A 72,089-nucleotide genomic window follows, 5' to 3' on the forward strand; every position below is an offset into this window, starting at 1 on the left:
AATTAAAAAAAATTCTACGCATCACCAAGATCAATCTATGGCGAGACTAGCAACGAGAGAGAGGGGAGTGCATCTTCATACCCTTGAAGATCGCGATGCGGAAGCGTTACAAGAACGCGGATGAAGGAGTCGTACTCGCAGCGATTCAGGTCGCGGTTGATTCCGATCTAAGCGCCGAACAACGGCGCCTCCGCGTTCAACACACGTACAGCCCGGGGACGTCTCTTCCTTCTTGATCCAGCAAGGGGAGAGGAGAAGTTGAGGGAGAGCTCCGGCAGCACGACGGCGTGGTGGTGGAGCTTGCAGTTCTCCGGCAGGGCTTCGCCAAGCACTACTACGGAGGAGGAGGTGTTGGGGAGGGAGAGGGATGCGCCAGCGGAATGGCTGCAGCTCCCATGCGCCTCCTCGCTATATATAGGGGTGGAGGGGGCTGGTTTCTTTCCCTCCAAGTCCATTGGGGCATTGGCAAAGGTGGAGGAAAGAAATCCCATCATTTCCCTTCCCCACCGATTGTTATCCCCCCTTTTTAGGCATCTTGATCTTATCCTTCGGGATATGATCTTATTCCTTCTAAGGGGGGATCTTGGTGCGCCTTGACCAGGGGTGTGGGGCCTTGACCCCACTACCCACGTTCATGTGGGTCCCCCCATGCAGGTGGGCCCCACTCCGGAACCTTCTAGAACCTTCCCGGTACAATACCGAAAAATCCCAAACATTTTCCGGTGGCCAAAATAGGACTTCCCATATATAAATCTTTACCTCCGGACCATTCAGGAACTCCTTGTGACGTCTGGGATCTCATCCGGGACTCCGAACAATATTCGGTAACTGCACACTAATTCCCATAACAACTCTAGCGTCACCGAACCTTAAGTGTGTAGACCCTACGGGTTCGGGAATCATGCAGACATGACCGAGACAGCTCTCTGGCCAATAACCAACAGCGGGATCTGGATACCCATGTTGGCTCCCACATGTTCCACGATGATCTCATCGGATGAACCACGATGTCGGGGATTCAATCAATCCTGTATACAATTCCCTTTGTCAATCGGTACGTTACTTGCCCGAGATTCGATCGTCGGTATCCCAATACCTCGTTCAATCTTGTTACCGGCAAGTCACTTTACTCATTTTTTTAATGCATGATCCCGCAACTAACTACTTGGTCACATTGAGTTTATTATGATGATGCATTACCGAGTGGGCCCAGAGATACCTCCCCGTCATACGGAGTGACAAATCCTAGTCTCGATTCGTGCCAACCCAACGGACACTTTCAGAGATACCTGTAGTGTACCTTTATAGCCACCCAGTTACGTTGTGACGTTTGGCACACCCAAAGCATTCCTACGGTATCGGGGAGTTGCACAATCTCATGGTCTAAGGAAATGATACTTGACATTAGAAAAGCTTTAGCATACAAACTACACGATCTTGTGCTATGCTCAGGATTGGGTCTTATCCATCACATCATTCTCCTAATGATGTGATCCCGTTATCAACGACATCCAATGTCCATGGTCAAGAAACCGTAACCATCTATTGATCAACGAGCTAGTCAACTAGAGGCTCACTAGGGACATGTTGTGGTCTATGTATTCACACATGTATTACGATTTCCGGATAACACAATTATAGCATGAACAATAGACAATTATCATGAACAAGGAAATACAATAATAACCATTTTATTATTGCCTCTAGGGCATATTTCCAACAGGAAGCAAGGAGCTTTGACATACAAGGGAGGCCCCAGGTGGTCTCTGCTAATGATCGCTATACCTGTTTTACATACCCGCACGTGGCTCGCTCTTGGTCATGGCATGTTAAATAGCCCTACTCACTTATTGCATTACTTGCACAAGTACGCCTCGACCTATTAATCAAATCACAAGGGAAATTAATTGGCAGTGTCAGCTTATTACCTTTTTTTCCTTGCCTTTGTATTTATTACTCACCGCACTCGTACACCCTGGTACGTATTACTTCGCCAGGGGCTTCATGACGCCCCGCAATACGGCAAGAAAGTCCGAACATTTTTATAGTACGGTTCGGCACCCCGAACTTATAGCATTATATGCATCGGCTCCGAATCATGTCTTTGGTCAATAGTTGGGTTGCCCGGCTCCTATGCTTACTACCTTACGTTCCGCTATATCGGCTAGGGTAGTAAAGGGAGAACTACCGCGATTATGCCCCGGTTCTTCCGGACGAGCACCTCAGTAGAGAAAGCCAAAAACTGACTGTCATGATGCGGCGAGAGCTGGTCAGCTGTTCAAGAGGTTTCAAATCCTTAGAGATTTTTTCTGCTTTATGCGAGGAATCGGTTTCTATCCGATCAGGCGTGTATAGCGCCCCTGGTTCGGCCTTCCGAATACCAGGGGCTTCACCAAAATTCACATTGTCAAACTTCTATGGCTAAGTGAGGGCAATAAAAGCCGTATAGTCTGATTGCCTTGTTCGTTGCGCTAAACACCTCCTTTAAGGACCAGAAGGTGGAGTAAAGAGTGTTTAGATTTATCCCGAACACCCCCGTAGTATCTATGTGGGGGCAGAAGCCGACGACTGGTTAACTCTCAGACTTCATAAACGGCCGCACAGGAGGTAAAATTTTAAGAGTCACAAGCATTATATTACATAACGACCTTGTTTCATATTACAGGACAGGATAACATGCATGTTTTCATGGGAATATAACATCCTTCGTACATTGCTCCGCCACAAGGCGGGATCCCTCCAGGACACTATCAAAATATAGCTCGGGTCGACGGTGCTCCATGCCCTCAGGCGGTCCCTTGGTCATCAGCTTCTTGGCATCCATCTTCGCCCAGTGCATCTTGACGCGGGCAAAGGCCATCCGTGCACCTTCAATGCAGACCGACCGCTTCACGACTTCAACCCGTGGGCAGGCACTCACAAGCCGCTTCACAAGTCCGAAGTAGCTACTGGGCATAGGCTTGGCAGGCCATAGCCAGACTATTAGGTCCTTCATGGCTAGCTCGGCCGCCTTGTGCAGCTCGACCAGCTGTTTCAGCTGGCTGAAGGGCACCGGATGTTCTGGTCCGAGGTATTGAGACCAGAACAGCTTCTCCGTAGAACTCCCTTCTTCGGCTCGATAGAACTCGGCAGCATCCGATACGCTGCATGGAAAATCCGTAAACGCCCCTGGAGAGCTCCAAATTCGGGTAAGTAAAAGGAGCGTTTCCTTCACAGACTTGCTTTGCATAATGAAAGCCTTACCCGCCGCGATCTTCTTGGCCTCCTGGATTTCCTGGAGGGCGCTCTGGGCTTCGGCTCGGGCATCTCGTGCGCTCTGAAGGGCCTTCGCAAGTTCGGACCCTTGCGTCTTAGAATCACGCTCCAAGGACTCATACTTCTTAATGGCGTCCCGGAGCTCTTGCTGTACCTCGCTGACCCGGGCCTCGTGCTTCTCGCGCGCGGCGCGTTCCTTGGCCGCTTTGTCCTCGGCCTCGGCTAACGCCTTCTTGAGGGCTGCCACCTCGGTCGTGGCCCCTAATAAAGTTCATCACACTTTGGTCAGCACGAACCATTCATCCTTTCTAAAAATACACGCAGGTTACTGCATACCTTGGCTATTCTCCAGCTGCTTCTTCACGAGGCCGAGCTCTTCCTCGGCCCGCTCCAGGTTCTGCTTCAGTTCGGAGACCTCCGCAGTATGAGCGGGAGCAGCCAGCAGCGACGCCTACTTATTCACATAGACATCTTATGTTAGGCTCCTGCGACAATTATTTTGATCCTCCGTTCGGCTTTTTCTTTCCGAACACCGAACAGAGCATCAGGGGCTACTATCTACACTGTAGTATTCTTCCTACAATTACATTACTTGCCTCAAAGCCTGTTAGAAGGCTAGCGCAGGCGTCAGTCCACTTTTGGCGAACTGAACCTTCTCGATAACTGTACCCATAAGGGTACGGTGTTCATCCACAATGGAAGCGCCTCCAGCGCTTCCAGCAGATTATCCGGTGCCTCTGATTGGACAGAGGTCGCTGGCGGAACAGGCACACCTCCTCCTTTCGAGGAAGGCCGCAAGCCTGACTCCGGAGCCGTGTGGGTCCCCGGAATGGTATCCGGCTGGGGGCCGAATTGGACTTGTCCCCCATCACCAGTCCCCATGGGGCCTTTTTCCCCCATGTGTCCGGTCACCGAGGAGTTATCTTTTGGCACCAGCTCGACAGCCTCCGGAGCCTCTCCCTGACCTGGGAAGGTCCTTTGGGACACCACCTCTTCATTACCCTTGGCCAGGGGAGAGTGAGTGGGCGGCGGTGACACGCTGGCCATCTCCTTTGAATCTAGCGAACCTCTAGTTGAGGATCGCGGGGAGCTGTCACGGGCCGGACTGCAATGGCATAATTTAAACATATTAATATTACAAAACGGAAAGACCAGACGTTGAGACGTGCATAGGGTTTTTGGTACTTACGATACGGCCCGAGGCTTGGTTCAGGGGGGTCGCTCCGGACTGCTGTTGACATCCCATGCGGAGTTACCCGTGAGGGAGCCCTTCCCCCTCTTGGGCGCCTTCGCCTCCAGATTTGTGGAGGCCGCCCTTTTCTTCCTTCCCCCCTCAGGGGGGAGTCGCTTGCTTCCTCCTCCTCGTCGTCGTCTTCGGTGGCCGAAGAGTGAGTCTCGTCTTCGGACGTCACGTCCGAGGTACCTTTTCGGCGAGGGCCACTCCTGGCCCCCTTGGCCGTTTTCTTGGCCTTCTTCTCCGGCATCTCATAGGGAGCCGGAAACAACATCTTCGTCAGAAGTGGGAATTCTTTGTCTTCGGGCAGCGGAGCCGGACAGTTAATCCGTCCTGCTACCTCGATCCAGGCCTGACGAAATTGATGGGAAGGCTTAGACTCCTTCCTCAAAATATGCCAGTAAAGGGTATACCTTGAAAACATGGAAGAACTTACCGAATTCGCCTGGCGCTTTAAGCTAAGCCCGCGATCCTCGGTCGTGGGCGGTGGTGTCTCGCCGGCCTTGAAGAGCACTTTCCAGATGTCTTCGCGCGTTGTGCCGAAGAGCTCTAGTAGCATCTGGTGCTTGGCCGGGTCTAACTCCCACAAATAGCAAGTCCGGCGTTGGCATGGAAGGATCCAGCGAACGAGCATAACCTGGATCACGTTAACAAGCTTGATTTTCTTGGTTATCATGTTCTGGATGCACGTCTGGAGCCCAGTCAGCTCGTTCAAGGAACCCCAGGTTAGGCCCCTCTCTTGCCAGGAGGTGAGCCGCATCGGAACTCCGGATCGGAATTCGGGGGCCGCCGCCCAGTTGGTGTCGCGCGGCTCGGTGATGTAGAACCACCCCGACTGCCACCCCTTCACCGTCTCCGCAAAGGTGCCTCGGGCCAGGTGACATTGGGCATCTTGCCCACCATGGCGCCTCTGCACTCTGCTTGTTGGCCGCTCACCACCTTCGGCTTCACATTGAAGGTCTTTAGCCATAGGCCGAAGTGAGGTGGGATGCGGAGAAAGGCCTCGCAAACGACAATAAATGCCGAGATGTTGAGGATAAAGTTGGGGGCTAGATCATGGAAGTCTAGCCCGTAGTAAAACATCAGTCCGCGGACGAACGGGTGGAAAGGGAATCCCAGCCCGCGGACGAAATGTGTGAGAAACACAACCCTCTCATTGGGCTCTGGGGTAGGGACGTTCTGTCCCTTGGCCGGGAGTCGGTGAACGATCTCCTTGGCCAGGTATCCGGCCTCCCGGAGCTCCTTGATGTCCTTCTTCTTAACGGAGGAGGCCATCCACTTGCCTCCAGCTCCGGATCGGGACATGATTGGAGTGCTTTCTCGGACGGGGGAAGCTAGAACTTGGGCGCTGGAGCTCAAGGATGGAAGGGTAGAGAAAGAAAGAGGGCGTGGGTGAAGAAAGGGAACCCTTATCCCCTTATAAAGGCCATAAATATCAAGCGCCTCCCCACTCGCCTTAAACTCGCCTATTCCCAAGGGCCGTGTAAACGACACGGTTGGGTTACCCACGCCCGTATGGATGAGAATCCCGCAATAAAGGGACACGATCTCTGCTTTGACAAGACGTGCCAATGGCAACCGCGTCTCAAAACGTGGAGAGATAGACGAAAAACGGTTCAAAATTATGACCGGGAAGACGTGATGTCATGTTGCAAAAACTTGTCAGCGGATTGGACTCGTGGAGTATTATATTCTCTCTCTGCGGTTGTGTGTGGTGTGTGTTACAGGTCCGGATACAATCGTTACATCTGGAGACTATTTTAGAGTTCGGAAAGGGGAACCCGCCTTGCAATACCAAAGACAAATCTGCGCGCCGGACTCCTCGTCATTGAAGCCAGGTTCAGGGGCTACTGAGGGAGTCCTAGACTAAGGGGTCCTCGGGCGTCTGGCCTGTTAACCATGGGCCGGAGTACTGATGGGCTGTGAAGATACGAAGACCGAAGACTGCACCCTTGTCCAGATAGGACTCTCCTTGGCATGGAAGGCAAGCTTGGCAACCGATTATGAAGATTCCTCCCTCTGTAACCGACCTCGTGTAACCCTAGATCTCTCCGGTGTCTATATAAACCGAAGAGCTTAGTCCGGATAGAGATAGACTCATTACCATAGTCATACAGGCTAGACTTCTAGGGTTTAGCCATTACGATCTCGTGGTAGATCAACTCTTGTAATACTCATATTCATCAAGATCAATCAAGCAGGAAGTAGGGTATTACCTCCATAGAGAGGGCCTGAACCTGGGTAAACATCGTGTCCCCTGTCTCCTGTTACCATCGACCTTAGACGCACAGTTTGGGACCCCCTACCCGAGATCTGCCGGTTTTGACACTGACAGTTGGCCAAACCAAATCGATAGTTCGAAGAGACTTGCAAAGATATCAAATCATGCATAAAAGAATTCAGAGGAGATTCAAATAATATTCATAGATAAGCTGATCATAAATCCACAATTCATCGGATCTCGACAAACACACCGCAAAAGAGTATTACATCAAATAGATCTCCAAGAACATTGAGGAGAACATGGTATTGAGAATCAAAGAGAGAGAAGAAGCCATCTAGCTACTAGCTATGGACCCGTAGGTCTGTGGTAAAGTACTCACGCTTCATCGGAGAGGCAATGGTGTTGATGTAGAAGTCCTCCGTGATCGAATCCCCCTCTGGCAGGACACCAAAAAAGCCCCCTAGATGGGATCTCACAGGTACAAAAGGTTGCGGCAGTGGAAAAGTGGTTTCGTGGCTCCCCTGGAAGTTTTTGGGATATTTAAGAATATATAGGAGGAAGAAATAGGTCGGTGGAGTCATGAGGGCCCCACAAAGGTGGGGGCGTGCCCTACCCCCTGGGTGCGCCCTCCGACCTTGTGGCCACCTCGTGGCTTCCCTGACGTGCACTCCGAGCCCTCTGGATGTCTTCTGGTCCAAGACAAATTATCGTGAAAGTTTCATTCCGTTTGGACTCCGTTTGGTATTCCTTTTCTAAGAAACTCTAAAAGAAGGAAAAAACAGGAACTGACACTGGGCTTTAGGTTAATAGGTTAGTCCCAAAAATCATATAAAATAGCATATTAATGCATATAAAACATCCAAAACAGATAATATAATAGCGTGTAACAATCAAAAATTATAGATACGCTGGAGATGTATCAAGCATCCCCAAGCTTAATTCCTGCTCGTCCTCGAGTAGGTAAATGATAAAAATAGAATTATTGATGTGGAATGCTACCTAACATACTTATCAATGTAATTCTCCTTATTGTGGCATGAATGTTCAGATCCGTATGATCCAAAACAAAAGTTTAATATTGACATAAAAACAATAATACTTCAGGCATACTAACAAAATAGTTATGTCTTCTCAAAATAACATGGCCAAAGAAAGCTTATCCCTACAAAATCATATAGTCTGGCTATACTCCATCTTCATCACACAAAATATTCAAATCTTGCACAACCCCAATGACAAGCCAAGCAATAGTTTCATACTTTTGATGTTCTCAAACTTTTTCAACTTTCATGCAATACATGAGCGTGAGCCATGGACATAGCACTATAGGTGGAATAGAAGGTGGTTGTGGAGAAGACAAAAAGAAGGAGATAGTATCACATCAACTAGGCGTATCAACGGGATATGGAGATGCCCAGTAATAGATATCAATGTGAGTGAGTAGGGATTGCCATGCAACGGATGCACTAGAGCTATAAGTTTATGAAAGCTAAAATGGAAAACTAAGTGGGTGTGCATCCAACTTGCTTGCTCATGAAGACCTAGGGCATTTTGAGGAAGCCCGTTGTTGGAATATACAAGCCAAATTCTATAATGAAAAATACCCACTAGTATATGAAAGTGACAATATAAGAGGCTCTCTATCATGAAGATCATGGTGCTACTTTGAAGCACAAGTGTGGCAAAAGGATAGTAACATTGTCCCTTCTCTCTTTTTCTCTCATTTTTTGGGCCTACTTTTTTTATTTGGCCTTTTCTCTCTCTTTTTTTTTATTTGCTCACATGGGACAATGCTCTAATAATGAAGATCATCACACTTTTATTTACTTACAACTAAATAATTACAACTTGATACTAGAACAAAATATGACTCTATGTGTATGCCTCCGGCGGTGTACCGGGATGTGCGATGAATCAAGAGTGACCTATATAAAAATGATGAACGGTGGCTTTGCCACAAATACGATGTCAACTACATGATCATGCAAAGCAATATGACAATGATGATGTGTGTCATAAAAAAGGAACGGTGGAAAGTTGCATGGCAATATATCTCGGAATGGCTATGGAAATGCCATAATAGGTAGGTATGGTGGCTGTTTTGAGGAAGGTATAAGGTGGGTGTATGATACTGGCGAAAGTTGCGCGGTACAAGAGATGCTAGCAATGGTGGAAAAAGGTGAGAGTGTGTATAATCCATGGACTCAACATTAGTCATAAAGAACTCACATACTTATTGCAAAAAAAATATTAGTCATCGAAACAAACTACTACGCGCATGGTCCTAGGGGGATAGATTGGTAGGAAATGACCATCGCTCGTCCCCGACCGCCACTCATATGGAAGACAATCAAAAAACATCTCATGCTCCAACTTCGTACATAACGGTGCACCATACGTGCATGCTACGGGACTCAAAAACTTTAACACAAGTATTTCTCAAATTCACAACTACTTACTAGCATGACTCTAATATCACCATCTTCATATCACAAAACAATCATAAGAAATTAAACTTCTCATAGTATTCAATGCACTTTATATGAAAGTTTTTATTATATCCCTCTTCGATACCCATCATATTAGGACTAATTTTATAACCAAAGAAAATTACCATCATGTTTCTAAAGAATCTCAAAATAATATAAGTGAAGTACGAGAGTTCATCAATTTCTATAAAATAAAACCACCGCCGTGCTCTAAAAGATATAAGTGAAGCACTAGAGCAAATTTGCCTAGCTCAAAAGATATAAGTGAAGCACATAGAGTATTCTAATAAATCATGATTCATGCGTGTCTCTCTCAAAAGGTGTGTACAACAAGGATGATTGTGGCAAACTAAAAATCAAAGACTCAAATCATACAAGACGCTCCAAGCAAAACACATATCATGTGGTGAATAAAAATATAGCCTCAAGTAAAGTTACCGATAGACGAAGACGAAAGAGGGGATGCCTTCCGGGGTATCCCCAAGCTTAGGTTCTTGATATCCTTGAATATTATCTTGGCGTGCCTTGGGCATCCCCAAGCTTAGGCTCTTGCCACTCCTTATTCCATAGTCCATCAAATCCTTACCCAAAACTTGAAAACTTCACAACACAAAACTCAACAGAAAATCTCATAAGCTCTGTTAGTATAAAAAAATAAATCACCACATTTGATACTGTTTTTAACTCATTCTCTATTTATATTGGTGTAATATCTACTTTATTCCAACTTTTCCATGGTTCATACCCCCCGATACTAGCCATAGATGCATCAAAATAAGCAAACAACACGCGAAAAACAGAATCTGTCAAAAACAGAATAGTCTGTAGCAATCTGAATAGTTCGCATACTTCTGTAACTCCAAAAATCCTGAAAAATTAGGTCGACCTAAGAAATTTGTATATCAATCTACTGTAAAAAATTCAGAATTTTTCGACGCTCCTGTGATCTTTAAGAATTCTAGGACTGAGCGCATAAGTTTCTGTTTTTTCAGCAAGATCAAATCAACTATTACCGTAAGCTATCCCAAAGGTCTTACTTGGCACAAACACTAATTAAAACATAAAACCACATCTAACCAGAGACTAGATGAAATATTTATTGCAAAACAGAACCTAAAAAGCAAAAACAAAAATAAAGTTGGGTTGCCTCCCAACAAGCGCTATTGTTTAACGCCCTTAGCTAGGCATAGAAACACGAATAGATCTAAGTGCTATCATCTTTAGCTTTTATCTTTTTAATGAAATTATGCTCAAATCTGGGAGGCTCCTTGCGTTTCCCTTCATATTCAGAAATTTTTAGATCTCGAGCATCCAACCGCTTATTGCAAAGAGTGATCAACATATTCATGCGGTGAAGGTTTCCGCTAACATTTTTGAGAGGTTCAAGAGACTTTTGCAAAATTTTCGTTACTTCGCATAATTTCTCAAAAACTTGAGTCCCTTCTTGAGTATGTTGTAGTCCTTTTTGTGGGGGTAGTATTCCTACTATCCCTCTATAATCTCATACGCAATGCTAGATCAATTTCAATAAAATTCCCTTTTGTAGCGAAATCCAAGAGTTGCCTATGGGACAAGTTTAGCCCAACATAAAAATTATGAAGTCAAATCTTGAAATCTCCTTCTATAGTGCAATTATGATAGGACTCTATCATCCTATACCAAGCATCTTTTAAATTTTCTCCTTGTCTTTGTTTGAAGTGAAGAACTTCAAAGTCAGGAGACAAAGGACGAGAAAAAGGACTAGCCATAGGAGCTAAACGGGCATTTGAACACACGAGCACACAAGAAGCAAGCAGAGAAGACGAACGAAAGAGGGGCGAAGAAAAGGCAAATCTTTTTGAAAATCGTTTTAGAAGTAGGGGAGAGGAAATTGAGAGGTGAATGGCGAATAATGTAATGCGAGGGATGAGAGTATATGATGGCTACTTGGTATGTCTCGGCTTGGCGTAGATCTCCCCGGCAACGGCGCCAGAAATTCTTCTTGCTACCTCTTGAGCTTGTGTTGGTTTTTCCCTTAAAGAGGAAAGTGTGATGCAGCAAAATAGAGTAAGTATTTCCCTCAGCTTTTGAGAACCAAGGTATCAATCCAGTAGGAGACAACGTGCAAGCCACCGAATACCTGCACAAAAAAACACCCACTTGCACCCAACGCGATAAAGGGGTTGTCAATCCCTTCACGGTTATTTGCAAAATGAGATCTGATATAGATGGATAAACGGTAAAGTAATATTTTTCATATTTTTTGGTTTATGGAACGGAAAGTAAAAGATTGCAAAGAAGGTAAATAGGAAACTAAACTTGTAGATCGGAAACTTATATGATGGAAAATAGACCCGGGGGCCATAGGTTTAACTAGAGGCTTCTTATTACGGTGGGTGAACAAATTACTGCCGAGCAATTGATAGAAAGCGCAAAGTTATGACGATATCTAAGGCAATGATCATGAATATAGGCATCACGTCCGTGTCAAGTAGACCGAAACGATTCCGCATCTACTACTATTACTCCACACATCGACCGCTATCCAGCATGCATCTAGTGTTTTAAGTTCATAAAGAACGGAGTAACGCCTTAAGCAAGATGACATGATGTAGAGGAATTAACTCAAGCATTATGATGAAAACCCCATCTTTTTATCCTCGATGGCAACAATACAATACGTGTCGGTTCCCCTTTTGTCACTAGGATCGAGCACCGCAAGATTGAACCCAAAGCTAAGCACTTCTCCCATTGCAAGAAAAACCAATCTAGTTGGCCAAACCAAATCGATAGTTCGAAGAGACTTGCAAAGATATCAAATCATGCATAAAAGAATTCGGAGGAGATTCAAATAATATTCATAGATAAGCTGATCATAAATCCACAATTCATCGGATCTCGGCAATCACACTGCAAAAGAGTATTACATCGAATAGATCTCCAAGAACACCGAGGAGAACATGGTATTGAGAATCAAAGAGAGAGAAGAAGCCATCTAGCTACTAGCTATGGACCCGTAGGTCTGTGGTAAACTACTCGCGCTTCATCGAAGAGGCAATGGTGTTGATGTAGAAGCCCTCTGTGATCGAATCACCCTCCGGCAGGACGCCGGAAAAGGCCCCTAGATGGGATCTCACGGGTACAGAAGGTTGCAGCAGTGGAAAAGTGGTTTCGTGGCTCCCCCGAAAGTTTTTGGGATATTTGAGAATATATAGGCGGAAGAAATAGGTCGGTGGAGTCACGAGGGGCCCACAAGGGTGGGGGGCGTGCCCTACCCCCCTGGGCACGCCCTCCGACCTTGTGGCCACCTCATGGCTTCCCTGACGTGCACTCTGAGCCCTGTGGATGTCTTCTAGTACAAGAAAAATCATCGCGAAAGTTTCATTCTGTTTGGACTCCGTTTGGTATTCCTTTTCTGCGAAACTCTAAAACAAGGAAAAAAAACAGGAGCTGGCATTGGGCTCTAGGTTAATAGGTTAGTCCCAAAAATCATATAAAATAGCATATTAATGCATATAAAACATCCAAAACAGATAATATAATAGCATGGAACAACCAAAAATTGTAGATACGTTGGAGACGTATCAGGCTTCACCTAAGCACCGCAAAACTATGACCGGGGGTGTAAACTATGGAGGGGCGCCGCACATGGCTAACGATTGTTGTTGTGTGTTCTAGGCGCCCCTCCCCACGTATATAAAGTTGGAGGGGGAGGGGAACAACTAGGGTGCACCCCAAGTAGGAGGAACCCTACTTGGGGTCCTCCCCCAATTCGGCCTCCCCCCGTTCCTTATTTCCGGAGGGGGAAAAAGGGAAGAGGAAGGAGAGAAGGAAAGGGGGGGGGGCGAACCCCCTCTGTCCCTTCTCCAATTCTGCCTCCTTCGTTGGGGGGGCACCCCTTGTGGGCTGGTGTGCTCCCCTCCTATGGCCCGTATGGCCCATATCTTTCCCCCGGGGGTTCCGGTAACCCTCCGGTACTCCGATAAATACCCGATATGTTTCGGCACACTTCCGGTGTCCGAATACTATCATCCTACATATCAATCTTTACCTCTCGACCATTTCAAGACTCCTCGTCATGTCTGTGATCTCAGTCGGACTCCGAAGAACATTCGGTCACCAAATCACATAACTCATATAAGACTAAATCGTCATCAAACGTTAAGCGTGCGGACCCTACGGGTTCGAGAACTATGTAGACATGACCAAGACACTTCCCCGGTCAATAACCAATAGCGGAACCTGGATGTTCATATTGGTCCTACATATTCTACAAAGATCTTTATCGGTCGAACCGTTATGACAACATACGTTATTCCCTTTGTCATCGGTATGTTACTTGCCCGAGATTCGATCGTTGGTATCCACATACCTAGTTCAATCTCATTACCGGCAAGTCTCTTTAATCGTTCCGTAATACATCATCCTACAAATAACTCATTAGTCACTTTGCTTGCAAGGCTTCTTATGATGTGCATTACTGAGAGGGCCCACAGATACCTCTCCGATACTCGGAGTGACAAATCCTAATCTCGATCTATGCCAACCCAACAAACACCTTCGGAGATACCTGTAGAGCATCTTTACAATCACTTAGTTACGTTGTGATGTTTGATAGCACATAAGGTATTCCTCCGGTATCCGAGAGTTGCATAATCTCATAGTCGAAGGAATATGTATTTGACATGAAGAAAGCAATAGCAATAAAACTGAACGATCAATATGCTAAGCTAACAGATGGGTCATGTCCATCACATCATTCTCCTAATGATGTGATTCCATTCATCAAATGACAACACATGTCTATGGTTAGGAAACTTAACCATCTTTGTAGAAGCACTAGCACCCAAGTCACACAAAGCAAAACACTCATAATTTTTAATCTTGACTTTGATAGTAGGTTCCCATTCATCATGCAATTTTTTAGGAATTGAAACTTCTAGTTCCAACTTTTCTTCAAAAGCTTTCATCATAGCGTCAACAATATGTTTAGTAAAAGCTTTATTTTGTTCATAAGCATGGGGTGAATTTATCATGGATTGCAACAAAGAAATACAAGCAATCAAAGATCAACTATCATATTTAAAGTCTTTGTAATCCAAAAGAGTGGGCACATCACTACGTAAAGTCTTGACCTCTTCAAACCCACTTTTATCAATTTTCTCAACAAGATTTTCACCCTCCGAATTATCGGGACACCTTCTAACTAAAGTTGACTCTTCTCCAGTCACTTTTTCATCAATCTTAACTTTACTAAACAAGGAATCAATAGAAGAAACACCAATCATTTTAAGATCTTCATCACTTTTGCGAAAGTAATCACTAGAAAACGCTTTTTCTAAAAATTCTCTTTTAGCTCTAAGCATAGCGGTTCTTTTCTTACTTTCATACATAGAAACATAAAGAGCTTTAATTGATTCATCAACCTTAGGCACAAAAATTTTCATCTTGAGATTTTCCACATCATGAGAAATTCTATCAACACTTCTAGACAAATCATCAGTCTTATTCAACTTTTCTTCTATGGTAGTGTTGAAAACTTTTTGCATGTTGATAAGTTATTTAATATTATTCTCAAGATCATAGGTATTCCTATTATTATTATTATTATTATTATTATTATTATTATTATTATAAGATTGATTTCCATAGAAATTCCCATAATTATTAGAGGAATTACTAGGAAAAGGCCTAGGATTAAAATTACCTCTATAAGCATTGTTGTTGAAATTATTTCGAGAGATAAAATTCACATCTACGGCATCACTATTTTGCTCAATCAAAGTAGACAAAGGCATATCATTGAAATTAATAGGAGCACTTTTACTAGCAACCAATTTCATAAGAGCACCAACTTTTTCACTCAAAGAAGAAATTTCTTCAACCGAATTAATTTTTTTACTAGTAGGAGCTCTTTCGGTATGCCATTGCGAATAATTTGCCATAATATTATCAAGAAATTTGGTGGCTTCACCCAAAGTAATTTCCATAAAAGTACCACCCGCGGTGGATTCTAAAAGATTACTAGAAACAAAATTCAACCCCGCATAAATTTTTTGTATTATCATCCAAAGATTTAACCCATGAGTTGGGCAATTCCTTAGCATCATTTTCATCCTTTCCCAAGATTGTGCAACATGCTCATGTTCAAGTTTGCGGGAGGAAATACTTAGTGATAAAAGCATCTTTGCACTTATTCCAAGAATCGATACTATTGCAAGGCAAAGAAGAGATCCAAATTTGGCGGGATTGAAATTCATGATCTGGGTTCTAAGGGAAATAATTTTGCAGGAGGAAATACTTAGTGATAAAAGCATCTTTGCACTTATTCCAAGAATCGATACTATTGCGAGGCAAAGAAGAGATCCAAATTTTTTTGGAATCACGCAAAGAAAACGGAAATAATTTCATCTTCACAACATCATCGTTGACATCTTTTTTATTTTGCATATCGCATAATTCCATGAAGGTATTAAGATGGGACGCGGCATCCTCATTAGGAGTACCGGAAAATTGATCTTTCATAACAAGATTCAGCAAAGCAATATTAATATCACAAGACTCTGCATTAGTGGCGAGAGGAGCAACCGGAGTGCCAATAAAATCATTGTTGTTGGTATTTGAGAAATCACATAACTTGGTGTTCTCTTGAGTCATGATGACTACGCAACAAGATTGCACTCAAAAACAAATCCGGCAATAAAACGGCGAACGAAAAACAGGGGCGAATAAAACGGAATTTTTTTTGTGGAGTGGGGGAGAGGATAACGAGAGGCAAATGGAAAATAATGTAAATTGCGAGGAGATGAGATTTGGGATTAGGAACCTGGTATATGTTGAAGATCTTCCCCGGCAAACGTGCCATAAATTCCTTTTGATGCGGCTTGAAGCTACGTCTGTATTTCCCCAAAGAGGAAGTGATGATGCAACACAGTAGCGGTAGGTATTTCCCTCAGTTATGAGACCAAGGTTATCGAACCAGTAGGAGAACCAAGCAACACAACGTAAACAACACCTGCACACAAATAACAACCACTCGCAGCCCGATGTGTTAAAGGGGTTGTCAATCCCTTTCGAGTAACGGTGCCACAAATTGGCACGTGGATGGGAGAAAGTTGTAATAGATTGATAGAACGAACACCAAATAAAATAAATAATACAAAAATGCAGCGAGGTATTTTTGTATTTTTGGTTTAATAGATCTGAAAATAAAATAAAGGAAAATAGATCACTGATGTCGCTTGAAGCTACATCGGTATTTCCCCAAAGAGGAAGGGATGATGCAACACAGCGGCGGTAGATATTTCCCTCAGATATGAAACCAAGGTTATCGAACCAGTAGGAGAACCAAGCAACACAACGTAAACAGCCCCTGCACACAAATAACAACACCTCGCAACCCGACGTGTTAAAGGGGTTGTCAATCCCTTTCGGGGTACGGCGCCAGAAATGATGCGTGGACGGGATAAAATTGTAATAGATTGAATAAATAGATCGCAAATAAAATAAAGTGCAGCAAAGTATTTTTGTATTTTTGGTTTAATAGATCTGAAAATAAATGCAAGAGAAAAGTAGATCGCAAAGGCAAATATATGAGAACAAACACCCGGGGGCCGTAGGTTTCACTAGTGGCTTCTCTCGAGAAAAATAGCAAACGGTGGGTGAACAAATTACTATTGGGCAATTGACAGAACTTCGAATAATCATGACGCTATCCAGGCAATGATCATTATATAGGCATCACGTCCAAGATTAGTAGACCGACTCCTGCCTGGATCTACTACTATTACTCCACACACCGACCGCTATCCAGCATGCATCTAGTGTATTTAGTTCATGGAAAAACGGAGTAATGAAATAAGAACGATGACATGATGTAGACAAGATCTATCTATGTAGAGATAGACCCCATCGTTTTATCCTTAGTAGCAACGATACATACGTGTCGTTTCCCCTTCTGTCACTGGGATCAAGCACCGTAAGCTCGAACCCACTACAAAGCACCTCTTCCCATTGCAAGATAAATGGATCAAGTTGGCCAAACAAAACCCAAATATCAGAGAATAAATAGGAGGCTATAAGCAATCATGCATATAAGAGATCAAAGAAACTCAAATAACTTTCATGGATATAAAAAGATAGATCTGATCATAAACTCAAAGGTCATCGATCGCAACAAACACACCGCAAAAGAGTTACAACATATGGATCTCCAAGAGACCATTGTATTGAGAATTCAGCGAGAGAGAGGAAGCCATCTAGCTACTAACTACGGACCCGAAGGTCTACAAAGAACTACTCACGCATCATCGAAGAGGCACCAATGGAAGTGGTGAACCCCATCCGAGATGGTGTCTAGATTGGATCTGGTGGTTCTGGACTCTGCGGCGGCTGGATGAATATTTCGTCGACTCCCCTAGGGTTTATGGAATATGGGGGTATTTATAGAGCAAAGAGGTGGTCCGGGGGGCACCCGAGGTGGGTACAACCCACCAGGGCGCGCCTGGGCCTCCTTGGTTATGGAAAGATTAGATGCTATTGAAAAGAACATGCTTACTGAAGAGCATATTGAAAATTTGGATAAAAAGATGCACAATCTTGCCGCTAAAATTGGGTCAAAGACGGGAGAAGTTTTTAAGTTGTTAAAAGAAAAGGGAACCGTAATGCACGAAAGAATTGAAGGAAGTCTGCCTCGGATTGATAAACTGGAAGAAATCTTTACTAATTTGAGCACGGCTTTTGCTGCCGCTAAGACTATTGAAAAAATTCCCGTAAAAATTGGTAAGACCCAAGTTACCAAGAATAAGGATGCAACTTCTAGTAATAATAATGGAGATCTTAAGATGATTAGCATTCACTCGGATTTTGTTGAAGTTATTGGGGATTCCTTCGGAAAAATGAATTATTTAAAGTTGTCCCTAGAAGTATTATTATTGAAAATCTTTATGCTAAATCTATGAAGGATCCTAAGTGTTTGATTGAGGAGTTGGACAAAGGTGACAAAACTTAGATCCTTGCTTTATGCCTAGCTAAAGGCGTAAAACTATAGCGCTTGTTGGGAGGCAACCCAATGAATAAAATTTATTTTTGCTTTTTGCTTTCTGTTCTTGAGTGTTTTCACAATTATGCTACAGTTATGATTGTGTTTTTTGTGCTTTAATTAGTGTTTGTGCCAAGTAAAGCCTTTAGGATCTTCTTGGGTGATAGTTGTTTGATCTTGCTGAAAACAGAAACTTTTGCGCCCACAAAAAATTCTTATTTTTAACCAGAGCGTGATAAAATACTAATTTTTCTGCAGTAGATTATATACATATTACCCAGGTCGTCCTAATTTTTCAGAATTTTTAGAGTTCCAGAAGTATTCGAACAAATCATATTGCTACAGACTGTTCTGTTTTGACAGATGCTGTTTTCTTTGCGTTGTGTGCTTATTTTGATGGCTCTATGGTTTTCTTTGATGAGTTTTTGCCATAGAAAGTTGGAATATAGTAGATATAATGCAAAAATAAAATATGAATTGGTTTGATACAGTACTTATAATAGTGATTTAGATTTCATACACTAACGGATCTCACGAAGGTTTTGTTGAGTTTTTTGTGATTGAAGTTTTCAACTTTTAGGTTATGTTATGATGGATGAAGGAATAAGGAGTAAGAAGAGCCTAAGCTTGGGGATGCCCCGACATCCCAAGCTATTATCCAAAAATGAGCAAACAACTAAGCTTGGGGATGCCCCCGAGTGGCATCCCCTCTTTCTTCTACCGACCATCGGTATTATACTCGAAGCTATATTTTTATTCGTCACATAATATGTGTTTTTGCTTGGAGTGTCTTGTATGATATGAGTCTTTGCTTGTTTTATTTTGTGTTTTAAGTCTTGATTCCTTGCTGGACACACCTATTTGAGAGAGCCAAAATTATGTCATGACTTGTTAGAATTGCTCTCTATGCTTCACTTAAATCTTTTATGAGCTATGGACTTGCTCTAGTGCTTCACTTATATCTTTTTTAGGACGGTGTGCTTTAGTATTTTTGAAGAAATGCTCTCTTGCTTCACTTAGATTTATTTGAGATTTATTTGAAAGCAACATATGAAAATTAGTTCCAAAGTGATAGATATCCAAGAAGGATATAGTAAAAACTTTCATGAAGATCATTGGACAAAATAATCTTGATTCTTAGTAATAGTTTTGAGATATGAAGATGTGATACGTGAGTTATGTTGATGAGTAATTATGCTTTAGTAAGAATAATTGTGTTAAGGTTTGTGATTCCCTATGCAAGCGCAAAAGTCAATAATTATGCAATGAAATTATATCCTACTTGTGGTGCATTATTTGGTGTTAATTATGCTTAATGCTCACTTGTGAGATTATTCATTTCTTGGTTGGTCGCTTCTCAATCTTTTGCTAGCCTTCATTTTTCACTAAGTATGATCTCTACTTGTGCATCCAAAAACCTTTAAACCAGTTTTGCCACATGAGTCCACTATATCTACCTATATGCGGTATTCTTTTGCTGTTCTAAGCAAATTTGTATGTGCCATCTCTAATTTTCAAAATAAACTTATCTTTTGTGTGTTCGTTCCGCTCGCAGAGCGGTGAGGGGTGGCTAATATTTTCCATGCTAGATGTGTTATTCTCATGATGAGTGTTTATTCACTTGTCATTGCACGAGAGTAAAGCAAAGGTATTAGGGATGTCCAGTCTCGAAATGAAAAATGAATTTACTTTATGTTGTCAAATAATAAATTCCTTGGAAAGTGTTGGTATGGAGGGCAACCGTGGATATGGCTAACCATGGAAAGTGAAAGTATGGTTGAAAAAGGAATAAACTTTATTTTCTGTTTGGGAACCGCCTATGATATATCTAGCATGGAAAGTGTTGGGAACTCTAAGTCGTTTTCGTTGGTGGGAAGGATACACCTCCCAAAATGTTTTTATCTCTAAATTTTTCGCTTTGAGCTCTGGCACCTCTACAAATCCCTACTTCCCTCTGCGAAGGGCCTTTCTTTTACTTATGCAATTTTTATTTTTGAATTTGAGTCTCCATCTTCTCTTATAAAATCACCACCTAGGAGGCAATATGATCATACTTGAGTATTGGGTGTAGTTAATATGCAAGTGTGTTTCATGAATGGATCAATGGTTGAGCATGATGGGCTAGGGATAACTTATTTTAGCGTTGATATTTTGAAAGACATTGTTGCTTGTTGATATGCTTGAGTATTTAAATTATGATGTCAAAACTAGACTATTGCTTTGAATCACATAAAAGTCCAAATGTCCATGCTATAAAGAAAAGATTATGATATGACATGATAGGCAGCATTCCACATCAAAAATTCTGTTTTTATCACTTACCTACTCGAGTACGAGTAGGAGTTAAGCTTGGGGATGCTGATACGTCTCTAATGTATCTATAATTTTTGATTGTTCCATGTTGTTATATTATCAATCTTGGATGTTTTATAATCATTTTATAGTCATTTTATATCATTTTTTGGTACTAACCTATTGACATAGTGCCAAAGTGCCAGTTGTTGTTTTCTGCATGTTTTTTACATCCCAGGAAATCAATACCAAACAGAGTCCAAATGCAACAAAACTTCACGGAGAATATTTTTGGACTAGAAGACACCTAATGGGCCCTGGCTGCACCTGGGGGTTGCTCCGAGGAGAGCACAACCCTTCACGGCGCGCCAGGAGGCCCAGGCGCGCCCTGGTGGGTTGTGCCCACCTCGGGTGCCCCCCAGACCGCCTCTTTGCTCTATAAATACCCCAATATTCCCAAAACCCTAGGAGAGTCGAAAAAATACTGATCCAGCCGCCGCAGAGTCCAGTACCACCAGATCCAATCTAGACACCATCTCAGATGGGGTTCACCACCTCCATTGGTGCCTCTCCGATGATGCGTGAGTAGTTCTTTCTAGACTTTCGGGTCTGTAGTTAGTAGCTGGATGGCTTCCTCTCTCTCACTGAATTCTCAATACAATGGTATCTTGGAGATCCATATGATGTAACTCTTTTTGTGCTGTGTTTGTTGGGATTTGATGAACTTTGAGTTTATGATCAGTTATATATTTTTATATCCATGAAAGTATTTGAGTTTCTTTGATCTCTTTTATGCATGATCTCTTATAGCCTCATATTTCTTCTTCAATATTTGGGTTTTGTTTGGCCAACTTGATCTATTTCTCTTGCAATGGGGAGAGGTGCTTTGTAGTGGGTTCGATCTTACGGTGCTTGATCCCAGTGACAGAAGGGGAAATGACACGTATGTATCATTGCTACTAAGGATAAAATGATGGGGTCTATCTCTACATAGATAGATCTTGTCTACATCATGTCATCCTTCTTATTGTATTACTCCATTTCTCCATGAACTTAATACACTAGATGCATGCTGGATAGCGGTCGATGTGTGGAGTAATAGTAGTAGATGCAGGCAGGAGTCGGTCTACTAATCTTGGACGTGATGCCTATATAATGATCATTGCCTAGATATCGTCATGATTATTTGAAGTTCTATCAATTTCCCAACAGTAATTTCTTCACCCACCATTTGCTATTTTTCTCGAGAGAAGCCACTAGTGAAACCTACGGCCCCCGGGTCTCTTTCTCATATATTTGCCTTTGCGATCTACTTTTGCTTTGCATTTATTTTCAGATCTATTAAACCAAAAATACAAAAATACTTTGATGTACTTTATTTTATTTGCGATCTATCTATTGAATCGATTACAACTTTCTCCCGTCCACGCTCCAATTTCTGGCGCCGTTACCTGACAGGGATTGACAACCCCTTTAACACGTCGGGTTGCGAGTGGTTGTTATTTGTGTGCAGGGGTTGTTTATGTTGTGTTGCTTGGTTCTCCTACTGGTTCGATAACCTTGTTTTCATCACTAAGGGAAATACCTACCGTCGCTATGCTGCATCATCCCTTCCTCTTTGGGGAAATACTGACGTAGTCCTAGCCGACTTTAGCAACCTTCTGTACCCATGAGATCCCATCTAGGGACCTTTTCCTGCACGTTGCCGGAGGGGATTCGATCACAGAGGGCTTCTACATCAACTCTATTGCCCTTCCGATAAAGCGTGATTAGTTTACCACAAACCTCGGGTCCATAGCTAGTAGCTAGATGGCTTCTTCTCTCTCTTTGATTCTCAATACCATGTTCTCCTCGATGTTCTTGGAGATCTATTCGATGTAATACTTTTTTGCGGTGTGTTTGCCGCGATCCGATGAATTGTGGATTTATGATCAACTTATCTATGAATATTATTTGAATCTTCTCTAAAATGCATGATTTGATATCTTTGTAATTCTCTTCGAACTATCGGTTTGGTTTGGACAACTAGATTTGTTTTTCTTGCAATGGGAGAAGTGCTTAGCTTTGGGTTCAATCTTGCGGTGTCCTTTCCCAGTGACAGCAGGGGCAGCAAGGCACATATTGTATTGTTGCCATCGAGGACAAAAAGATGGGGTTTTCATCACATTGCTTCAGTTAATACCTCTACATCATGTCATCTTACTAATGCATTAATCTGTTCTTTATGAATTTAATACTCTAGATGCATGCTGGATAGCGGTCGATGTGTGGAGTAATAGCAGTAGATGCAGAATCATTTCGGTCTACTTGACACGGACGTGATGCCTATATTCATGATCATTGCCTTAGATATCGTCATAAGTTTGTGCTTTTCTATCAGCAGTAATTTGTTCACCCACCGTAATATTTTCTATCTTGAGAGAAGCCTCTAGTGAAACCTATGGCCCCGGGTCTATTTTCCGTCATATAAGTTTTCGATCTACTATTTTTGCAATCTTTTGCTTTCCAATCTATAAACCAAAAATACCAAAAATATTTACTTTACTGTTTGTTTACTTTCATCTATCTCTACCAGATCTCACTTTTGCAAGTAACCGTGAAGGGATTGACAACCCCTTTATCGCGTTGGGTGCAAGTTGTTTGATTGTTTGTGTGCAGGTATTCGGTGACTTGTGCGTTGCCTCCTACTGGGATTGATACCTTGGTTCTCAAACTGAGGGAAATAGTTATCTCTACTTTGCTGCATCACCCATTCCTCTTCAAGGGAAAAACCAACGCAAGCTCAAGAAGTAGCAGGGAGAATTTCTGGCGCCGTTGCTGAGGAGATCTACGCCAAGTCAAGACATACCAAGTTGACACTCTGCATGCATGTGGATCATGTTGAGGATATTTTATGTGATAGTTATATTGTTGAATTTTATTATGATCCTACATGTAATTATTATGAGAGAGGGGAATATGGTTGTAGTAATTTTCATGTTACTAAACTACCTCTCGTTATTGTGAGATTCCTATTGCTTCTTTCTTCTTTGCATATGCTAGTTTTTGCTTGCCTTGATAATTTATTTGCCTATAAGATGCCTATGCATAGGAAGTACGTTAGACTTATATGTGTTTTTCACATGCTATATGATGCTCTCTTTGTGCTTCAATCCTTGTCTTTCATGTGAGCATCATCGAAATTATCAATGCCTAGCTAAAAGGCTTTAAAGAAAAGCGCTTGTTGGGAGACAACCCAATGTTTTTATTTCCTGTTTTTGAATAAATATTTCATCTAGCCTCTGGTTAGATGTGATTTTGTGTTTTAATTAGTGTTTGTGCCAAGTAATACCTTTGCGATAGCTTACGGTGATAGTTGATTTGATCTTGCTGAAAAAAAGAAATTTTTGCGCCCGGTCGCAGAATTTTTACAAATCACATAAGCGCGATAAAATTCTGATTTTTCACACAAGATTGACATAAAAATTGCCTATATTTTCCTAATTTTTAAGAATTTTTGGAGTTACAGAAGTATTCTAGAAATACAGATTGCTATAGACTGTTCTATTTTTAACAGATTCTATTTTCTATGTGTTGTTTGCTTATTTTGATGATTCTATGGGTAGTATCGGGGGGTATGAACCATGGATAAGTTGGAATACAATATATATTACACCAATATAAAAAAGAATGAGTTCACAACAGTACCAAAAGTGGTGATTTATTTTCTTATACTAACGGAGCTTATGAGATTTTCTGTTGAGTTTTGTGTTGTAAAGTTCCAAGTTTTGGGTAAGGATTTGATGGACTATGGAATAAGGAGTGGCAAGAGCCTAAGCTTGGGGATGCCCAAGGCACCCCAAGGTAATATTCAAGGACAACCAAGAGCCTAAGCTTGGGGATGCACCGGAAGGCATCCCCTCTTTTGTCTTCGTCTATCGGTAACTTTACTTGAGGCTATATTTTTATTCACCACATGATATGTGTTTTGCTTGGAGCGTCTTGTATGATTTGAGTCTTCGCTTTTTAGTTTGCCACAATCATCCTTGCTGTACACACATTTTGAGAGAGACACACATGAATCATGATTTATTAGAATACTCTATGTGCTTCACTTATATCCTTTGAGCTAGGCAATTTTGCTCTAGTGCTTCACTTATACCTTTTTAGAGCACGGCGGTGGTTTTATTTTATAGAAATTGATAAAATCTCATGCTTCACTTATATTATTTTGAGAGTCTTTAAACAACATGGTAATTTGCTTTGGTTATAAAATTAGTCCTAATATGATAGGCACCCAAGAGGGATATAATAAAAACTTTCATATAAAGTGCATTGAATACTATGAGAAGTTTGATTCCTTATAATTGTTTTGAGATATGAAGATGGTGATATTAGAGTCATGCTAGTGAGTAATTGTGAATTTGATAAATACTTGTGTTAAAGTTTGTGATTCCCATAGAATGCACGTATGGTGAACTGTTTTGTGATGAAGTCGGAGCATGCTTTATTTATTGATTGTCTTCCTTATGAGTGCCGGTCGGGGACGAGCGATGGTCTTTTCCTACCAATCTACCCCCCTAGGAGCATGCGCGTAGTACTTTGTTTCGATGACTAACAGATTTTTGCAATAAGTATGTGAGTTCTTTATGACTAATGTTGAGTCCATGGATTGTACGCACTCTCACCCTTCCACCATTGCTAGCCTCTCTTGTGCCGCACGACTTTCACTGGTACCATAAACCCACCATATATCTTCCTCAAAACAGCCACCATACCTACGTATTATGGAATTTCCATAGCCATTATGAGATATATTTCCATGCAACTTTCCACCGTTCTGTTTATTATGACAAGCTTCATCATTGTCATATTGATTTGCATGATCATGTAGTTGACATCGTATTTGTGGCAAAGCCACCATTCATAATTCTCTCATACATGTCACTCTTGATTCATTGCACATCCCGGTACACCGCCGGAGTCGTTCATATAGGGTAATATTTTGTTCTAAGTATTGAGTTGTAATTCTTGAGTTGTAAGTAAATAAAAATGTGATGATCTTCATTATTAGAGCATTGTCCCATGTGAGGAAAGGATGATGGAGACTATGATTCCCCCACAAGTTGGGATGAGACTCCAGATGAAAAAAAAGAGGCAAAAAAATGAGAGAAGGCCCAAATAAAAATAATGAGAGAAAAGAGAGAAGGGGCAATGTTACTATCCTTTTACCACACTTGTGCTTCAAAGTAGCACCAGGATCTTCATGATAGAGAGTCTCCTATATTGTCACTTTCATATACTAGTGGGAATTTTTCATTATGGAACTTGGCTTGTATATTCCAATGATGGGCTTCCTCAAATTGCCCAAGGTCTTCGTCAGCAAGCGAGTTGGAGGCACACCCACTTAGTTTTCGGTTGAGCTTTCATAATCTTATAGCTCTAGTGCATCCGTTTCATGGCAATCCCTACTCACTCACATTGACATCTATTAATGGGCATCTCCATAGCCCGTTGATACGCCTAGTTGATGTGAGACTATCTCCCTCTTTTTGTTTTCTCCACAACCACCTTCTATTCCACCTATAGTGCTATGTCCATGGCTCACGCTCATGTATTGCGTGAAAGTTGAAAAAGTTTGAGAACGTCAAAAGTATGAAACAATTGCTTGGCTTGTCATCGGGGCTGTGCGTGATTTGAATATTTTGTGTGATGAAGATGGAGCTTAGCCAGACTATATGATTTTGCAGGGATAAGCTTTCTTTGGCCATGTTATTTTTAGAAGACATAATTTATTTATTAGTATGCTTGAAGTATTATTGTTTTATGTCAATATTAAACTTTTGTCTTGAATCTTACGGATATGGGCATTCATGCCACAATAAAGAAATTACATGGATAAATATGTTAGGTAGCATTCCACATCAAAAATTATGTTTTTATCATTTACCTACTCGAGGACGAGCAGGAATTAAGCTTGGGGATGCTTGATACGTCTCCAACGCATCTATAATTTTTTATTGTTCCACGCTATTGTATATCTGTTTTAGATGTTTTATATGCTATTTTACATAATTTTTGGGACTAACCTATTAACCTAAAGCCCAGTACCAGTTCCTTATTTTTCCTTGTTTTTGAGTTTCGCAGAAAAGGAATACCAAACGGAGTCCAAACGGAACAAAACCTTCGCGATGATTTTTCTTGGACGAGAAGACAACCAGGAGACTTGGAGATGAAGTCGGAGGAGCCACGAGGCGGCCACAAGGATGGAGGGCGCTCCTAGGGGCGTAGGGCGCATCCCCACCCTTGTGGGCCCCTCGTGCACCTCCTGACCTAATTCTTTCGCCTATATATGCCCATATATCCCCAAACCACCAGAGGCATCTATGAAAACACTTTTCCACCGCCGCAACCTTCTGTACCCATGAGATACCATCTAGGGACCTTTTCCGGCACCCTACCGGAGGGGGATTCGATCACGGAGGGCTTCTACATCAACTCTATTGCCCTTCGTTGAAGCGTGAGTAGTTTACCATAGACTTACGGGTCCATAGCTAGTAGCTAGATGGCTTATTCTCTCTCTTTGATTCTCAATACCATGTTCTCCTCGATGTTCTTGGAGATTTATTCGATGTAATACTTTTTTGCGGTGTGTTTGCCGAGATCCGATGAATTGTGGATTTATGATCAACTTATCTATGAATAATATTTGACTCTTCTCTGAATTCTTTTATGCATGATTTTATATATTTGTAATTCTCTTCGAACAATCGGTTTGATTTGGCCAACTAGATTCGTTTTTCTTGCAATGGGAGAAGTGCTTAGCTTTGGGTTCAATCATGCGGCACCGGTATGCGTCGGTGCTATACAGACGGTTTTTAACCCCTTTCTGCGACGGCACTTGGAACCGTCGCCAAGTGAGTGTGGGCGATAAGGGGGGTCCTTCCCACACGACCCAGAAATCGTCGGGGATAGGCCCTCCTGGGACATAGGCTGGGGCCATGTGCGATCGGGCAAGGCATCGAAACCCAATCATTTCCGTTCGTATGTACATCCCACACGGTGAATCCCAGAAAAACATTTCCGTTTGTATGTATATCACACACAGTCAATCCAAGAAATACGTTTTCGTTCTTATGTACATCCCACACAGTCAATCCAGGGAAAACGTTTCTGTTCGTATGTATATCACACGCAGTCAATCCAAGGAATACATTTCCGTTCTTATGTACATCCCACACAGTCAATCCAGGGAAAACTTTTCCGTTCGTATGTACATCCCACATAGTTTTGTGTCTAGGCTCGTGTGTGAAAGGTGTAACTATCACACACGCTCTTCCTTGGTTAACTATTTGCTTTTATCAACTACATCACACACGATTTGATCAAGAAAACTGTGTGGCATTGGGCTATCCATCACAAGCGCTTTTACTACTAGAACCCTTTGCAAAGTTCCATGAAACATTTAGCAGGTTTATTAGTTTAAAATTAATAATTCCAATATTACGCAAATTCACATTTCATATCGAACAGCTGTTTGCAATTTCATATCAGGCACATAAATATATTATAACATCACAGTACGATAGCTAGATGAAAACAACACAATACAACATATATATAGTTCAACTTCATAAGGACAATATATTCATTTCCCTAATCAAGATCATCCAGGCTCGTCTTATCCACCTCTGCTTTCAGTTCAATAAGAACCTGTTTTGCACTGGCCAACTAGGAAAGTGCCTCCTCCTTCGCCAACACCATCTTAGCAAAGTCTGATTTAAAAAATCTGAGCTCATTCTCCACCTTCCTCTTTTTATCCCGCATCTTCAAATATTCTTCAGCGTTGACAACACTTTCTCTATTCTCTTCCTCATACATGCTCTAGAGCTTCGCTAGGCACATCTTCAAAGACTGTGGCCACTCTTGATCAACCCACTCCAAGTAAGAACACTTCCGTTCATCCTATAATATTTAAAACTAGATCAGTAACAATTGTAGGGTAAATGGGTTTATAGAAACATAGAAAATCACCAATGCTTATTTTGAAAAACTGAAGAAACATGTTAATTATGACATATCTTCTCAAAAAGATCAATGTGTAAATGAATTAATTGCTACTAAGACAACAACCAAATTCTGGAACATCAGAAGCTATAATTAACTACAACAACGCTACAAGTTCTTACTCATGTACAATAAATAACAAATTGAACATTTTATGAGGAAGGTAAATATAACTGCAACAGCATAGCGACAGTGTTTGGATGACAACAAATTGATACTAACAGGTGTGTACATGCACAAATTTAGTAACATAGAACTAATAGCACTAAGGCCATCCACTATGTATGCCAAAACTGGTGTAAAGACAAATGTTGCTACATCTCGCACCGGTGCCCTGCACTGGCGAGCCGATGCAGCGGAAAAAAATCAGGGACCCGGACTCCGGAGCACCTAGTTGCTCCGATGCCCAGTTCCTTCGTGCCATAAAGATCTAGTATTTTACTGCTTAGCTGCTCGGATGTGTGGACCAAAGCTGGCTGCACAAACTCCTGAAGCAGTGCCAAATAATTTTCTAATGGCATCGCTGATGAGATGACAACAATTTTAGATTACAAACTATGACACTGTCTTAGGATGTGTTTGGTTGAAGGTGTGGTAGGAAGGGGTTGGGACCGTGACAGTGTCTGAATCACATCTAAGAAATGATTTGTAACAACGAAAGAGGGTCTAACCTTCTCTGCACATGCCAGAAACTTCCTCCCACTGTCCACAGATTCAAATGCAACTAGCTTCACGCATGGAGATTGAAGGTGACAACGAGCAGATAGATCTTCAGCCACCCCTCTCAATTCGTTGCCACTGATGGTCCTAGGGAGCTACAAGAGGAAGAAATGACTCAAATCGACCGCTGGGTAAAAATCCTTCATTCCAAGTTATAGACCAAGAGAGAGAAGAGAGGCATACCCGGGTGGTGAAGGAGTTGTCGCCGGAGGAGGAACCGCTGGAGAGGTCTTTGAAGAAGACCATGGCGACCCCGGTGGTAGGATGCAAGACGGCGAGAGCAAGGAAGCGGCTATAGCTTAGGAAGGAAGGAAGGAAGGAAGGAGGAAACAGGGAAAATGTGACTTGTGGTCGGGGAGAAAAGGGGGTGGGGAAGGGGGTAGATATTTTGGCGGTGGGCCAAAATTTGGGAAATGTGGAGGGAAACTTTGCGCGCGGTGCCGCTGGACCATTCACTTTGAACGATTGTGTGCATCGCAAATGATTCTTCTGCTTTATGCGCATGGGATGAGTTTGATAATTCAAATTTTGGTGGAAATTTCCCCGGGTACGCATTGCATAATTTAACATTGCTTGCTAATTTGGGCACACAAAAGAGCGTACAGCAGACATACCACACTTACTGAATCAAGCAATTTTAGTAATTAAACAGAGCTAGTTGACCAAAACATTGCTCTAACAAAAGACCAGCATTAAAAACAAAGCCTAAGTACGCATAATTTTAAAAAATATGTCGTCGCGCCGGCCTATGCATCGCCGGTGTGAGATGAGACTTCGATGACTTGTCCTAGCGACATGCCACCGTTGGTGGACTCCGCGTCCCCCCTGCTGAAGTCGACCGCGTCCTCGTCCTCGTCCTCGATGCCGCCCTCAAGGTTGTAGTACTCATAGTAGTGGTTGCGCTAGAGCTCGCGTTGGTACTCCACCGCTGATTCCTTGACGGACGGACTCTTCTCTACCTCGACCTCGGCCATGCGCAACTCCTCCTCCCGGCGCTCCTCGATCTTCGCCGCCTCCTGCATCTCCAGCTCCCACTCGGCGACCTCATGAGGAAGCAGGTGCTCCATGGCCACCGCCGCCTTTTCGGACGTGGGTTGCATGCTGGAGTCCGAGGTGGCCTGGAATATCTTGGTGTGTGCATCCTTGATCTTGGAGTGGATGGCCTCGACCCGGGCCAGGGCGACATCGGCGGCACTGACGGCAGCTCGAGCGCTCTCGGCATTTGCAGCCGCCATTGCAGCAACAGCTGCAGCCGTCTCGGCTGCTGCAGCTGCCCTGTCGGCTGCCGCAGACGCCCTCTCGGCGGAAGCGGCCGCGCTCAATGCGGATGCGGCGGCACTCTCGGCGTAGGCAGCCGCGCTCTCGGCGCAGGCGGCGGCGCTCCGGGGGGACGCGGCCATCATACGGGCCTTCACGAAGCGTTTCCATGGCGTCATCTTTGCAAGAAGGGGGTGCGGGAATGGGGACCGGGATTCATGGATTCGGGGGTTGCCGGCACTAGAGCAGACGAGCTGGCGAAGCTTAAGGAGGGAGACTTAAATAGACCCAAATATTTTCATCGCAAACGATTCCTAGAAAACAACGATGTGTGATGTTGTAGATATTTTTTATTAGCTGTGAAAGACGAATTTGGAGTAAAGTGGCAACGGATGGTGTTTTAAATGTACGGGAAATTTTGTAGTACTAATACAACTGTCATGTCAAATTTTGGAAAATTTCAGGGGTCATTTGACCTTTTAAGACATTTAAGTGAATTCGTAGCCATTTAATGACCGTAATTGAAATTAGAACTACATGTACATGCAACAGCAAACCATAACGGTTTGAAAAGTCATATTTTGTGTACTTGTGTGCGATTTAATTCCATGTGCAGTAAATTGGAAGGAATTTTCAAACATATTGGTCTAACGGCTATGACACAATTAAGCATGGAGTGCCATGGCATTTAAATTCCAAAAAATTAAAAAAAATATCAAAAACACATGAAACCTTGGTTGATGTAATGTCATGCCACCAAGATGATGTGGTAAAAAATTTGGCATGTGTGACAAAAGTTTGGACACACACCCCTCACAAACCGGAGCAACTCACTAGAAGGCTCGTGGTTCCGATAGGGAACAATGCATGTTTGATGACAAACGGGAGATAGCTTCCTCTTACAGCCTTCAAATTTTTTCGACGTGTAACGTGCACTAATACAACTTTCATGTGAAAATTTGGAAAATTTCAGGGGTCATTTGACCTTTTGAAGACATTTAAGTGATTTTCTAGCCATTTAATGACTGTAATTCCAATTTGAACTACATCTACATGCAACGGCTAACCATAACGGTTTGAAAAATCATATTTATGTACTTGTGTGCGAGTTAATTCCATGTGCAGTAAATTAGAAGGAATTTTCAAACATATTTTTCTCACGACATTGGCACATGCATATGTATGCATGGAGTGCCATGGCATTTGAATTCCAAAAAATTAAAAAAATAACAGGAACACATGAAACCTTGGTTGATGTACTGTCATGCCACCAAGATGATGTGGTAAAAATTTTGGCATGTGTGACGAATGTTTGGACACACACCCCTCACAAACCTGAGCAACTCACTAGAAGCCTCATGGTTCCGAGAGGGAACAATGTATGTTTGATGAAGAACGGGAGATAGCTTCCTCTTACAGCCTTCATATTTTTTCTATGTGTAACGTGCACTAATACAACTGTCATGTGAAAATTTGAAAAATTTCAGGGGTCATTTGACCTTTTGAAGACATTTAAGTGATTTTCTAGCCATTTAATGACCCTAATTCAAATTTTAACTACATCTACATGCAACGGTTAACCATAACGGTTTGAAAAATCATATTTGTGTACTTATGTGCGAGTTAATTCCATGTGCATTAAATTAGAAGGAATTTTCAAACATATTTGCCTCACGACATGGACACATGCATATGTATGCATGGAGTGCCATGGCATTTTAATTCCAATTTTTTTAAAAAAATATCAGAAACACCTGAAACCTTGGTTCATGTAATGTCATTCCACCAAGATGATGTGGTAAAAAAATTGGCATGTTTGACGAAAGTCTGGACACACACCCCTCACAAACTGGAGCAACTCACTAGAAGGCTCGTGGTTCCGAGAGGGAACACTGCATGTTTGATGACGAACGGGGGATAGCTTCCTCTTACGGCCTTCAAAAATTTTCTACGTTTAATGTGCACTACTACAACTGTAATGTGAAAATTAGTAAAATTCTAGCGGTCATTTGACCTTTTAAAGACATTTAAGTGATTTTCTAGCCATTTAATGACCGCAATTCAAATTTAAACTACATCTACATGCAAAGGCTAATCATAACGGTTTGAAAAATCATATTTGTGTACTTGTGTGCGAGTTAATTCCATGTGCAGTAAGTTAGAAGGAATTTTCAAACATATTGGTCTCACGACATGGACATATGCATATGTATGCATGGAGTCCCATGGCATTTTAATTCCAAAAAATTAAAAAATGATTAGAAAAACATGAAACCTTGCTTGATGTAATGTCATGCCACCAAGATGATGTGGTAAAAAAATTGGCATGTTTGACGAAAGTTTGGACACACACCCCTCACAAACCGGAGCAACTCACTAGAAGGCTCGTGGTTCCGAGAGGGAACAATGCATGTTTGATGACGAACAGGCGATAGCTTCCTCTTACGGCCTTCAATTTTTTTCTACGTTTAACGTGCACTACTACAACTGTACTGTGAAAATTTGGAAAATTCTAGCGGTCATTTGACCTTTTAAAGACATTTAAGTGATTTTCTAGCCATTTAATGACCGTAATTCAAATTTGAACTACATCTACATGCAACGGCTAACCATAATGGTTTGAAAAATCATATTTGTGTACTTGTGTGCGAGTTAATTCCATGTGTAGTAAAATAGAAGGAATGTTCAAACATATTGGTCTCACGGCATGGGCACATGCATGGAGTGCCATGGCATTTTAATTCCAAAAAATTAAAAAATGAACAGAAAAACATGAAACCTTGCTCGATGTAATGTCATGCCACCAAGATGATGTGGTTAAAAACATGGCCTGTTTGACGAAAGTTTGGACACCCCCCTCACAAACCGGAGCAACTCACTAGAAGGTTCATGGTTCCGAGAGGGAACAATGCATGTTTGATGACGAACGGGAGATAGCTTCCTCTTACGGCCTTCAATTTTTTTTCTATGTTTAACGTGCACTAATCCAACTATCATGTGAAAATTTGGAAACTTTCAGGGGTCATTTGACCTTTTAAAGGCATTTAAGTGATTTTCTAGCCATTTAATGACCGTAATTCAAATTTGAACTACATCTACATGCAACGGCTAACCATAACGGTTTGAAAAATCATATTTTTGTAGGTGAGTGGCAGGGATCATTAATTAGACATGGTTATGTATTGGAAACCGTCAGCTATTGTGTTCACACATGGATTTTGCTGCAGGAATCATGTGTAATTCAAACTACAGTACTCGTAAATTCCGGCGACCGGTGTGTGTACTGTTCCCGTGAATATAGATTCGGCCACCAATAAATACTACGTTGCTCACGTCGTCCCACCTGCATTCTCATCTACATCCTCCCCTCGCTCGCCCCCTCTCTCCCTCAAATCTCTGCCATGGCGCCGCCGGTCTACCCACGCGCTGAGGAGGAGTCGCCACCGCCCGAGGACACTCACTCGAATAGCAGCGACGAGGACCCCTACGCACCGCCGGACGAGGTTGCGCCGGACCCCCCAACTTTGGATTGGTTTTGGGGCCAGTACAATCTTTGTCTGTGGAAGTCGCTGCCGCCGGCTGAGAAAACCAGGCAAGTGGCCTTCAAGAAGGAGATGGCGAAGGAGGAAGCTAGGTACCAGGCGGCCTGTGAAGCCCGTGATGTCGCCTGGAAAAAGAAGGCGGCGGAGCTTTGGGGGCGGGTGCGTCGTCGTGCAGAGGAGGTGTACGAAGACGGGTACTTTGCGAGGAAGGTCAAAGGCGCTGGGCGCCTCGTCGTTGCGTGGAGGTGGGCCAATAAGCTCCAGCGTGCCACCAACGAGGAGCTCCGGTGGGCGCCCAACAAACTGGCAAGATCATTCGTGCTCGTCCGCCAGCAAGAGGCAGATCGGTACGTCAAGCGCTGCGAGGCGGAGGAGGCGGAGTAGTGCCTCCGCACAGGGAAGACGCCGCGCACCAGGGAGCTGCTGGCGAGGTGCTGCCAGAATACTGGCCCCATGAGGGATATTAGTTTTAGTATTGTTCATTTTGAATTTTATGCAGTGTACCTAGTAGTTAAGTATCATCACGTATATGTGATGATATTATATATATATATTCTGTGATGAACTAATGAACAATTAATATATAAGAACATATAAGAACGGAAAACAGAGTACACACATTGAAACAAAGCAATAAACAAAGCAATACTATGATTGCTGTGAACACATAGCTATCCACGTCGAAACGACTCAACAAAATAAAACACGTCCATGAGACCATGACCAGCAGCCCTTGCCTACGGTAGCTCTTGGCACGGCCTGAACTCGTGCATGCATTCATCCAAGCGGTTGACACGCTCGTGGTACATCTGGAGCGCGATCTCGAGCTCCAAGTTGGCTATTTCATCGAAGATCACCAACTGATGCGACGGCCATGTTCCTCTACTGCGCCCAGGTGGACACCTGGGCCAAGGATGCGGTTGAGCCTACCGGTCAGCGTGTTGGCATTGAGCGGACGGCGGACAAGGCAAACAGCATGGCGGGCGTCCGGTGCAAGTACGGCGTGGCCAGCCTCTGGTGCAAGTATGGCACAGAGGGCCTCTGCCCACTCCTGGCGAGGAATGGGGGTATTGACGGGACGTGTACCCAGCTGCGACGCCGTGTCGATAGCAGGCAAGCGCCGATGGTTCTGCTCTTGCTGTGCAGCGCACCGCACCTCTCACTTTGCGACGCTCCAACAGTCTCGCCGTGTGTCGAGCCGCAGCCTATCGGCGCGGACGCGCCTAGCTTGCTCTACGGCACGCCATCGATCATGTTGTGCGGCGAGCTGCAGCATGTCGGCGCTGACATGCCTATCTTGATCCACGGCGCTCAAGCGCCATGCGCCAAAGGTCTGCTCAACCCTGGCGATGACGCGCATCACGGAGTCATCCATCACGTTGTCGGGGAGCGCCTCGGCCTCGACGGGCCGTGGCGCCTACTCGTTTTCCTCGTCAACGAGGTTGATGGCAGAGGCGGCGCTTTTGTGGGTTGGCATGCTTGGAAAAGGTGGATGTGCTACAGGCTGCGCTTGTCGCCTCCGTGCGTCGTGCGTCGCCTAGGTTTATCCGCAATATTGCTGGGTGGCGGGAAACAGGTGAGGAAATGGCAGGAAACGGTGGCGTGTTCATAAAACGCCATCAATTAATGGAAACTTAGCATAGAAGGAACATCGAGCTAGCACAAGAATTAGATGATGACCAGATGAACACGGACCACACTAGGGAACCCGTCGGTGATGAATTCATCAATCGCAAACGGTTGTATAGCAAGCGTTTGCCCACAACACACACGGCTTATTCCATCACAAACAGGTCGGATGGATCAACTGTATGCCACGTATCGCACATTGTCAAAAAGTAATGCGGTAGACCTTCTTTAACATGTGTTAAAAAAACAAGGACCTCGAGGTTAATTTAACTGATGGGATGGGTCATATCAGTCATTTAATTTGACAGATATGACCCATCCTATCAGTTAATTTAACATCAACACAACTTCCCATCCAGTCACCCATCTCATGCTGCGCCAGCCTGAGCACACTTAACTTGAGAGTTCTCTTACATGATCTACTAGTGGAACAACTGGTCCTTGCTGATATAGGATGCCTCTTCGCATCCTTATGGCATATCCGGATGACCGTCCGTCCCCCAATGGCCAATAGATGTTGTGTAGACAGAGCATATCACATACGTCTTATTAGAAGCAATCGTCTGTGTTATTATCGGTTTTCGCACACATTTCTGATTACATACCTGTTTGCCGCGTATCACACACATCTTCATATATTGAACCGTTCCCGTTCTCTTGTCTCAACGCAAACAGTTCATCCGAGTGAACCGCATGCCGTATATCGCACACACCTTGATCTTGCTGACTGTTTCTTTTGTGTTGCCTAATCACAAACAGTTCATCTGAGTGAACCATATGCTGTCCATCGCACACACCTTCATCTGGCTGCCTGTTTCTTTTGTTCCTCCTCATCGCAAACAGTTAATTGAACTGAACCGTATGCCCTGCATCGCACACGCAACTAAAATCTAAATCGTGTTTGATGCATCCTCCATCGCAAATGTTTTGCACCTTTTTTGATGGTTTTTTTACACCACCGTTTGCGATTATTGCATCGCACACAGTTTTGTCGAAGGGACACTGATCGTAGTGTCGCGTTAGCAGCATCTTGCAGTAGTGCGGTGTCCTTTCCCAGTGACAGTAGGGGCAGCAAGGCACGTATTGTATTGTTGCCTTCGAGGATAAAAAGATGGGGTTTTCATTATATTGCTTGAGTTTGTCCCTCTACATCATGTCATCTTACTTCAATAATTACTCCATTCTTTATGAACTTAATACTCTAGATGCATGTTGGATAGCGGTCGATGTGTGGAGTAATAGTAGTAGATGCAGAATTGTTTTGGTCTACTTGACATGGATGTGATACCTATATTCATGATCATTTCCTTATATATCATCATAACTATGCACTTTTCTATCAATTGCTCGGCAGTAATTTGTCCACCCACTGTAATATTTTCTATCTTGAGAGAAGCCTCTAGTGAAACTTATGGCCCCGGGGTCTATTTTCCATCATATAAGTTTCCGATCTACTATTTTGCAATCTTTTACTTTCCAATCTATAAACCAAAAGTACCAAAAATATTTACTTTACCGTTTGTTTACTTTCATCTATCTCTATCAGATCTCACTTTTGCAAGTAACCGTGAAGGGATTGACAACCCCTTTATCGCGTCAGGTGCAAGTTGTTTGATTGTTTGTGCAGGTATTCAGTGACTTGTGCGTCGTGTCCTACTAGATTGATACCTTGGTTCTCAACCTGAGGGAAATACTTATCTCTACTTTGCTGCATCACCCTTTCTTCTTCAAGGGAAAAACCAACGCAAGCTCAAGAAGTAACAGTACACTTTCGCGACCAGAATGACAACGCTACATATGCTTCGACCAGGTGGGTCCCGGCTGTCAGGAAGGATAAGGAGGCACTTCCTTCCGTGCGAAGTTGTTGATGGTGGGTCCGAGCTCTCAGGGTGAGGATTCATTTTTTTCTCGCATAATATGGAGGCACTTCCTTGCGTGCGAAGATGTAGCTGGTGGGTCCATCTATCAATCTCACCGCGTACACTACTCTTCCGACGGCTGTCGTTTGTTGACCACGTTCACCATGCCGTGCGGACAGCACCCAGGCGATGGACGACGAGGAGGCCTAGGAAGGGAATGACAATGAGCCAGGGAAGACGAGGTGATAACCCACAAGTATAGGGAATCGCAACAGTTTTCGAGGGTAGAGTATTCAACCCAAATTTAGAGATTCGACACAAGGGGAGCCAAAGAATATTCTCAAGTATTAGCAGCTGAGTTGTCAATTCAACCACACCTGAAAGACTTAATATCTGTAGCAAAGTATTTAGTAGCAAAGTAGTATGGAAGTAACGGTAACACTGGCAAAAGTAACAGTAGCAGTTTTGTAGCAATCGTAACAGTGGCAACGGAAAAGTAACCGAGCAAAGATCATTATGTGAAAAGCTCGTAGGCAATGGATCAATGATGGATAATTATGGCAGATGGCATTCATCATGCAACATTTATAACATAGGGTGACACAAAACTAACTCCATATCATCAATATAATGTAGGCATGTATTCCAAATATAGTCATACGTGCTTATGGAAAAGAACTTGCATGACATATTTTGTCCTACCCTCCATGGCAACGGGGTCCTATTGGAAACAAAGGGATATTAAGGCCTCCTTTTAATAGAGAATCGGACCAAAGCATTAGCACTTAGTGAATACATGAACTCCTCAAACTACGATCATCACCAGGAGTGGTCCCGACTATTGTCACTCCGGGGTTGCCGGATCATAACACGTAGTAGGTGACTATAACTTGCAAGATAGGATCAAGAACACAAATATATTCATGAAAACATAATAGGTTCAGATCTGAAATCATGGAACTCGGGCCCTAGTGACAAGCATTAGGCATAGCAAAGTCATAGCAACATCAATCTTAGAACATAGTGGATAATAGGGATCAAACCCTAACAAAACTAACTCGATTACATGGTAAATCTCATCCAACCCATCACGGCCCAGCATGCCTACGATGGAATTACTCATGCATGGCAGTGAGCATAATGAAATTGGTGATGGAGGATGCTTGATGATGACGATGGCGACGGATTCCCCTCTCTGGAGCCCCGTACGGACACCAGATCTGCCTTCCCGAGGAAGAACAGAGCTTGGCAGCGTCTCCTTATCGTAAAATGCGATGAATCCTTCTCTCTATTTTTTCTCCCCGAAAGAGACTATATGGAGTTGGAGTTGAGGTCGCTGGAGGTCCACGCGGCCCACAAGGTCGGAGGGCGCGCCCTAGGGGGGTGGGCGCGCCCCCCACACTTGTGACCAGGGTGTGGGCCCCCTTCTGTTGATTCTTTCACCAATATTTTTTATTAATTCCAAAACTTATCTCCGTGAAGTTTCAGGTCATTCCGAGAACTTTTTATTCTGCACCAAAATAACACCATGGCAATTCTGCTGAAAACAGCGTCAGTCCGGGTTAGTTCCATTCAAATCATACAAGTTAGATTCCAAAACAAGGGCAAAAGGGTTTGGAAAAGTAGATATGATGGAGACATATCAACTCCCCCAAGCTTAACCCATTGCTTGTCCTAAAGCAATTCAGTTAACAAACTAAAAGTGATAAAGAAAAACTTTAACAAACTCTGTTTGATCTTGTTGTTGCAAATATGTAAAGCCAGCATTCAAGTTTCTAGAAAAGATTATGAACTAACCATATTCACAATAACTTTTAGGTCTCACATTTACCCATATTAATGTAGTGATCCGACCTTAGACAGTCAAATCTCTGTGTATAAGTGTCATCCCTGGATTGGTAATGCTGACACACAGTACTTGAAGGATTTATACAGAGTTTCAATCACACACTTATTACATCAGATGTCTCAGAAGAGAACTTATTACAATAATATGGCTTAAGGCCATCTAAATAAGATAACAACGGAAGCATCGAAGGTAAATGAGTCCATCAACTCCAACGGCATAGCTGAGTGCATGACAACGACCTAGTGCACCTTACTCTTCGTCTGAAAAGTCTGCAACATAATACGTTGCAGCCCGAAATGGGTCAGCACATGGAATATGCTGGCAAAATAACACTGTAGAGCAAGGAACAAGAAAAATGCTAACACTACATGCATATATGGCTGGTGGAGGCTCTAAGTTTATTTTGCATAAAGCCAATTTTACCCTACAACAAAGGAATATGTTATAGTTTAACTATCATGGTGGTTGATAAACATTGAGAATGGAAACCCCATCTAAATCCCAAAATTAAGTAGTTAACAACCCAACAAACTAATTAAGTACCGTGATGAGATCAAATCAATAATTGAGGTACAAGATACTCAAGATGTCCATAACCAAGGACACGGCTAACCATGATTAGTTTGTACACTCTGCAGAGGTTTGCGCACTTTTCCCCACAAGACTCGATCTCCTCCGTTGATTTTCTCGCACTACATGATGTTTGGGAAACGGATGACCGAGACACAGTCTTTGAGAGGCATTAACTCTTTCGACGGGTAAACCATACCACCTACATCCCCTACATCTGCTAGTTTACCACTGAAAGAGGTCACACAACATACTCAACTATGCCAGAGCCCATAATGGCTTGTGGCTGCACACGGAAGTTTCTAGCATGAATAATCTCATGATCCCTTTGAGCCTGGGTGGCGAACCATAGGATGATCACACGGATTCCCCGGGATCTCCTTGGACAACACTGGATTCCCCAGGTGCCCACAAACAATCCACCCATATGTGTATTAAAGTAACCACCTTAAATAAACCCTTAGTTAATATTAATCTCTCACATCTGTCATGGATCACTCAAACCAATCCACGTCTACGAGCATAGCATAGCAATATAAGCATAACGTAGAAGTAACTCACAGGGTTTGAATAAAAAGGGCAATAGGTACTACCTCAACTACTACTTCCCAATACCCACATGTTATCAATCCTACTCATGAAATGTTTGAGGGTGAAAACTAATGCATAAAAACTGGGTAATAAAGGGATATGATCAAAGTGTTACTTGCCTTGCTGACGATCTGCAAACCCTAGTGACTCGTAGTAGCACGCTTCGCACTCCGGAAATTCGGAGCTACGGAACTCAAACTACGATCAAAAGAAGTTCAAAATCAAATATGATTGAAACCAATTTTAAATTGTCAAAAATCATGTTCAAGTTGATTTACTGGAAAGAGGGATTCGATACAAAGATTTTGGCGTTGGTTTCACTGGATTTGGACGAACGGTTAAAAAGTTACGACGGTTTGAAGATCAGGGGCTAATCTGCGATAAAATAATTGCGGATAGGTCCCTGGCAAAAAAACAGAAAATGAAAAAAAATCTATCGGACGGACTCCGCTAACAGAGACCAACGAACGAATTCGTTCGTTATAAGAACTAAACGAACGAACGTTCGCAGAATAGATCTAAACCGAAGAAAAACCGAGAAAAACCGATCTATAAAAAAACCTACTTAGATCTAGGGTTTACCGAAATAAACCGACAAAAACCGGACGGCGGCGGCAGATCCGAACAGCGACGGGGCGGCGTGGTGAGGTGGCGGGGCTCCGCGGGCGGCGGCAGCGCGCGGCGGCGCAAGCAGCGGCGGCGCGACACTGCTTGGGAGGCGGCTGCGGTGGCGGGGTGGGGAAGTGGCGGCGGGGTGGGGCGGCTTATAAAGGCCGGGGGGCTCGGCTTGCGCGAGGGGGCGCGGACATCGAGGCCGACCCGGACTCCGGCAGGAGTCTGGCGCTCGCACGGCTGGAGGGAGGCGGCGGCGCTGGCGGGCTTCGGCCCGGCTCGGCTGGGCCTTTGGCCCAGTCGGTCGAAACGTTTTTTTAAATAAAATCCCCGAAAAACAAAAATCCTAATAAAATATAAAAAAATTCTAAAAATACCAAAAACAATTTTAAGCATCTAAATAAAATACTTAGAACAAAGTGAACATTTTTCTGGCCTAAGAATGCAATTTTGAAAAACATGCATATTTTTCTAATTCAAATAAAATAGCAATAAAAACCCAAATAAAAATATTTATTTGATTTTAACATTTTCCCCCAATATTTCTTTTATTTTGGAGAACTCATTTTATCTCCTCTCATTTATTTTTAATATTAGAAATACTTTGGAGAGAAAAATTATTAAAATCAAAATGATCCTTTCTTTCAAATTCGAGAATTTCAAATATGAAATTTTTGTGAAATCCCCAACTCTCTCCGTGCGTCCTTGAGTTGCGTAAGATTTCTAGGATCACAACAAAAATGCAGATAAAATATGATATGTATATGATGACCTATGTATAACATCCAAATTGAAAATTGGGATGTTACAAACCTACCACCCTTAAGATGAATCTCGCCCTCGAGATTCGGGTTGGCTAGAAAATAGGTGTGGGTGGTCTTTCCGTAGATCTTCTTCTCGCTCCCAGGTGGCTTCATCCTCGGTATGGTGGCTCCACTGTACTTTGCAAAACTTGATAACCTTGCTGCGTGTAACTCGGCTGGCAAACTCGAGAATCTTGACTGGTTTCTCCTCATAGGTCAAATCACTATCAAACTGAATTGCTTCCATGGGCACTGTATCTCTTAGAGGAATATCGGCCATCTCTGTATGACACTTCTTCAACTGGGAAACGTGAAACACATCATGAACTCCTGACAATCCTTCGGGTAACTCCAACTTGTAGGCCACTTCTCCCATACATTCCGAAACTCGGTATGGTCCTACAAATCTCGGGGCTAACTTTCCCTTAACTACAAATCGTTTAACTCCTCGGAGTGGTGACACACGAAGATATGCTCTGTCTCTGATTTCATAGACTACCTCCTTGGGTTTAGTATCGGCATAACTCTTCTGCCTGGACTGAGCTACCTTCAGTATACCCCGAATCAACTTAACCTTCTCTTCAGATTCCTTGATCAAATCTGGTCCAAACAACTGGCGGTCTCCAACTTCATCCCACATTAACGGTGTCCTGCACCTTCTCCCGTACAAAGCTTCGAAAGGTGCCATCTTCAAACTAGCTTGATAACTGTTGTTGTATGAGAACTCCGCGTAAGGCAAATTATCATCCCAACTAGATCCATCATCTAGCGCACAAGCTCTCAACATGTCCTCTAGAATCTGATTGACTCTCTCGGTCTGTCCATCTATCTGCGGATGAAAGGCTGTACTGAACTCTAGCATAGTACCCAAAGTTTGGTGCAGCTGATTCCAAAACTTCAAGGTAAATTGTCTCCCTCTATCTGATACGATGGTCCTCGGAACTCCATGCAAACATACGATCCTGGTCATATACATCTTGGCCAACTTCGCACTCGTATAGGTGGTTTTCACTGGGATAAAGTGAGCCACTTTGGTCAAGCGATCGACTACTACCCAGATTGAATCATATCCCGATTGGGTCATGGGTAATCCGCTGATAAAATCCATGCCAAGCTTATCCCATTTCCATTCGGGTATCGGCATAGGCTGCAGTAATCCTGCTGGCTTCTGATGTTCTGCCTTCACTCTCTGACATACATCACACACGGTGAGATACTCTGCAATATCCTTCTTCATACCAGTCCACCAGAAACGCTCCTTCAAGTCCAAATACATCTTGGTGTTTCCGGGGTGAATTGAGTATGGCGAATTGTGAGCTTCCTGAAGTATTAACTTCCTGATCTCTGCATTATTGGGTACGTATACACGGTCCTCAAACCACAAAGTCTCGTGCTCATCCTCACGAAAACCTTTGGCTTTTCCTTTGCTCATTTTCTCCTTTATCTCAGCAATTTCTTTGTCATCCTTCTGAGCTTCTTGAATCTTTCCCAATAACATAGACTGAACCTCCATTGCTGCAACAAAACCTCTTGGGACTATCTCCAAACGAAGCTCCCTGAGATCTTCAGCTAACTCCTGCGGTAATCCTCCGATTACGAGGGTATTGACATAACTGCTCAAAGCGTCTGCTACGACATTGGCCTTTCCTGGATGATAATGCAACTTCATATCATAATCCTTTATGAGCTCCAACCATCTCCTCTGTCTGAGATTCAGCTCCTTCTGAGTGAAAATGTACTTCAAACTCTTGTGATCCGTGTACACATCATAGTTGTTTGCAATAAGAAAATGTCTCCAGGTCTTGAGCGCATGCACTACGGCTGCTAACTCCAAATCATGCGTGGCATAATTCAACTCACGCGGTCGAAGCTGACGTGAAGCATAAGAAACAACTCTTACGTCCTGCATAAGTACGCCTCCAAGTCCTAAGCGAGAAGCGTCGCAATACCCTTGGAAATCCTTGCGTATATCCGGAAGAATCAGCACTGGGGCTGTAACCAAACGTTTCTTCAACTCTTGAAAACTGGCTTCACAATCTTCAGTCCATTTAAACTTGGTGTCCTTCTTCAATAACTCCGTCATGGGTTTCGCAATCTTGGAAAAATTCTCAATGATTCTTCGGTAATATCCCGCGAGTCCTAGAAAACTGCAGATCTCTCCTACTGAGGTGGGTGCCAACCACTCAGTGACTGGCTGAACCTTGGTAGGGTCTACTTCTATACCTTCTCCTGATATAACATGTCCAAGAAATCCAACTTCCTTCAACCAAAACTCACATTTGCTGAACTTGGCATATAACTGATGTCCCCTGAGTTTCTCGAGAACTAAATGCAAATGCTCCTTGTGTTCCTCTTCATTCTTCGAGTATACCAAAATATCATCAATGAACACCACCACAAACTTATCCAAGAACTCCATGAACACCTTGTTCATCATACTCATGAAATAGGCAGGGGCATTAGTTAATCCAAAAGACATAACCGTGTACTCATATAGCCCATACCTGGTGGTAAAAGCTGTCTTAGGTATATCCTGTTCTCGAATCTTCAGCTGGTGGTATCCTGATCGAAGATCGATTTTGGAGAATACTTTAGCTCGTTGCAACTGGTCAAACAAATCATTGATCATTGGTAATGGGTACTTGTTCTTGATCGTCACTTCATTCAACGCACGATAATCAATAACCATCCTCAAAGATCCGTCCTTCTTCTCAACCAAGAGCTCTGGGGCTCCCCACGGTGATGAGCTTGGTCGAATGTAACATTTCTCCAATAACTCCTTAATCTGCTTCTTAATTTCCTCCAAATCATTTGCAGGCATCCAATATGGCCTCTGTGATATTGGTCCGGTGCCTGGCAACAGCTCTATCAAAAACTCTATATCACGATCTGGTGGCATGCCTGGTAACTCCTCTGGAAATACATCCGGGTAATCCTTCACAACAGGCACTTCCTCTTGAACAACTCCCGAGAGAGAATTTACTTGAGTCCTCCTGGGCGCATCTCTGGATACATACTTGATCCTCTTTCTCTCCGGGGTGGTGAGAAGTATCGATTTACTAGCACAGTCAATGTTTCCGCCATACTTCGATAGCCAATCCATGCCTAGTATTATATCCAATCCTTGTGACTCCAAAATTATTAGATCCGAGGGAAACATGTGGCTACCAATGGTTAAGGGTAACCGATCACACCATCGGCTGGCCATATACTCTGCACCTGGGGAGCTTAATAACATGGGTGACCTAAGGGCTAAGGTGGGTAACTTAAACTTGTCCACGAATCCCCTTGATATGTATGAATGTGATGCACTAGTATCAAAAAGAACAAGAGCGGTAAATGACTTAACCAAAAACTTACCAATCATCGCGTCAGGCTGATCTTCAACTTCCTCCACGTTGATATGGTTCACCTGACCTCTGGTGAAGGGATTGGGCTTCTTCCCAGAGCTTCCATTTCCATTGCCATTCTTCGACTCAGAACAATCGTTGGCGTAGTGCCCAGTCTTCCCGCACTTGTAGCAGGTGACATGACTCAGATCCTTCTTAGCAGGGATTGCTGGGTTGGAACGGTTCTGGTTACTGCTTGCTCCATTCCCATTTCCATTCTTGGGGCCATAGTGGTTATGCGAACTTCCTCCATTGTGAGTGTGGCCTCCATGGTTATGGGTATATCCTCCCGAGTTTGGGGTAAAACGAGGCTTCTGCGATGCTCCAGAATTGTACTTCCCTTGGCCATACTTCCTTTTGCGGCTCTCTATTTGCTGCTGCTTCCCTTCAATCATAAGAGCCCTGTCTACCAAGTCCTAGTAGTTAGCAAATGTTGCCACCATCAACTGCATACTCAGCTCATCATTCAATCCTTCCATAAACTTCTCCTGCTTCGCGGCATCTGTGGCCACATCATCTGGGGCATAGCAAGCTAACTTGCTGAACTCATCCACGTACTACCCCACAGTACAATTTCCCTGGCGTAAGTTGCGGAACTCATGCTTTTTCATGCTCATAGCTCTAGTTGAGACATGTGTTGTACGCAATGCTTGCTGAAACTGATCCCAAGTGACATTGGCTATGGGGAAAGTTGTGGTGTAATTCTCCCACCATGAGGCTGCGGGTCCATCCAGTTGGTGTGCGACAAAACGCACCTTCTCAGCATCTGTGCATCCTGCGGTGGTCAACTCCCTTCCTATCCTGCGGAGCCAATCATCAGCAACTATCGGCTCGATGCTACTGGAAAACACCGGCGGATTCAACCTTAGAAAACAGGCTAAGTTGTCAACTGGAGGTGGTGGCGGTGGGTTATTGTTGTTGTTGTTGCCTTGGTTCTGAACTAGCAACTGCATCAAGGCATTCTGCTGCTGGATCAACTGAGTGAGCTCCGGTGGGAAGACAAATCCGGGGTCACGTCTCAGAGGCATCTGATGGGTTTAGAGGGAAGAGATTAGAATAGAATGAGGTCTAAAGAGAAATCACTACCGATATGCACATGAGACAAACACATTCATATCACATCACTCAATTGAAACAAGGGCATACAATCGATCTAGCTACCGTTACAAAATACTTGGACTACTACTATATACATGGGGGAATACTACTAATAATATGGTGGTCAACTAGAAATTTTGATCGATGGAAGACTCCATGATGTCCGATCCAGCTTCGTCTTCATAATCTTCATCACTACTGTCGGGGTCGGAGTCGGTGTCGTCGATGATGATGTAGTCCTCGGGATGGCCGTCATCTCCTCCTGGCACGGGGTCTCCCATGAATACTCCTAGCTTCCTCGTCAGGTCTTCATTCTTTTCTACTAGCACTGCGATTTCCTCCTCATATCCATCGCGTGTAGACTTGAGTTCCTCTTCAAGCTCCATGTTCCTAGTCATCACCTTCTTCAGATCTATCATGCTTGCGCACATTTGGTTCTCCTGGCGGCGAATGTGTTGGTTTAACTCCTGGATGAAGGCTGCAATGGACCTATCCCTTCTAGTGCTGATCATCTCCCATTGCTCGTCTCGGCGCCCACATATCTGATAGATAGTGCCCTTAAAATCCTTGTGGTAAACCTCGCCAATGCGTCCCATGGCGATGTGGGCTGCCATGCTCTTTCCTAGACACCAGGTTGGTGCATCAAAGGAAAACTCTATGGGCTCAGTAACTGGCGTGAATGTCCTTCCTGGAACTTGAACTCGAATCATCCAACACTCCTCTTCTGGTAATGTGGCGGTGTAGGTCCTGGTGAAACTGGGTATTCCGATGTTCAGGTACCTAGTGACTTCCTTCAAGTGTCATCCAAAAGGTGTGTCTTCATCCGGTTGAGTGAACTTGCTCCTTGGGTCCGCCATCTATAGAGTGGAAAACAGAGAGGAGTCAGAAATGAGTAGAGAAGAGAATCCTATGGCTTTTCTTAGTGGTCGCGTCCTACAGTCAGTGTGTGCTCTGATACCATCCTCTAGCAATCCGACCTCAGACGGTCAAATCTCTGTGTATAAGTGTCATCTCTGGATCGGTAATGCTGACACACACAGTACTTGAAGGATTTATAACAGAGTTTCAATCACACACTTATTACATTGGATGTCTCAGAAGAGAACTTATTACAATAATATGGCTTAAGGCCATCTAAATAAGATAACAGCGGAAGCATCGAAGGTAAATGAGTCCATCAACTCCAATGGCATAGCTGAGTGCACGACAACGACCTAGCGCACCTTACTCTTCATCTGAAAAGTCTGCAACATAATACATTGCAGCCCGAAACGGGCCAGCACATGGAATATGCTGGCAAAATAACACTGTAGAGCAATGAACAAGACAAATGCTAACACTACATGCATATATGGCTGGTGGAGGCTCTAAGTTTATTTTGCATAAAGCCATGGTGGTTGATAAACATTGAGAATGGAAACCCCATCTCAATCCCAAAATTAAATAGTTAACAACCCAACAAATTAATTAAGTACCGTGATGAGATCAAATCAATAATTCAAGTACCAGATACTCAAGATGTCCATAACTGGGGACATGACTAACCATGATTAGTTTCTACACTCTGCAGAGGTTTGCGCACTTTTCCCCACAAGACTCGATCTCCTCCCTTGATTTTCTTGCACTACATGATGTTTGAGAAACGGATGACCGAGACACAGTCTTTGAGAGGCATTAACTCTTTCGACGGGTAAACCATACCACCTACATCCCCTACATCTGCTAGTTTACCACTGAAAGAGGTCACACAACATACTCAACTATGCCAGAGCCCATAATGGCTTGTGGCTGCACACGGAAGTTTCTAGCATGAATAATCTTATGATCCCTTTGAGCCTGGGTGGCGAACCATAGGATGATCACACGGATTTCCCGGGATCTCCTTGGACAACACTGGATTCCCCAGGTGCCCGCAAACAGTCCACCCAGATGTGTATTAAAGTAACCACCTTAAAGAAACCCTTAGTTAACATTAATCTCTCACATCTGTCATGGATCACTCAAACCAATCCACGTCTACGAGCATAGCATAGCAATATAAGCATAACGTAGAAGTAACTCCCAGGGTTTGAATAAAAAGGGCAATAGGTACTAGCTCAACTACTACTTCCCAATACCCACATGTTATCAATCCTACTCATGCAATGTTTGAGGGTGGAAACTAATGCATAAAAACTGGGTAATAAAGGGATATGATCGAAGTGTTACTTGCCTTGCTGACGATCTGCAAACTCTAGTGACTCGTAGTAGCATGCTTCGCACTCTAGAAATTCTATCGCAAACAAGAAATAGCATACATAAGAACTCAAGCATAGATGCAAGGGTAAAACTCTGATGAGAAAGATCAAATCTGAAAGTTCAACTGAAGAGCTTCGATTTATAAAAAGAATCAATCAAATAGGAGCTACGGAACTCAAACTACGATCAAAAGAAGTTCGAAATCAAATCTGCTTGAGAATAAATTTTAAATTGTCAAACTCATGTTCATGTTGATTAACTGGAAAGAGGGGTTCGAGACGAAGATTTTGGCGTTGGTTTCACTAGATTTGGACGAACGGTTAAAAAGTTACGAGGGTTTGAAGATCCGGGGCTAATCTGCGATAAAATAATCACGGATAGGTCTCTGACGATAAAACAGAAAAAGAAAAAAATCTATCGGATGGACGTCCGCTAACAGAGACAAACGAACGAATTCCTTCGTTATAAGAACTAAACGAACGAACGTTTGCAGAATAGATCTAAATAGAATAAAAACCGATCTATAAAAAACCTAATTAGATCTAGGGTTTACCGAAATAAACCGATGAAAACCGGACAAAAACCGGCCGCCGGCGGTGGATCCGAGCGGCGGCGGGGCGGCGTGGTGAGGTGGCGGGGCTCCGCGGGCGTCGGCGGGCGGGCGGCAGTGCAAGCAGCGGCGGCGGGAGCGGCTAACGGCGGCAGGGCGGCGCGGCTTGGGAGGCGGCGGCGGCTGCGGTGGCAGGGTGGGGAAGTGGCGGCGGGGCGGGGCGGGGCGGCTTATAAAGGCCAGGGGCTCGGCTAGGGCGAGGGGGCGCGGACGTCGAGGCCGACCCGGACTCCGGCGGGAGTCCGGCGCTCGCACGGTTGGAGGGAGGCGGTTATGCTGGCGGGCTTCGGCCCGGCTCGGCTGGGCCTTTGGCCCAGTCGGGCGAAACGTTTTTTTAAATAAAATCCACCAAAAACAAAAATCCTAATAAAATATAAAAAAATTCTAAAAATGCCAAAAACAATTTTCACTGTCTAAATAAAATATTTAGAACAAAGTGAACATTTTTCAGGCCTAAGAATGCAATTTTGAAAAAATGCATATTTTTCTAATTTAAATAAAATAGCAATAAAAACCCAAATAAAAATATTTATTTGATTTAAACATTTTTCCTCCAATATTTCTTTTATTTTGAAGAAATCATTTTATCTCCTCTCATTTATTTTTAATATTGGAAATACTTTGGAGAGAAAAATTATTAAAATCAAAATGATCCTTTCTTTCAAATTCGAGAAATTCAAATATGAAACTTTTGTGAAATCCCCAACTCTCTCCGTGGGTCCTTGAGTTGCTTAAGATTTCTAGGATCACAACAAAAATGCAAATAAAATATGATATGCATATGATGACCTATGTATAACATCCAAATTGAAAATTGGGATGTTACAATTAATGACATTATCAATTAGTGAGCAATAATAATAAATCTCGGATGACAACACTTCTTCAAAACAATCATGATATGATATAACAAGATGGTATCTCGCTAGCCCTTTCTGAGACCGCAAACAAAAATGCAGAGCACCCCTGAAGATCAAGGACTGACTAGACATTGTAATTCATGGTAAAAGAGATCCAGTCATAGTCATACTCAATATAAATTAATAACAATGCATACAAATGACAGTGGTGCTCTCTAACTGGTGCTTTTTATAAGAGGATGATGACTCAGCAATAAACGTAAAATAGATAGACCCTTCGCGGAGGGAAGCAGGGATTTGCAGAGGTGTCAGAGCTCGAGTTTTGAAATAGAGATAAATAATATTTTGAGCAGTATGGTTTCATTGTCAACATAGCAACTAAGAGATCTCGGTATCTTCCATGCTACATACATTATAGGCGGTTCCCAAACAGAATGGTAAAGTTTATACTCCGCCACCACCAACAAGCGCACTCCACAGCTGGTCTGAAACAACGGGTACCACCCAACTAACAATAGTCCTAGGGGAGTTTTGTTTGCAATTATTTTGATTTGATTTGAGCATGGGACTGGGCATCCCGGTTACCAGCCATTTTCTCGTGAATGATGAGCAGATTCCACTCATCGTGAGAATAGCCCACCTAGCATGGAAGATATGGACAGCCTAGCTGGTACATGAGCGATTCAAGCATACAAAACAGAATATTATTTGAAGGTTTGGAGTTTGGCACATGCAAATTTACTTGGAACGGCAGGTAAGTACCGCATATAGGAAGGTATGGTGGACTCATATGGAACACCTTTGGGTTTATGGAAGTGGATTCACAAGCAGTATTCCCACTTAGTACAAGTGAAGGCTAGAAAGAGACCGGGAAGCGACCAACTAGAGAGCAACAACAGTCATAAACATGTATTGAGATTAACCAACATTGAGTGCAAGCATGAGTAGGATATAAATCACCATGAATATAAATATCGTAGAGGCTATGTTGATTTTGTTTCAACTACATGCGTGAACATGTGCCAAGTCAAGCCACTCGAATCATTCAAAGGAGGATACCATCCTATCATACTACATCACAACCATTTTAATTTCCATGTTGGCAAGCAAGGCAAACCATTATAAACTCCTAGCTAATTAAGCATGGCATGAGTAACTATAATCTCTAATTGTCACTACAAACATGTTTCATTCATAATAGGCTGAATCAGGAATGATGAACTAATCATATTTACAAAAACTAGTTAGGTCGAGTTCATACCAGCTTTTCCTCATCTCAATCATTTCATCATATATCGTCATTATTGCATTTCACTTGCACGACCGAATGGTGTGGATAATAATAATAGTGCACGTGCATTGGACTAAGCTGGAATCTGTAAACATTTGTTCGAAGGAAAAGACAAGGTAATATGGGCTCTTTGTTAGATCAATAATAATGCATATGAGAGCCACTCAACATTTTCATCGTGGTCTTCTCCTCTTGACCCCCAAAGAAAAGAATTTCAAAGAATACTGCTGCAGGACGCTGCTAACGCGACACTACGATCAGAGACCCTTCGACGAAACTGTGTGCGATCCAATAATCGCAAACGATGGTGTAAAAAACCCGTCAATAAAGTTGCAAAATGTTTGCGATGACGGATGCATCAAACACGGTTCAGATTTTAGTTGCATGTGCGATGCAGGGCATACGGTTCAGTTCAATTAACTGTTTGCGATGAGGAAGAACAAAAGAAACGGGCAGCCAGATGAAGGTGTGTGTGCCATATACATCATACGGTTCACTTGGATGAACTTTTTGTGATTAGGCAACACAAAAGAAACGGTCAGCCAGATCAAGGTGTGTGTGATATACGGCATGCGGTTCACTCAGATGAATTGTTTGTGTTGAGACAAGAGAACAGAAACGGTTCAATATAACAAGATGTGTGTGATACGCGGCAAACATGTCTGTAATTAGAAATGTGTGCGAAGACCGATAATAACACAGACGGTTGCTGCTAATAAGACATATGTGTTGTGAGCAAACGATTGCTAGTATACAATTGTGAGTGAATGATGTAAACATCACCGACGGGTTCCATTGTTTAGTCCATGTGCGATGTGATTTTCCTTGTCCGCTCAACATCTACGCTCTGTCTACAGAGCATCAACATATATGCTTAAAAAGACATCATTGCATGACCAAATTAAGCATACAATTACACAAGTGACTACACACATAGCATTTCCACACACCAAAGTAAGCAATTACATGCATACTAAACTAGGAGAAACGAGGATCTAATCATCTACTTATTGTTGCGACGACGCTTGCCATTGATCTGCTTCCGGCTGGATCCCTGGTCGTTTTGGGGAAGGAGGCACTTCCTCATGTCAATGATCCTCCTGTACATGTCGTAGCTCGTGTACGCCTCCTTGGCCGCGTACATGACGTGAGCTTTGTCGAGTTTCTCCATCCAGGCCGAGTGCCAGGCACGCTTGTCCTTGTTGCACAAATCCTTCATGTCTCTGCAGTAGGGGCGATGATGGCCTCGGCGAGGTGAACCAGTGAGTCCTTCTCATGCTCCTCGCTGCCCCAGATCTTGTATTGGCCCTGGATGTCGACAAGATTCTGGCAGGCGATGACCGAATTCTCGAGCGCCTTTACATTGTTGGTGATGTCCACCATAGCGAACATGTAGTGGGGGCTATTGACAAACCTGGCAAAACACTCGCAAGGCCTTGTGGCCAGGCAGTAGTGGTAGACAAGGACGTGGTGGCGCACGCACATCTGGGCGACGGCGACCTTGGGAGGAGACCCAGCACGAGCGCGGGTGTACTCGAGGTCGAACCCGACCACCTTGTACTTCTCCTCGGCAAGCAACAGCTCCATGATGTGGATGAAGTGCTCCACCCAGACTGGGCCGTTGGTTGTACACCACCGAGAGGTCCATGAACCTTCTGTGGGTGTCCACCACGGCATGCATGGTGAACTTCTTCTCATAGTCGGCACCGCTCGGAGCGCCATTGGAGCCGCACAAGATAACCTCTAAGAATTTCTCATGGTGGGTGTGCTTCTTGCAATGGTGGGGCGCGATCGAAAGGTTGAAGAGACACAAGGATTAAATGACCACTGTAATAAATGGGGGCCGGCCGGCCTGTAATCATCACGTCTTGTCACGATGTTCATAGCGGAGGATTCCAGTGCATGCTTGACAACACCGCACCGCACGCGTGGGCTCGAAGAGGCGCCAAATGTATCTTCGGTGAGCCTGTTCCCGCGCTACCGCGCAAGCTTCCCGCCCGACTTGTTTGGCCACGCGTTGGCTAGAAGAGGGACAAATCGTGGGCGTTTATTGGCAAAAAGCTTTGTAACAACGAAGTGTGTGGAATGACTTCGGTCATAAGTTTACCCGTCGGTGATGAGGTCAAAGTTACACAGAAGGGTGATGATGGACACTCGAGTGCGATAGTTAATCCTGTGCTCTACAGGGCACACGATGGAAGAAACCAACTGTGTGCAATAATGTCGAAGATTGCAGTCGAGTTAGCTATACAGATCATGTGCTGTGAGATCAACAAGTTAAAAAGATTCGAGAATGGTTAATAAAATCTATGACCATTGCATATTAAGGTCAAAATAGTGCTACTAATATACGAGTCTCATATGCTACGATTTCAACGATTGTACCACAAAAGCTCGAAATATTACAAGGTTCAAATTCCAGAGTTATATGGCTCAAATTCGAAGATTACAAGGTTCAAACTGATATTAGAAATGAAATTCAGCTCATCAGCTGCAAACGCTTGTGTTGATCCGCTGAACATGGATATCAGAGAGGTTCAAACTAATATTACCACTTCTAGGTCTAGTTTCGAAACTTCACAATTTTTGCAAAGGGGTCAGCCACTGAGAAGTCATTAATGGGGTTGACATGATGACTTTCGATTACTCTATCATCTGAAGTTCCAAAATGAAATTCAGCATTTTTGGAGCCTATTCCATTCTGCCGCAGGTGCCGGCGTTGATCAACAAACCATTCATTTTTGCGATGTAGGGCAAACCTCATTTCCTTCAGCACCCTTGCTCTAAGAACAAAGAACCTGGCGAATATAATCTCCCGTAAGGTCCCTCGGTAGGAGTTCAAAGTAATTTCTGAGAGATACAGATCTAGGCATTCGACGTGGTTGTTATATTGTATCACATTATCCACCGCTGGGCCTAATATTATCTGCAAAAGAAGAAAACGTGTTAGTGCCTACATGCAGTTTTGAACATTACTACAGGCCTATTTGGTTTGCAGGATTTGTAAAATGCACTAACATGCCATCTTCGATCTGACATGATTAACATGGGAATTTGATTACATTCTAGAAAAATGTAGGCTTCTTCACTAGAGGATGGAGTGGATGAAAAGTTCCCTAAGAAAACTAGTACAGATGAATCCAAAGGAGAAATTCTTACTGATTGTAACTATATGGATCAAGCAACCAATATGGGGGGGGACATGTATGTACTGAAATCCTCCAAAAGAATCCTTCAGAAATCATAGTACATTGTCATTGTAAACTTGGAAAAAGGTGTCACAAATTGAACTCCCTTATGGTTAACATTTAAAAGGAAAGGAACATCACCTCGATATATAGCTTCTCCAGGCACGAAAAGCATCTCAGGAAACTGACAACTTGCTCCACGTTGGGGCGGATAGATTCTAGTGCCAAGACCTTCACTCTGCGTAGTTTCGGGGTCAAGCTTGTCGGAATCATTTTCTGAATGATAGACGAACAAACATCTTCAAAATTAGTAATAATGTTAATTTGTAGAAGGAGAGGTAGAAGGCGGCTGTTGTACCTGAACGGGTGTGGATCCAATAACAAGTTCGGAGTATTTGTCAGACGAGTAGCCCACCACTGTCAATTTCGGCGCAAAAATGACATTGATTCTTGTTGGACCTTCTTGATCAACTACAAGTAATCTCTCAAGTGCAGGTGTGTCCTCAATGACCATACCGTGGTACACATCTTGTGATGTCTTCCCGCCGCACCAGCAACACACATAAATAGACCGGAGACTCATGGAGGTGATGTGGAAGGTACTGAAACCATTGATCACCTGAAGACGAAGGTACTCGAGTGCAGTACAGCCACGGAGCATGCGCTCCATGTCACCATTTGAGAGGCAGACGGTGATGAGCTCGAGGTGCTTCAGTCGTGGTAGAATAAGAGCGGGCGCATCATTAAGGGGGGGATGGCAGTTCCTGAACTTGGCGACGCACAGCGTGGGCGCGAGACGGAGTGCGGACATTGGCAGCGACCGCATATGTCCATCATCAAAAGTGAGCTCCTCGAGCTGATCTAGGGCGGGGGGTCGGAACCAGTCGTCAAGCTTGGCTCAGTCCTTGCCGTTGGAACGAAACTTGCCCATTCTAAGGCCTCTGGTTGGGCCAAGGTGTATGCCGAGGATCTTGGAGAACGCATCCAAGCTTTTGCGATAGCCATGGCAGAGCTCGTGGGTGTCGATGAGGTCGAGAGGGCTGGAGTTCCATAGGGGTGCCACCGTCGGGAAAGGATGGTTGTCTACGCCCCATATTTGATTGGGAGGAGGGAGATGATGACTATCAACATATCATTGGGGAGGCTGTTGATGAAGTCTAGGCCTGCTGGAGTCGCTTGCAGTTCTAGCTCGCCCCGCCTCTGCTTGTTGGCAGCCCCGTTCTCCACCTCTGGAGTCTCCCTGTCAGCGGCGTTTTCTGATAGAAATGGGAGTACAGGGAATATTTTGTTAAAACAGGGCAATATAAAAGTGTATTGGTAACTAGAAGTTATTAGGTAGGAATATAGTAAGAAAAGGGAATAACAGTTGGTTGCTTAAATACTACACAATTCATTTCATATTGCTGGGTAAGTCAACATGCAGATAGTTGAAAAGAGAACTTACTTCGAACAAAGTCTGGACGGATGATATCGTCGGAGAAGTTACCATATATCTCATGACCAGGCCCTTTTATGTGCAATGCAATTCTAGTGCCAGCTTTCAGTTCATAAAACTTAGAAATTTCTTTCCAAAAGCCAGTGCCAAAATAGGAGTCACCACGTTCATCAAGTCTTACAGTAGCAACGATTGTAAATCCATGGTTTGTGTGCAGTATGACATCCCTACAGTCTTGATTTATGTAAAGGGAAAGATTGTGCACTACAGATTCTGTTGCATAGCAAGGGACGCGTGTTGCAGAAAATGGTAGGATTGTTAAAGAAAATAGGGTAACATGCAAATATGGGCCCAAATTGAAAGAACTGTCCAGCAGTCGAAATCGAAGGACAAAAAATCTATAATTAAACAGATAGGGCAAACATGATGTCATGGAAATATGAGAGTAATCGAAAGAACAGTACATCATTAATTTGCCTAATATAGAAAGAAGAGGGGGAAAAAATCCCCTTTGACGTATATGGTGCATGTGGCACCTTTTATCCAAATGTAGTTGTTAGATCACGGGTTCCGGCAAAACCCTCAAGGTTCGAACACTGGGGTGCGCGCGAAGATTTCCCCCTACCGATCCACGTCCTAGCTTGCTAAGATATCAAGGGCTAACTCGACGAACTCACAACGCAAGGGACACAAGATTTATACTAGTTCGGGCCACCGTTGTGGTGTAATACCATACTCCATTGTGGTGGTGGTGGATTTCCTCTTGGGCTATGGATGAACAGTACAAGGGGAAGAACAACCTCTTGAGGTTGAGGTGTTCTTGTGCTCGAGTGTGACTAAGGGTTGGCTCGAGATCAGATCAATCCTGAGGCTCAGTTGTCTCTTGATCAGTTGCCTCCTATGGTGGTGGCTAGTCCTATTTATAGAGGCCCCGGTCCTCTTCCCAAATATTGAGCGGGAAGGGATCCCACAACGGCCAATTTGAAAGGGGACAACTAGTACAACTTATCCTGACAAAAGCAGTCTTCGCCTGCCAAAGGCTCTGGTGGTGACGCCGCCTTGGGCTCCATGGTGACCTCCGTCCTGCCGTCCTGCTGGTCATGGTCTCGTTGCACCAATATGGAAACCTTTGCTTGACGCCTCGGTACTCCGCGCCTGCGCTTGCCTCCTTAGCACCAAAGAGGAAACAAGGACGCTGTGCGGACTGGTGCCCGCCTGGCCTTGATTGTCATGGCTCACGTCATGAGAACCTCGCGAGGTTTGCCTTGCCTTGAACTCTCCGCCCCTCGCGAGCCGACCTGGTGAGGCCGCTCCTGAGGAGGTCTTGCGTGGTCTGCCTCGTGAGGCTTGGCCCCTCGCGAGGGTCTTGAGTGCTTGCCGATGAAGATGGGCCATACGGGCCCGCTCACAGAGCCACGCAGTGGGCCGCAGGCAGGCAAGTCTGGGGACCCCCGTTCCCAGAATGCCGATAGTAGCCCCCGGGCCCAAGGCGCGCTCGGGCTTGGCTTCGAGGCGAAGCCAAAGGTCAAGTGCGGAGCGCCGCGGCCCCAATAGCCTGCGGCCTTGGTCAACGCGTGGCAGTTGATTGGACGTGGGCGTCTCCGCTTCCCCACGCTGCCTCGGCAACTGCCCGACTTGACTAGTCCCTGCGACATGCAAGGAAAAACCATCATTACCTGTGATCGTGGGAGGCGCCGGTTAGCCTTCTCCTGAAATAAATGGGGAGGGGGGCGGAGCCCCCGTCGCCCATCTCTTCCTGTTCTGCTTGCTCCTCCCCTTCACTCCATTGCTAGCAGCGACACCAATGGCGCCGTCGAGGAGGTTCTCTGCCGCGGAGAAGGGGAAGGCCCCTTGCGAGGGGCCCGGCTCCCGCGCCCAAGCGTGGACGTGGCCGTCCCCGCAAGCACACCGCGACCCCCGCGGCGGCCCCCCATTCCCGTGGTGGTGCCGCTGCGCGTGGCAGGGGTCGTTCCAGTCGTGGTAGCCCTGTCGATGAAGGGAGACGTGCCATGGTTGCACGGCCTCCCCGTCCGCTCTTCCACTCGGCGGAGGTGCTGCCGGAGTTCGTCGTCTGGTCGGAGAACCCGGCCGGCAACTGGCTTCAGCTCCCGTGCTTGTTCGCCGACGAGCTGCCAGCCTCCGGTCCAGGGGGGCTCTGGCTGCAGGCGGATGGTTGCTGCAGCAGGGCTTCTTGGGTTGCAGTCGAGGTATCCGTCGCGGGCAACATAGCTTTGGCCCGCGATTGGCATACGTTCGCCAGCGCGCGCGCCCTTGGCAAGCGGTGCACCCTCCATTTCAAGTACGAAGGTGATGCGATCCTCTACGTAAGGGTGTTTGGGGAAGATGGTCGCCGCGCCGGGTGCTGCCCCGAGGTGAACGATGGCGAGGAGGTGCTCGGCCTTGGCGACGGTCGGGACGAGGAGGAGGGCGAACCCGCCCTTGGCGTCGACCGTGTCTCGTCCAGCTACGGTGGCTCTTCCCCTGCCGACAGCTCCAGCAGTGGTGGCTACGACCAGCCGCCACGCCGCCGCGCCCGCTTCGAAGGTGGCAGCGGGTCGTCTCGTCGCCGCGCCTCCGTGCAGCGCGAGGAGGGGTCCGGCTGAGCTCAGGACGTCACCAAGAGCCCGCCCCCGTGAACCACTGTGGGGGGCAGGCGCCGCTTTTACTTTGTTCTTCCTTTCCTTCCTGTATCAAAAAGAAACCAGTATGGGACCGGGAGGGGCGTGTATCAAATCGTGATTCCTCAATTACTATGTTATGCTTATCGTTTCTGTGTTGTGCCGTTGTTTTGTGTAGAGACAACTTAGCTTGGCACGCTCGGGGCAGCCTCCTCTTCACGAGGCACTTATTTCCTGGTGCCTCTCAAGGCCTTCCTTGACTCAGTGGGCGCCTGGGAACTGCAAAAAATTCGTTAGAAAGCTCGCTAGGAGGCTTATCGTTCACCCGAGCCTTGACCCAGCACTTCATATCACGGTACCCGAGGGGCACGGATTAGGAGAGATGCGCCAGCTTGTGGGCTCGAATGAGGGTTCCTCGCGAAAAAGCAGACGGAAGGCAGAGAAAAGGAAAAAGCTCGCGAGGGCACCTACCTAGCCCCCTTGCGAGGTATGCAAGAAAGAGAACAGGTTAAGCTGGGGTCGGAAACAGCGGCAAAAGGCGACGGAACCAAATCAATCAAGGAACACCAGAAGCAAACTTCAATTAAAAGGAGGCGAGCTAACTACGGAAATCAAATGAAAAGCCGCGCCCGGCACCTAGTCTAGTCTTCAAGTCTTCTCACCAGTGCAGAGCTAAGTGCTGCCACTAGGACGTGGGAGGGAGCCCCCGAGGCCCGAGGGTGGCACTCCTAAGACTCCGGGGCGTGTACATCCCCACTCGTTATTACGTGAGAGTGTCACGGGCGGCGATCTTCACCCGCACTGGGCCTTCTTCACAGGCACCGGGCCTTTCTTCATGGGTAGAACTTCCAGAGGTGCTGGATGTTCCAGGCGTTCTGGATGGGTACCCCATCCTGTGTCTCCAGGCGCGCGGCGCTAGGCCCGGAGACATGGACGATCTTGAACGGGCCCTCCCACATGGGTGAGAGCTTATGCAACCCTTCCCTGGAGAGGACCCGCCTCAGGACGAGGTCACCTGCCTCGAGCGTCCTAGAGCGGATGTCGCGGCAGTGGTATCGTCGCAGCGCCTGCTGATACCTTGCCGCCCGCAGTGCGGCCTTGCGGCGACGTTCCTTCCCTAGCACGAGGTCCATTCCCCGCGTGGCGTCCTGCTGCGGTTCATCAAACGCCAGGACCCATGCGGAGCGGTGCTTGACCTCATGAGGGAGGACTGCTTCGGCTCCGTAGATGACGAAGAACGGGGTCTCGCCCGTTGGCTTGGTGGCGGTGGTGCGGATGGACCACAACACAGACTGGAGCTCGTCCTACTAGCCCCTGCCGCAGGCCTCGAGCTTCTTGTTGAAGGTCCTGGTCTTGAGGCCCCTCAGGACCTCTGCATTGGCGCGTTCGGCCTGACCATTGCTCCGGGGGTGCGCCACCAAAGCGTAGCAAATCTGCATTCCAAGGTTAGCACAGTATGTCTTGAAGAGATTACTAGTGAACTGCGAGCCGTTATCAGTGATGATGCGGTTGGGGACCCCGAAGCGGCTTACGAGACCCTTGATGAACTTGACCGCGGAGCCAGCTGGGATGGTGCGGACGGCTTCCACCTCCGCCCACTTGGTGAACTTGTCAATGGCGACGTAGAGGTAGCGGTAGGCCCCAGGCGCTCGAGGGAATGGGCCCAAGATGTCCAGCCCCCAGACCGCGAACGGCCATGTGAGTGGGATGGTCTGGAGGCCCTGAGCCGGCTGATGGATCCGCTTGGCGTGGAACTGGCAGGCTTCATAGGACTTCACCAGCTCAGTCGTGTCGTTGAGCGCCGTGGGCTAGTAGAACCCGCTGCGGAATGCCTTGCCGACGAGGGTCCATGATGACGAGTGGTGCCCGCAGTCCCCACCATGTATGTCAGATAGCAACTCCTTCCCCTGGTCTCTGGAGATGCAACGCAGTGAAACGTCGTTCGGTCGCTTCCTGTATAACTCACCGTCCCGAATGCAGTATGCCGTGGCTTGCCGGGCCACGCGCTCCGCGTCCTCCTCCTTCTCCGGCAGCGCCCCTTGCATTAGGTATTCCTTGAATTCCTTGGTCCAGCATCCCTCCTGGGGCTCGAGCGCCATGAGCAGGCACACTCCCGAAGTCGGGCCACAGGCTGGGGCTCCTGTGGCAGGCGGCTGCGGGAGTTCCTCCCGAGGCTGAGCTGTCCTTGAGAGTGGTGGTGTCGTTGATGGCTTGAAGAGCCGCTCCTCGAAGACGCCAGGCTCTTGGGGCTGCTGCTTGGATGCCCTCCTGGCGATGTCGTCAGCTTCCTTGTTGGTGCCCCGGGGCACGTGCTGCAACTCCAGGCCCAGGAACTGCTTCTCCATCTTGCGCACCTCCGCAAGGTATGCTTCCATGTGCTTGTCTTTCGGCTCGTACACCTTGTTGGAGAAGTTGACAAGGAGCTTCGAGTCGCCCCTAACGGCGAGGAGCTTCACCCCTAGAGCTGCTGCAGCCTTCAGGCCAGCTATGAGGCCTTCGTACTCTGCGATGTTGTTGGAGACCTTCTCGCCCCGCTGAAAGCAGAGCTGCACAGCGTAGTAGAGCTTGTCTTGAGTGGGCGAGATGAGTACTGCTCCAGCCCCCACGCCCTGGTGCGCTAAGGCGCCATCGAAATACATGACCCAGCCGTCAGGCGCCTCGCTTCCCGACGAAGTGGACCGGTCCTCGCCTACTTCAAGCATTGGGGCATCCGTCCATTCTGCCATGAAATCAGCGAGTGCAGCTCCCTTGATGACCCTGGTAGTGCTGAACTCCAACTGGAACGCCTGCAACTCGATGTTCCACTCAGCGACCCTTCCAGTAGAGTTGGGGCTCCTGAGCACTCTCTCCAATGGGTAGGCTGAGACGACCTTGATGGGGTGGCCCTGGAAGTAGTGCCGCATCTTACGCGAGGACACCAAGAGCGCGAGTAAGAGCTTCTGAGGCATGGGATATCGTGCCCTTGCATCCCGCAACACCGTGCTAATGAAATACACCGGGTGCTCGACGAGAGCTGGCGCGTTGGTGAAGCTCGTGTCTTGTGGAAGCTGGGGCGCGCTCCTGAGGCTGTGGAGCTCCCGACGCCTGATCGCTTGTCGGAATCTCAGCGGCGTCGTCCTGCCGAGCTTGGTCCTCTGTTGAAGCTGCTTCGGCTCTTGTGGCGCCTTCCTGATCTTGCGTCGTCTCGGCTGGCGGCGTGGCTTGGCATGATGCGCCTTTGGCTTGGCGTTCTTCCCCAACCGCCACCAGAGCCGCGCTGGCGGAGTATGGGGTGGCGGCAAGATAAAGCACTAGGGGCTCAAGAGGTCGTGGCGCCACCATCACTAGAGGGCTGGTCAGGTATCTCTTGAGGTCTTGAAAAGCTTGGTCGGCCTCCGGGGTCCACTCGAAAAGGCCCTTCTTCTTCATCAGCTCGAAGAAGGGTAGGGCGCGCTCTCCCAGCTTGGAGACGAAGCGCCCCAACGCAGTCACCCGACCAGCCAGTTTCTGCATTTCCTTGAGGGTCTGCGGTGGGCTCATGTCTTCACTGGCCTTGATCTTTTCTGGGTTCGCCTCGATCCCTCTATGGGATACGAGGAAACCCAGCAGCTTGCCGGAGGGGACACCAGACACGCACTTCTCCGGGTTGAGTCGCAAGTTCACCTGGCGTAGGCTCGCGAAAGTCTCCTCCAGGTCTTGGATCAAGGTTCTCGCCTCCCGAGACTTCACAACAATGTCATCGACGTAGGCCTCCGCGTTTCTCCCGAGCTGCCGCCCTAAGGCGATGTGCGTCAACCGCTGAAAGGTCACACCCGCGTTGCACAGTCCGAAAGGCATGAAAGTGTAGCAGTACACTCCACACAGGGTCATGAAGGCTATCTTCTCCACATCTTCTACTGCCATCTTGATCTGGTGATAACCTGAGAATGCATCCAGGAAGCACAGCAGGTTGCACTCGGCGGTGGAGTCGACGATCTGGTCGATGCGTGGGAGCGGGAACGGATCCTGGGGGCAGGCCTTGTTGAGGTTGGTGAAGTCAATGCACATTCGCTACTTCCCGCCTTTCTTCGGCACAACGACGGGGTTTGCCAGCCATTCGGGGTATCGAACCTCGCGAATGGCACCCGCCGCCTCCAACTTGCGGGTTTCTTGGACGATGAAAGCTTGCTTCTCCGTGGACTGCCGTCTCGCCCGCTGCTTCACAGGGCGTACATTGGGGCACACCCTTAAGTGATGCTGAATCACCTCTCTCGGGACCCCCACCAGCTGCTTGGGTTCCCATGTGAATATCTCCTTGTTTGCGCGCAAGAACCTCACCAACGCTTCCTCTTGGCTCGGGTCGAGGTCGGCGCCTGTGGTAAAGGTGGCTCCTGAGGACCCATCCTCATCGACCGGCACCTGCTTGGTTTCTGCCTTGTCTTGGGTGAACAGCTGCTTCTTCTTGGTTGGTGCGGCCCCCTCGGCCTCAGAGGTGCCCGCGCCGGCGGGCTGCGCCACCGTGGCGGTCTTGAGGGCAAGCTTGAGCGCTGTCAAGGCTTCCTTGACGTCCCCCTTGATGGTGAGGACGCCTTTGCTTCCAGGCATCTTCATGAGGTTGTAGGCCAGATGGGTCGCTACCATGAACTGGGCCAGAGCTGGGTACTCAAGGATGGCGCTGTATGGGAGGGCGATGTGGGTGATGTCGAAGTTGACCAGATCAGTGCGGTAGTTGTCGTGCATGCCAAAGGTGACGGGGAGGCGGATCTGCCCCAGGGGGTGGGCGGTGCCGCCGCCAACTCCTGAGAAAGGCTTGCTGAGGCGGAGTCGCTCGAGCGTCACGTGAAGAAGGCTAAAGGCTTCCATGGAGAGCATGTTGAGGCCGGCACCACCATCGATGAGGGTCTTGGTGACGGCCATGTTGCAATGGTGGGCGCGCAAAGCATCGGGAGCATACCCGCGCCGGCTGTGGTGACGAGGTGGTCTTCTGAGTCGAAGGTGAGGTCAGCCTCGGATGCTGCCCAGCCCGGAGGAGCCCCCGAGTGCTTGGAAGCGGCGCCGATCTGGCGAAGGAACGGCTTGATATGGTGATCTGAAGGCGGTGCTAGAGAGCCGCCTAGCAAGGCTGCGACCGCGTGGTGCACCGGTCCCACGTAGCACGCGGTGAAGAGGTCGCGTAGCTCCTCCCAAGACGCCACCATGGATCTAGGGAGGTTAAGTAGCCAGGCGCGTGGCGCACCAGTGAGGGCCATGGGAAGCCAGTTGGCCATGACCTTGTCGTCACCCCCGGCCTCGAGGACGGCCTCCTCATACGCCAGCAGCAAAGCTGACGGGTCCGCCGTGCTGTCATAGCGCGGCGGCATCTTCAGCTTGAACTTGGGCGGCCACTGCATCTGCCGCATGGCCGGGGCCAGGGCTCGGAGCCCCTGGCCCTGTCGTCGGCGCCAGTTGCCGGAGCCGGGAGCGGGGCGCCTGCCATGAGGGCGGAGTGCAGTGGTGGCAGAGCGCAGATCGATGGAAGGAAAGCCACGACACACCCATACCTGGTGTCGGGTGGTAGGTGCGACATATGCCAACGGGTGGCTTATCATTGTGGGAGCCAATAAGACGTCGCCGGTGCCTGGAAACGGGATGAGGCGAAGACATGCACATCGGCGAATCTTACCCAGGTTCGGGGCTCTCCGTGGAGATAACACCCCTAATCCTGCTCTGCGGGGTCTCCGCATGATCACTAGATCAAAGCGAGTAGCTACAAAGGCTCCTTGAGCTGTCGGATTCGAGGGAGAAGAAGAGCAAGGCTAGCTCTCCCTTTCCTCTCTATATGGTGTGTGTGTAACTCAATGAGACCAACCCTTTGCATGGGTGCCCCGGGGGGTTTATATAGGCCTACCCCCCCCCCCCCCCGGGGTGCAATTGTAATCCGGCTGGGCGCGGGTCCCAGCCGTCAGTGTCTGTGTTCGCCGGCTTCTCCGCCGACTGGTGGGTCCCGCCGGCTGCCGGCCTCTTGGTCGACAGGCTGGCCCCACCGCTTGGGGGTCTTGTCGGCGGCTGGTTACTGTTGCCTTGCCCCTGATGACGAGGGCTTTGTCGAGGTAAGCGTGGCTACAGTGTGCCGTCTTGCGGGCCCTCACTGTAGCCTTACCTCGTCTTGTCTCCTTAATGTGGCACATGTTTCGAGGGAGGGGGTAGCCGGCTCCCGAGGGCGGACTACGCCCCTGGCCGACTGGGGGAGGCCGGGCCGCCTTCGTGCATCTCTCTGGCTAAAGGGGCCCGCCGCCCGCGGGCCGTACTGGCGTCTGTCGTGGATGACGTCGAGGCCAACATGGCTACAGTGCCGCGCCGGACGGGAGATGGCTGACCCGTACGGCGTCTTGTGGCCATGCCTGCTTCGGGATTCGGGGGTAGTGGGGTGTACTGTGGCCACGCCCCATCTTATCTCCGTTATGTGGGCATAGTCTTGGTGTGTGCGGTCTTGGCCGGCTTCTTGGAGTCGGTGTTCTTCATGGCCGGCTTTTGGGAGTCGGTCCTTTTGGAGCCGACTTCCTGGAGTAGGCCATTTCGTAGCTATCTTGGGGGAGGTTTCTAGGAATGGGTCGCCTTCTGAGAGTCGGCCCCTGGGATAGCCGGCCGGGGGAAGGCGGCCCAGTGCTTCGAATGCTTGAAGGCCCAAATGGCCTGATAATTTTTTGAGGAGCCAGGGGGAGTCGGTTAGGCTACTCGTGGCCATTTACTCCGACAGTAGTCCCCGAAGTTGATTGAGCTTCGAGGTGGGGTGGGAGTCGAGAAGCTCGGTCAGCTTCCTATCTTAACAAGCCGGCAGCTGGGAGCCGGCTTCGGCTAGGCGCGCCGTCTTGGCGAAATTTTTTGAAGTCGGAGGGCGGGAGTCTGCCGGCGCGCGCTCCGGGCCGCGGGCCGGCCACTTGCCGCCTGCGAACCACGTGGCATCCCTTGGCTAAAAAGCCTGACAGCCCACGCGCGCGACGAGACGTCGCCGCAGGTCGGGGGCCCACCACTCCTACGCCCGGGCCCAGGCGCGGATTCTCTGTGGCCCAAAGCCGCCCGCATGTCTTGCTGCGGCGGTTTCAGCACGCCTTTAGGGCGTAATAATCGCGGGGCGTGGGGGGAGTGGGTGCAGTTAATCCCACGTCCCACCCCACGCCTCGCCTCCTCGGCTTCACCGTGCGAAGCTACAAGTAGGGGGAGGGGGGAAGCGGCAGGCGCTCGCACGCCCCTCTCCTCTCCGCCATCTTCTTCCTTCTGCTCTTGCTTGCAACAGCGCCTCGCCGCCGTACCGTTCTACCACTCGATTCTCCGCCGCCGCGCTCATTCTCGCCAGCCCTACGCCGCGATGCAGTACGGCGGGGATTGACGGCTCCAACGTTCATGAGGATCATGTCGAGTTCCTCCGCAAGACGCGGCGGCTGCCCGGCGCGGACAAGGTGCGGGTCCGTCTCGCTCCGGCGAAGGAGATCACGCCGGAGCCGGAGGAAGGCGAGCGGGTGGTCTTCCGCTCGCATTTCCTGCGGGGCATCGGCTTGCCCGCGAGCGCCTTCTTCCGCTCCTTTCTCGAATTCTACCAACTCTAGCCGCACCACCTCACCCCGAACACGGTGGTGCTGTTGTCCGCCTTCGTCACCTTGTGCGAAGGCTTCCTCGGCGTCCTCCCCACCCTCGAGCTCTGGGGGAGTTCTTCCAGTCCAAGCTGGGCACGCGTATGCAGGGCGTGCCGGCTCAGAGTGGCGCCTTCATCGCGATGCGGAGGGTGACTGCCGACAACCCCTTCCCCGTCATCACGCTGATCCAGTCGGTGAAGCTATGGCAGAAGTCATACTTCTATGTGAAGAACGTCGTCCCGCAGGGCGACTACGTCAATTTGCCGGCTTACGAAGCCGGCCCGCCGGCGGGCAGGCGGCCCCAGTGGTCCTATCGGGCCGTGACGCTGACGCCGGCTGGAGCCGCAGCTGTCGCCTAACTGCGGGTGATGATCCAGTCGGAGGGCCTATCGGGGCCCGACCTGCTGGCCGCCTTCGTCACGCGCCGGGTGCTTCCGCTCCAGAGCCGCCCTCATCTGATCTGTCAGATGAGTGGCCAGCTCGATCCGAGTCGGATGTGCACCAAAGACATGCCGCACGACGAAGTGGCCCATATGGTGAACTACCTTGCGTACTGCAAGCTCTCCGCAGAGTGGCAGTTTGGCAAGGAGCCATATTGCCGAGCTCACCCGCCGACGGTACGTTCTCTTTTTCTCTTTCTCCTCTCTCAGTTTTGTCGCCGAGTTCCTTTTGGCCGACTCTGACTAGTTAGCTTGTCTCGACAGAGCCCTCTTCTTCAGCCTGCAGGCGGGTCAGACGCGGAGCGCCGATTCTTCCCCGACCGGGCGGAGCACGATCTGGAGGACCCCGACTTGGGGGCGGCCGCCATGGACGAAAACACCGAGGCGGGCGGTGGCCAAGCTGCCGGCGAGGCAGGCGGCTCCGGGCTTGGAGTCAGCTTCGACGACTAGCCGGACGATGACGAGCCGGAAGTCGTCCCGCGCCGCCAGCCGGCGCCTGGCCACGGCGCGGGTTCCTCCGTCGCGCCGCCTGCTCGGGGCGGCGGGCAAAAGCGTCGTGCCGCGCCGGGCTTGTTCGGCAGTCGACCGAAGAAGCCCAGAGGCGGGGAAGCGGTGAACAGGCGGGAGGAGGCGGCCGCGAAGGCGGCCCGCTTCCGCAAGGCGGTGAAGCAGCCGCAGACGGTGTCGGCGTAAGTATATACTCCTTCGTGTATTCTTTTTTCTTTTCTCTGGTAGCTCCTGAGTCCTTGTCCTTTCTCCAAAAAACCAGGGCTCCATTGTCGCTCGAGCGAGCTGCTGCCGCCTCCGTCGTTGGTTCGCCGGGAGGATCTGGGAGCACTACTCGCCGCGTGGACCCCCGTGCCGATCTTCAGGTGGCGAAGGAGCGGAACACGCGGGAGGTGCGGGAGGAGCGAGAGGCGGAGGCATTGAGGGCAGCCGCCGCCAAGGCGGCGCAAGAGGAGTAGGCGGCGAAGGCGCGCGCTGACGCCACGGCCAAGGCCCAAGCGGAGGCTGCGGCTGCGGCGATGGCGGAGGGGGCCTTGCTGGTCACCCCACTGCGCGTCGCGGCTCCTGGGGCCCCAGAGCCCTTGCCAGAAGAAGCTGGCGGCGACCAGCCGGGGCTGGAGAGGGAGGACGACGTCGTCATCCTGGAGAGGGTGGCGTCACCGGCCCCGCCGACTGGGGCGACTCAAGGCGGCCGGCCTGACCTACCTCCTGTGCAATCGGCCGGGGGCGAGCCGGCCGCAAGGACTGATCTGGTGGTCCGGGCGCCGTCGCGCCAGCGCACGGGGAAGGCCACATCAGAGCCGCAGAAGGCTGCATCGGAGCTGCAGCAGGCCGCGGGCTCCAGCTCGTCGGCCCAGGATATGGAGGCGGCCAGCGCCAGCTCGGGGTGGACGCCGGGCGGAGGGACGGCCGTGATGAATCTGGCCGCGCAGGACGTCCGGACCCGGCTTCAAGCCCAGGCTACGGCGCTGAGGAAGTACAACGACGAGTTCCTTGCGACGCGGGCAGCCATCCGGGTTAGTCTTCTTGTCTTTGCTTTTTTGATCTTGATTTCTTCCGTGGGGGCGCGTCAGCGCACCCACTGGGTGTAGTCCCCGAGTTCCGAGTCGGCTGCTAAGCAGGCGGCTTGGAACTTCCTAGCAGACCTTGTGTTGCTATTCTTGTTCTCATTCGCTCTCCTGCCTGACTTGCAGGACTACCACAACCTCCGCGCGGCTGCCTTCAACTCCCAGGCTCAGGAACTGACCCAGAAGACTGCTGACCTATCTGAGAGCCGGGGTAAGTGCTTCGTCCTTTATCTCATGTGGGAGCGCGTCAGCGCACCCACTGGGTGTAGTCCCCGAGATTCGGGCCGTCTGCTGAGCAGTCGGGTCGGATCTTCCTTGACGACTTCTTCTTATTGCTTCTTCTTTCTCTGCCATCCCTGCAGTGGCCAACGCCAGTCTAAGGGAGCAGCTGGGAGGGTCTCAAGCTGCCCTTCGTGCTAAGGAGGCCGAGTTTGCCGCCTTGGCGCAGGAGCGTGACCGCCTGGCCAAGAGGTTGGCCGACCAGGAGGAGAGCCACAAGGCGGCCCTGAAGGCGGTGCAGGACAGCGAGGCCGCCCTCCAGGCCGAGTACGAGACAGAGGCGGCTAGCTGGGCCAAAGCGAAGCAGACGCTGATCAATGGCTATGGCCAGATCGAAGATTTGGTTGACGGTAAGCCGCCTTCTTCTTCGTCCTTTCTTGCCGCTTGCCGTTTTTGGCTCGTTTTCTGACTTGGTGTTTTCACTTCTTTCTCTTTCTTTCTTGCGCAGAGTACTTCCCTGGCTACTCTACCGCCGCCAACCAGATCATCGAGGCCCGCCGTGAGGCACAGAGGCAGGCTGGCGCCGAGATTGCGCCAAACGCTCGCCGGTCGCTGGAGGAGCAGCTCTTGGCGATCCAGGCCCGCCTCCAGCCGGCTCATCGCCTGCTCCGCCGACTTCAACGTGTCGGGGTGCAGATGTTGGCCGCCCTCTGGCCTGGCGAAGTGGTTCCCCGTACCCCCAGTCGGACTACCGACTGGCTGGAGGTGGCGGTCGGCCACTTTGAAGCCTGGAAGGCTTCGGCGGCTCGGTCCGGCGCCAGGCGGGCGCTGGAGTTTATCAAGGCCTGGTATCCCGGGATGAGTCTGGACCAGCTGGCCACCTGGCGGTAGCAGGCCGACACGGAGCTGGAGCCGGCGCGACCGGCTATCATCCGGCGGGCTTCAGCGATCGCTGACTACACCGACACCAGCGCCTTCGCCCCTGAGGTGGATGACAATGGTGTTGCCCAGCCGGAGGAATGGTTCGGGCAGAACCCGGCAGACAGCGAAGACTCGGCGGAGGAGATCGACTCCAGCGACGAGGGCGAAGAGGAGGAGGAGGAGGGTGAAGACGCCGGGCCGGATGGTGGAGCGGCCGGCCAGCCTCAGCTTGACCGTGCCTCCAGCAACATGGCACGCGCGGGTGCACCGCCTGCCGCCGGCGATGATCAAGCCGATACCCGCCAGCCGGCCACTCCTTCGGCTGGTGACGCCGTCTGCACCGACCAACCTGGCTCCCACACCGCGCCTTTAGTCTAGTCTGCCATCTTTATTTTCCTGTCTTATCACTTTTAGAACAATATTTTGTTAAGTTTGCACAATTCCACCCACTGGGGGTGTATTCAAACTATGTTGATTGCCGGCCTGTTGGGGGCTTTATATGTAGATATGACTATGCATGTGTTTGGCTTTTCCTTGTTCTTTGCTTTTCATCCTTCTGTTGTTTCCTTTGCCGCCCTCCCTTGGTTGCCGCCTCCCCAGTTAGACAGTTGCTCTGCAATCTGTGGCTAGAGAAGTGCTTGGCCAGTTGGGAGGGCAAGTACTCTAGCTTTGTTGGATTATAGCGAAGTGTTTGGGAAGCCGGCCAGCCGGCGGTTCTGACAGCCGGCAAGCGTGGTTGGAGGCCGTCTTTTCGCTATACAAGTTCATTAGTCCTTAGCCGTTTTTCGTGTGGGCATCCTTTCTGCCTTGGCTCTTGCTAGTCGGACAGTCGGTTCTTCGAGCTGCGACTTTCAACAAGAGAGGACTCGGGAGCCGGCACACTACTTGTCTGATTCAGGTAGAATTTTGATATAGCTTAAAGCGGCCAGTCCCCGGGCCGACTAGTCGAACCCGATGCCAGACAGAAAATCAAATGTAATAACACATTCATGGATATGACACTTGTCACTCACAGATAAATGAAGGCAGTCCCCGAGTGCCCCTCGGGGGGCCTGTTGTTTTCGTAATTAATACAAAAGGGTAGCATGATACATACTGCTTTTAACTGTAAAATCTTCTCAGGAGGTTCGCGTTCCATGGTCGCTCTGACTCCTTGCCAGAATCATCCCTCTTGCGTGCTCTTGGTTTTTGCGTGTCGATCAGGTAGTAGGAGTCGTTGCCTAGTGCCTTGCTGATGACGAAAGGGCCTTCCCAAGGGGCCGAGAGCTTGTGCTGCCCGGCTGTTCGCTGGATCAGCCGAAGCACAAGGTCGCCCTCCTAGAAAGATCTTGGCTTGACCTTGCGGTTGTGGTAACGGCGCAACCCCTGCTGGTAGATGGCGGACCGGCTGAGTGCTAACAGCCGGCCTTCTTCCAGCAGGTCGACACCGTCTTCTCTCGCTTCCTTGGCCTCCGCCTCCGTGTACATGGTGACCCGAGGCGAGTCGAACTCGATGTCGGTTGCGATGACAACCTCGGCACCATATACAAGGAAGAACGGAGTGAAGCCGGTTGACTTGTTAGGGTTAGTACGCAGACTCCAGAGGACAGCCGGCAGCTCATCGAGCCAGCAGCCGGCCGATCGCTCCAGTGGTACGACCAGTCGGGGCTTGATGCCGGAGAGGATGAGTCCATTTGCTCGCTTGACCTGGCCGTTTGACTGCGGGTGGGCAACGGACGCTAAGTCCAGTCGGATACCCTGCGTCGCGCAGAAACATGCCAGTGCTCCTTTGGCAAAGTTTGTGCCATTGTCGGTGATGATGCTGTGCGGTACACCGTACCGAGTAGTGATGTCGGTGATGAACGTCACGGCAGTCGGCCCGTTCAGCTTCTTGATCGGCTTCGTTTCGATCCACTTGGTAAACTTGTCCACGGCGACAAGCACATGTGTCAAGCCGCCGCGGGCTGTCTTGAATGGGCCCACCATGTCTAGTCCCCAGACGACAAAGGGCCAGGTGAGGGGAATGGTCTTGAGTGCAGAAGCCGGCGGAGCAGGCGATGAGCCGGCTCTCGGGGTAGTCCGTGCCCGCGTCGGACGCGGGCTCGTCAGAGATGCGAGTCTCGCCGAGCAGATCGGCGAGGCAGCTCGCTGCGCAGGCGTCGTCGACGCCTTGCAGCGCGTCGGGGCAAACGCCATCGGGCGCAGCAGGCTGGCTGCGCTCGTGGGGGAGAAAAAGGGTTCCCATCCAGAACAGGTCTCCGGACGACGGTGCACCTGGCCCCATGGTGGGCGCCAAATGTCGGGTGGTAGGTGCGACATATGCCAACGGGTGGCTTATCATTGTGGGAGCCAGTAAGACGTCGCCGTTGCCTGGAAACGGGATGAGGCGAAGACATGCACGCCGGCGAATCTTACCCAGGTTCGGGGCTCTCCGTGGAGATAACACCCCTAATCCTGCTCTGCGGGGTCTCCGCATGATCACTAGATCAAAGCGAGTAGCTACAAAGGCTCCTTGAGCTGTCGGATTCGAGGGAGAAGAAGAGCAAGGCTAGCTCTCCCTTTCCTCTCTATATGGTGTGTGTGTAACTCAATGAGACCAACCCTTTGCATGAGTGCCCCGGGGGGTTTATATAGGCCTACCCCCCGGGGGAACAATTGTAATCCGGCTGG

The sequence above is a fragment of the Aegilops tauschii genome, chromosome 6 (assembly GCF_002575655.3).
Source record: "Aegilops tauschii subsp. strangulata cultivar AL8/78 chromosome 6, Aet v6.0, whole genome shotgun sequence".
In the NCBI taxonomy this organism is placed as follows: Eukaryota; Viridiplantae; Streptophyta; class Magnoliopsida; order Poales; family Poaceae; genus Aegilops; species Aegilops tauschii.